We start from the raw sequence: 72089 nt of genomic DNA, 5'->3' as shown, positions 1-72089 counted from the left end.
TAGTCTCAATAAATAGATCTGAATAGAATTTGGAGTAATTTCTTCAAGCTAAGACACTCTATGTGAGCTTTAACATTTTCTGTTTTACAAAACACTTTTACATATAACGGGCGTTAAGTTTAAATATTGGAATCGGATATTACTCTAATGGAAAAAGCAGACTTATGTATATGAATGGTTTCCTAGAAATACCAATATGCAACTGCAAGCCTGCAATATGCTATGACGCATTTATAACGATAGAGGTAATATAAATAGTCCTATACAAAGTTGAAATCATAGTGTTCCTAACAGATAGAACACCTCCCGGGAAATAAAATAAATTAAAATATAAAATCAAACTTACGAAAATGAAATTCATAATTTAAAAGTCTTACTCCGTTTCCAATGGAATAAGAGAAATATTGACCTTATCAAATTTATATTGTGTTATTTAAAAAGTTAGTGCCGTGTCACGCATTAAAGCGATCCTATCGAAAAGAGCACCAAGGGGTACACTTGTTATTGTTGCCGTATATTGCTCGTTAATAATCATTTTTCTATTTTCATAAAGAGAACCATCTGACCATGAGAAAAACGCATACGAGGATTTGTCTCATTTAATGTTGCTTATATTTCAATCATCAATAACATTTCTGTTATGTCATCATTTTGATCACGAGAGCTAAAGATCCGGAACAGAGCTTCACTTACAAGGAATGCTATTTGAATGGTTTTCAACATGCTGCTGTGACAATGCATTAGGCCAGATTATTCGAAGTCATTATTATAATTATTATTATTGTCATTTTGCACTTTGCAACATTTTTTTATCATTCAAACATTTGTCTACCTTTATACATTTAAATAAACACAAATTTGGATCATGCTGCCTCAAAAGATAGTTAACAGATTGTGAGTTTGAAGTGTTTATTCAGTAATGAAGTACAATCATATTATAAATAATTATCACAAACAAATGAAAGTTGAAATGTCAATAGTTCAACAGCTTTCAAGTCTGCAATAATTTGTAATTTTTTGTTGTTATTCGTGACGTTGCTGTTCTGTTCTAGTTATCTTTATAAAAAATGTACCTCAGTTAATTCTCAAGAATAAAAGAATAATCTTGTTGAGAAACAGTGTGCACTCTGTTCTTAAACGCTACTGATCAACAGTTAAAATTATTCTATTAAAAATCTAAATTTGTCGAAAAGGACAACGTATCATAAATAGCATATTTTGAAAAAGAATAACATTCCAAAATATAAATCTTAAGGACTAATGTTCTTAAAATTCCCTCCATGTTTTGTTTTGTTTATTTGTTGTTTTTTGTTTTTTTGTTTTTTTCTTATTTGTTTGTTTTGTTGGGGTTTTTTTGCCTTAAATATTTTTACATCGCACTCTCCTTTTTCTTAAAATTTGTTCAACAAAAACAACATTGTGTTTTTTTTAAGTTACAGCCAACGCTTATAATTATAATAGGTCTTTTTTCGTAAGTAATTGACCGTACTCAAATGTACAATTATATAAATATTTATTTCAGAGAAAGTGAAACCTTTATAAGGTTTTGCTACATGAAATGCAATCAAAATTAAGTTACTGAAATTACTAAACGATTCGGATTACACAAGTAATAGTACTTGTAGGATTAAATGGTGGGTGACATTAAACACGGTAAGACGAGTTGTAATTTAGGTCAACTACTTTCTTTAATGCGACAAAAGCTTTATAGTGTTCTTTTAGACTAGCAAATTGAATTTTCCATCCGTTCAGGCACAATGACAAACCGAATTTTATGGCAACTGTCCATTTCATAGGTAATTCGTTTGCCTATTTTGCAAATGTTTTTAGCCGATGATTCTGGAGAGGATGCCATTAAGTTTTCTATGTTATTGCTTAGTTTAAATCTTATCTTACAGTTTAGTGATGTAATGGCAATCACTGTTAAGATTTGTTTGATTTTAGGCGTCTTTGTAAGGCATTTATTACACATATGTTGGTTGTGATAAGTGTTGAAGTTTGTGATTTATATGCAACTTTATCTTTATGTTTTGACCTTTTAACATTATTTTATAATTACTGATGCTTATTTGTTAAAGATGTATTAAAAAAAAATGTTTTTAGATATTACAAACAATCACATTCCACTTACAGAATTTTGAGAACGTTTAAAAACAATTTATTTTCAGCTTTACAAAGCATTACTGGCTAATGTTTCAATTGACACAAAATTATAGTTCTTTAAGCATGCATATTTATATTTTTAATTCGCAGGATAAAGATATGAGTGTTACAGTTCATAAGGTTTCAGTATATGTTATGCCTTTTTGTCATTATATAGAAACATTCATATCGTTTATTTGATATCCTGAACTGTTTTAATCATATCAATATATCTTCATGTTCTTGGTAATGAAAGAATAAATGAATTTTTTTGAAATGCTAGAGATAAGTGATTATGCTCCAAATTTACCCATCTTATACACGCCAAAGGTATATGAAAATACAATTAAAACGTATCTGGATTCTATAAAGTAATAACGGATGCAATAGTTTTTAGGGTACGTACAGACTTAATACTCTATTAAAGCGTGTAATCTCATTTATAACCAAGTCATTGTTTAAAATCAGTATATACATGACCAAAATAATAGAGCTTAAATTTTCTTTCTTAATTATCTATTCATTTATTTGTTTGTTTATTTATTTGTTTGTTTTGTTTGTTTGTTTGTTTGTTTTTACATCCCTGTGTTTATTATGATGATTGACCAATATATGTTTATGACAAATGTACAAGACAAAATGCCTAAAATAAGAAAAAACTTAAGACAAATGAATAACCGATTATTTTTGCGAAGTAAAATATAAAATTGTAAACAATCATGGCAAAATGAACGGTTATTTTGATTTTCCCCAGTTCACCTTTTAAATCTTAGATGGACACAGTGTGACTATCATTTATTATTAAAAAATGCATATCGATTTCCAAACTCTTTTGAATTATTTTTAAAATATTTTATTCGAAATTGTATTTATTTTAAACAGAAAGAAGTATCAAGTTAACACATTATTGTCAATTTAACTTGGCCAATGGAGGATTTATTTGCATATATTCGTCAAATTTTGAATAATTTAGTCTGTAATTTTATAAAGTTATAAATCCTTTTGTCATTTGTTTGGAAATTGTGAATTATTCATACTGATATCATAAAAAAGTATTACAATTAAATAAATAATGACAAAATAATATAATTTCTATTCCGAAATCATAGTGATATGCCATAGCTTGCATTTAAATTTTCCTTTGAAAAGATTCAGTCCAATGAAAAGACAACAATGAATATTAGACTTCAGAAATTTGCAAAAAAAAACTTGAATCTGAAAATACAAAGACCACGAATCGAACTTGTTATTATGTGAAAATTGTAGAATGCAAAAGATTTTAAAATAAAAATGATTTTCACGGTATATCTGTTATTAAATAATCAGAGCTATGTCATAAATTTAACTAAACTACTTGCTTGAATTACGTTAAGCTGAAAACTAAATGAAATTAACATATTTCTTCAAGTTAATATGAGAAATAAGGTCAATATAATATTACTCTAAGATTTTAATAGTTTATGTTGTATAAGTGTTAACTTTATCAAATAGATATCCGCTGCCTTGAAATAATTTCTGTAATATTATACTTTTTTATCTCATATATCCAGCAAGTTTACGGTACGTCAGTGGTTCTACTCAGGTCCCTGTTCGTGTCTTGAATAATGCACGGAAGGGCACCTGAGGTCTTCCTCCACCAGTAAAGCTGAAACGTCGCCATATGACGTATATTGTGTCGGTTTGATGTAAATTCCAATCAAACAAACAAATCAAATATTCTTATGAAGTTTTGTAATTAGGTTTACCTATTTTTGAAGTAGAAAATAGAATTTCTCTTCATCGTATCAGTTCATTGCATTATCACATATTCATTGCTTGTCATACGGGGAGAATTAAGATAACTGTGTGATGCAGATGGTCAGACGGACGATAACCATCACGTGTCGTTTAATGTCTCATGTCAGTGATGATACTATCATAAAAGCGTATATTACATGCACGATTTAAGTTGATTTTAGCAATGACATTGGCTAGTACGCATTTGTAGTATATATTTGTAGGTATGAAATCAGCTAACGGCAGATGGACTTGATTGAATAAAATGGACATTTCATGGCTTTGTTTCAAGATGGCCTCAGATACATGCATATATTTTGACACTATGTCATATATATTGCCCGAACAATAATCATGTCAGTTTGATAAAATCGGCATGACTTTTCATTTATGCGATAATATTTTTTATCATTATAATTTCTTCTGTTGCAATATTTTTTTGTAATGGCTATTGTGAATAAGTGTGTCGTTACACCTATAACCCTCGTGTATATCGTTTAATTTTCTCAAACTAAGTACGAAGTATTATAACATTTTGACTGTTAATTTGGTTAAAACAGATACATGACATTAAAGACTTACAAATGAGTTTTCGACATTGACTTTTAGGTTATGCCTTAAATTGAGTTTTTATCATTACATATAATTAATATATAAAACGATAACGTAAAAATGTAAGTCATGCTTCAATGAATGAGGGTACGAACTGGTATCATAATTTTAATAAAGCAGCGAGTATTTTCAGTATTTTTGTTAGAAGTAATATTTTTTATTAGAATGTCCCCAATTAATATCAGCCAATATTAATAAAGTAGTATGCCAATATTTAATTATTTTTGTATTATATGCTATTAAGTTCAAAAATTATATATTATTTAATTTTCTGCTGCAAAAAGCTTGAAGAAATAATGAGTTAATGTGCGCTTTTCACATGCAAACACAGTATAAGCATTTTCTATGAAGGAACATTGGTATCGAAAACAAAAAGCACCATAAAAACACATATAAAGGTTTTTTTAAAATGAGTTAAGTTAATTAAATTATTTTCCCCAATTATGATGAAAACCAATGTCTTATCTGAATCACTTTTTAATCAAGGTTTTTGGTTATGTGAAGAAACATGGTCGTGACCCAAAGGCAGCCACATTTGCCATTAGACTATTGCTCCCCCGGTAAAGGCCCAATACGACCCCAGAATTCTATTTTTTAATTTCTCAAAAAACTTTTATATATTCAGTGTACTTTTACAGGTTACAAAATGATATTTATTAGCCAAACCTCTGAACCATCGTTGGCTTCTTCCGCGTTTTGGCCAGTAATAACTTACAGTGATTAAGTTTTTGGTATGGAGGTAAAGACACTATTTTGTTCACATTTTGCTTCTGTGATGACCAATTATTTTACGTTTAGCACTTCTTTCGTACTGTAATAAGCACGGTAACATGCACTTTATCCATTTTCAAAATATAATAATACTCATGCATGGCTTTTCTTTAGAGTTAAAGGTAAAGTCATTTCTGAGGCTTTACGTGCCTTTCAAAAGTTCAAATAATAATGTACTTTCCAAAATATTAACAAATCTCCTAATGGAAATTTCCTTACAATTTGCATATTATTTAATAATCACAAATTTCCTGAGTGCTTTGCGGATATCTCTATAATTTTATATAAAAGCTGCTAGGTAAAGTATCTCATTTCTGTAAATGAAACTGTGTGATATTATCTTAAAATCGACATTGCTTGAAAGTATGTCAAACTTACGCAACACTGAGTAGTGCATTTGTTGACAATTCGAGGGGACATGGGGAAATGGGAGCTTTGTAATATCATAGAATAAAAATTAAAAAATAAACACCCAAACAAACAATCATAAAACATGCTGATTAGAGTGTTCTATATATAAAGGCTTGGATCATGATTGCGTTTTGATAATGCCATTGCTTTTATTTCAGTACGATGAAAGTGCAACATTTAATAATAAAGATAAAAAATAAAATAATGATAAAAATAATGTATATCAGTACACTTTAATGACAAATTTACCAATTATATTTTTTGGGTTACAAATAAGATAATTATTATAAAAAAACTGTTGCTTGCTTCCATGAAATATTGTATTTATTATATATTGCAGAAATAGTAATTATAGTATAAACAACATCAAATCATAACACATTCCACGAAATAACTTAAATAAATTGGTAAACGTTTGTTAATTGAAATGGTATTTTATCTGAAATATCATCTTATACCAAATTTTATTCAATTATATCGTACTCGGAAAATACTTATGTTTTTGGAAAACAAATTAGAAAAAACCCTATTTTGAAACTTTAGGTTAGTGAAAGACAATAAAAGAGTGCATGCAGTAAATAAAGGTATTGCTATGACAGTGTATAGACTATTATGTTCTAGCTAGTATGATGGATTTGGAGGATTCAGAAGTGAATTAACATTTATGCTATACGAATAGTTTTATTTATTAAAAAAAGTTCTTTATTTAGATTCTTATGTTTTAGTATTGATAACATACAAACAGAGTCTTCTTTCTTTCTCACTGTGCCATACTAATGTTCTTTGTTTATCACAACAGTCTTACTCAAAATTTACACACCTCCTCTATTGTTTGTGACAGGTCTATATTTTTCGGATAGACCTGTTTAAACAAAAGAAAGTCCGTTATGAGGTCTATCTTTTGCACGTGCACAGGTCTGTTCTAGTTACACAGACCCGGTCATGAAAAACACGTGAAAAAAATAGACCTGCCTATGCGCAGACAAAGAAAACATGGAACACAATAAAAAAATGAATTAAAATGTAAATGATTGTCATAATGTTCCTGTCTTACAAATTCGGGATACATTTTTTTAAACAAGATGATGTTTATTGAATGCACTTGGCAATTATTCCAGCATCCCTATATTAAATCTTTGAATAAAAATAATGGATAGCATATCAAAGTTAGGACACATTTAACATTTATTGAATCGCGTATCTAACTGGTTCTTCGGTCATTAAGTTCACAATATAAAAAAATGGACTCTTCAAGTTCATTCATATGAAACTATAGCAGTAATCAAAGCATACTTATTACGATTTTAATAAATCACCTAATCCATAACAATTTTTACGTTCTAGAAAATTCACAGTACATAAAATTGTACCAAAAAATCATATCGAAAAAATATACCAAAAATATGTCCATTTCGCAACTTTTCACCATTTCATATACGCTTTGCATTAGAAACCGCAGCTACCCACAGTTAATAGAAAAGTCTCTGGTAGCATTCCCACCTGCGGGATCAATCAGATTGTTAAATCCCCGTTACCCCCGCCCTCTTTCTTTGAGTTAGGCTTTATCCTGTTTTTCTATTAAACCGGAGAAAAATCAAAACTGATTTCTCCTGAAAACTTGATGTGTGAAGTTGGCGGCCCAGCGACCCAGCGGCCCAGCGGCCAACTTCACACATCTCTGAAAACTTTCAAAGCCAGGGTTTAGTTTCAAAGAATGCTACACAACAACGTTAAAGGAAATTTGTATTGATAGAATCCAAACCTTGCTAATAGTGACATGCATGTACAAGTACTTAATGTGGATTGGTCTACAATGGGCACATCTTCTATTATTATTTCAAATATCGATAGAAACGATAGAAATGTATTATTCGGATATCATTAAAAAATTCTTCAATAAAGTTATTAGTGATTTAGTATTTAAATGTTATGATGAACAATCATATTTTATTCTAAAACACTATATAATCTGCTATATAAAATATAGTTTCGGTTCATGTATCTCACACTTGCCAACAATATACATATGTAAGTCTTTCGAGGTCTGCTGGATATTCGGACATTACCCTTCGGACAGTTGCCACCTCGAAAGGGTCCCCCTCTTTGCAGTGGCTGTCATTTGCCCCCCTCATATCTTTGGAAGTGTCGGACATCCCCCCTCCCTGTTTTAAAAACGTTAAAATATTTAATTGTTGAATTGTTTGCTACCAAAATTCATCGCCTTAAAGCTGCACGCCTCCAGATCAAGAAAATCAATATTGAGAAAAAAGTAATAAAATTTTAAGAAAGGTAAAAACAGTCAAGGTCCAATTTATATTTTTCATGTAATGTGCGGTTAACGAATGATTTTGCAGTATTTTATTACCATATTTCTACTGAGTAGCTAGCGCAGTAAGGGCTACTTTTGCATATGTTGACGACTTTTTGGTTATTTTCTTGGATTGTAAGTGCCGATTGCAATATGTAAATTACTCAATTTGTTCACCTTACAATATTTTACTTTGAAATACATTTCCAAATTTTCATAAAAATTTACATGAATCTTGAGGCGTGCTGCTTTAAATACACAAAAAATCTCGCGCAAATTAGTGAAAATCAAACTAGCATCCAAAAAAAATGAACTATAATATTTCCATTGACATACAAAAAAATCTATACACGAGATGACCTCTGACAAGTGACAAGTCGCAACAGCAAAATAAAAGAGACAAACGTCCAAGGAGGGCAACTGTCCGGGGGCAAATGTCCTAGATTCCGCGATGTCTGATAACATAATTATGCATTCTTTAACATACCTTCCATTACAGTCCTATTCACTTTTTCATTGGCATATTGCACATTTAGCTTTTTTTGATTATTATTTTAAAGGGAAAAGCAAAGTTAAATGTAAAATATGTATTGTATTTAAGCAGAATATGATAAAAGCTTACCTGTATATGCGCTGTGTTAATAATAATATTTGTGCATTACATCAAATGTTTCAGATCAGCCAATTGGCCAAGCCAATGTAGTTTTACGGTGTGTAAGTTGGATATCGGCCTCGTACATCGATCTTTCTGATTAGGAAAGACCTGGTCACGAATTTCATGAAACACCTCGAGCGCTACGCGCTCTCGGTGTCACATGAAATTCGTGACCAGGTCTTTCCTAAACAGAAAGGCCTCGTACTCGGTCGATATCCTATACATATTCAGTTTTTAATTTATCAGTCTTTGGTGAATTGATATACTACATTAATTTACCAGTTACATCTGACAGTATTTTATATGGATTATTCGTTACGAAAAGTATTTTGACACGTTGTCTAAAGCAGCCTTTCAAGCAGCCTTTGTGACATTTCGGGATGGTCCAATTGGCAGATGGTCAATATGAGACATGATGAAGTTGTCTTGTGTTATGCTGTAAATAAGTAATTATATATCACGTGAATTAAGTGGATTTATAAATAAATGGTGCATTACTGATCGTGAATGATATTTGTAATTATCATTTTTATCGGGTTGATATCAAGATAGTAGCAAACTGTCAACATACTGTTGTTTCAAACAGCTGATGTTTTTACCTGCTGGCCAATAGTAGAAATGTATCGTGATGTTTGGTAACTTAGCATAATAATGAAAATATCATTTTTATGCAGACAAAACAAGTTTTCATCTATAATATGTAGAGTTGATACAATAGGACTAATTTAAGAGCATTTGATCAGGAGCTTGCATTTGACTCTAGTCGATTCTACTAGATGAGCATCTCATTTTGCAGCCAAATTTGAAGACAAACTTTGCCAACTCTTGAAAATGTTTTAGAAATGCTGTCGACCTCGTTGTACCAATTGATAGTATATTGTTGAATCTATATATAATCAGTATATCTTCAGATGTCATTTATCTTATAACTAGTAAAAAATGTAAAAAAACAACAACAATATGTTGGTCAAACTCAGCAAAAATGTAGCCAAAGAATGAATAGTTACAAATTTGATATTAAACACTTTCCTGATACTAATGTATTTGAACATTTTAATTCTGAAGGGCATTTTATCAAAGATTTTCATTTATGCCAATTGATAAAGTAAAGAATAATTGGCAAAGATTATTTAAAGATACTACATGGATTACATCATATATAAGCTCGGTACAATTATTCCTGATGGCATGAATTCCAAAATACTTCATTAATTTTGTAGATTCTTCATGTTAATATTTTTATAAAAGAAATTGTATTTTCTATTTTTTGCTTATGACTTAAAGCTTAGTTCATGTCCATATGTAGTTTATGCTTGTTTTCTCATTTTACATTGATCTTTACTGCATCTTTATAAGTGTTTTGTATTTTTATTAAGATCCTACATATTACATTTATACGCCATTTTATGTATTACATTTTGACGTCGTTGTCCTTGACGTCATATTCCGTTGACGTCATTTCCTGTAAACAAAGTATACTGATAACGACTTTTGAGTGGAAACGTTGAATATTTTTCAAATAAAATAATGGCATTTTTAAATTGAAACTGGAGTTGATTTCTATATTCAAACTTACATAAAAAAATAAGTAAGTTTTAGGATCGTGACTAACGTATAAGTTCTATTATCACGTTGCTATTTATCTGGAGAACATATATTTTCTATTTTAGTTTTTCGTTAGTGATGGCTCTATGAAAAACGCTCCAAAAATTTACAACTCTATTAGTATCGAAAGCACGAAAAACTAATTATCAGTTCATTTTTTTCTTATGAAGTCTATATTCAATATAAGAGATGCGAAACACTTCTGAAAGCTAGAGCGAAACTTTACCATAACAGCCCGAAAGATAGTTGTTTTAAACAATTTCTCTATCTTTTTATGAAAACCAAAAGTTTTCGTAGTGAAAATATTGTTGAAAGTCTATAAAGATCGATAAAGGTTAAAATAATAACAGCCTTTGAAAATTGATCATTTCATTAATGTTTGTGAAGTCTTGAAACAGCATCGATAATATATAAAAACAAGCAAAATATTAAGTACTTATTATTATCATATTGAATGAAAATATTACTGTTAGCTGGACTGATATCGAAACAAGTTAGCTAATTGTAATATCAATAATAATTTTTGTATATAATACTGCTTAAGAGCTTATAATAACATCATACCGATATTTACAATAAACACTTCAACACTCAGAGTAAATATTATTTCTGGTTTAATGTCAACAACGTATTTACTTTGATGACCAATGATGCAGTTGATACCATTTCCACGTCATTTCAGGCCAGATTTATATCTGTCGTCAATGCGTACTTGTTGCAAACAGCTAACGGGGTTTTTGTTCTATTCATGGCTGAAGCAGATGGTCAAGGAGGGGATTACGTTACGCGTAATATCCTGTCCTACAACAATAATGATAGTGTCAAAATATGTACTTGGTGAAATGGTTTTCACGACATAGGATAGTGTCAAAATATGTACTTGGTGAAATGGTTTTCACGACATAGTTAATGAAATTCTATATCAATATCATTATAATGTTATCAAACTGTTTGGCATTTATATTCATGAAATAATGTTGAAATTGGGTTTCTGTCAAACATTTTGGTTCAATATTTTGTATAATTAGAAAGTTAATTTCCTATTTAAGTACACAATTAAAAAAAGTAACTGATATTGCAAAACCTTTATAGGATTTTAATTGTCAGCTTGAATATGTCTTACGTAATAATGGTAATAATGACACAAACACAAATACAATAATTATTATGGAAATCTAATGTAGTTTACAAAATTTAATTTTCAAAAAGAGCATTATAAAATATGCCAAGTTTACAAAAAACAACTTTGCCCAGTGTCTCGTCATATAACATTTCATTGTGGCTTAAATAATGGTCAAACATTTTGAAATAGTTATGATCCTATCAATTAATAATATCAGATGTAAAGTAAAAAGAAAAAATATTATCAATCCATCATTTATTGTACTTTTTTAACTATGCAAATATATCAATGTAATTTTATCTTAGAATGCACATACCGTTTCTTGAAAATATTTAATAGATATTCGGACATTTTGACAAACGGACGACGGAAAGAAAGTCATGTTTTCTGTTTCTTATTCCGAATGTGTAATTAGTAGGTATATCAACTGCAATGCTTTAAAACATATTTTCACAATAAAAAACCACCATCTTTGCCTATATCAACTATTGGTTTTTATATAGACTTTTAGATGTATAGAGTGAGTGATATCGACTGGTGTTTGATATTTCAAAGTTTCCTAACAGTCTTTGTATGCTTTTGTTTTTCACTGAAACTAAATGTACCTTTTTTCGTGCATTTCTTTGCAATTCACTTGAAATCCATTATTTTTGTCAATTATTGTTTTTGCCATTTAGTTTTATACCCAAATGCATTGGTAACAATTCGATCATTACACTTGACATGAAAATAAATTATACTAACTTCCTGTCTGAAACTAAAACGTGGTGTATGTTATAATCTTTAATGATATGTTTTAAAAAGAAATATTACAGTAACTGTAAATACGAGTTTTATGTTCAGATTAAATAGTATGACATTCAAATATATTAACGCCTTTCCATTAACTTATAGCAGTATCAGACTTCTTCACCAGCTTTGAAAGATTTTATCTAACACGTCTGTTTACAAAGCTACAAGCTCGACCAATATAATTCAAACGGTCAGATTCTATCATTGTTATTTTGTGTATACCTAAAAAAGCAGTTAAATAATTTTGCAGACACGTGATGCTTAGAAAAGATGAATTTTTTTTTACATTAAAATGCTATCAAAAACATTTTTATTTTATTTACTAAAATATAAAGAAGCAATAGGTATACAATTGAATAAGTTGTATGATGATACTTGATGATTGTAAATTGACAAAAAATGACCGTACTTACATATAACCTTGGACATTATCTGTAAAGTAAAACTTACTTTTGTTCCCAATTTGAGATATTTAACCTTGTTTCCTTTTAGAAATGAGGTCAAAATAAAATTACTCTTACAGACTAAAAGTGTGTCTTTTATATGTGCCAGCTTAACTTGATTTGTCCTGGAGATGTACCAGTTGAACTAAATAGTGAATACACCGTTGCTGATTGTTAAGACGGATACTACATTAGATCATTTACATCATTCAAATGCAAAAAACCCTTTTTTTTGGGTTTCGGGGTTTAGTTTTAATTCTTCCCTGCAAATAAATTTGGGGTGATAAGTGTTCTTTTAAATTTGGTTTAGTGTTTTTAAAACCCGGGGGTTTAAAATGAAAAATTTCCCAAGTTTTCAAATGTTTAAAAATTTATTTCATCGGTTTTATTTAAAAATTTCAATCCAATCTTATATTTGGATTAAGTGACACCTTGACGTTTTGTTTTTTTTTGCTAAAACCAGTATGATTTATGTTTAATGTGCTGGATATCCTCTATCCTGATGTTGAAGCATACATTTAATTGGAATAAAAATACGCGATATGCAAAATCAAAGGTCCACTTATGTCAAGGTAATTCAATCTATTTTACCAAACAACATGGACAAAAACAAGCAATGAATATATTTAAAAACACCACACGATACACCGCATTGCAAATACAAATCTGACAAAGAAAATAAACTCACAATCAAAACGATTGTTCAGCCAAAAAGCCCTTTGAATTTTTGTCGCGAGAAGTTTCCCGTGCTTTTTAAAAATAACTTTAATCGAGTGGGAATCGTTTTAACTGGGTAAAAAATATATCTATATTTTTTTTTTGTCCTTTTTAAACGTAAATACGTTAAATAAAACAAATCTTTTGGGAAAATAGCGCTTTCCTGTTGTTACATTAAATATAAAGTGTTTTCAAATAAAAAATAAAGGCAATCATTGTCCATAAAACACTTTTGTAACGGGAAAAATTTTGGGATAACTATTAAAAGAAATCTGGTCGGGACCGGGACTAATGTTCCCAAATCAGTATTTTTTAATTTCCCCCTTATAGATTGATAAACCCTGATATTAAATTGAAAAGCCTGCAAAATATTTTTTTTAACTTTTATGACTTTAACAAATTCACTTTAGGAAATTAAAATAATATAACGTGATTGGATGTAATTGACTTTGTGTGACTTTATTTCTAAATATTGCTTTGAGTTAATGGGTTCAGATTGTCGTGTTTAGAAATTAACCTAAAGCAATAATAAAAGGGTCGTGTCGTTTAAAATTTTTTTCCCCCATGGTTTTGGATGTTACTTTGGGGCCGAAAGCTAAATTATGAAAAATTTGGGCCTTTTGTCATTTTCGTCTGTTGTTCTACCCAAAGATAATCGGGTTCATTCGTCATATTTTAAATTTTCAACGTGATTTAAAAACTATCTGTTTTTAAACCCCAAAAAATTTTGTCCAAATTTGGGAATAATTACCCTTTTGGTTTTTCTTTAAAAAAACATGTAAAAATTTTTTGTTTTTGACCGAATTTAAAGTAATTGAATTGTCATCGTTATCCTTCCAATCTACATATTTGTCATTTGGGATTGATGCAGTGCATCTTCACTTGAAAATGTTTTAGTTATGGCCTATCCAAATACCAATGTGTCTTGTTTAATTCTTCGAGGTATAAATATGTATTTATTAATGAATTAATCAATTATTACCAAAGATGTTAGTGAGTTATTAATTCCTGGCCCCTCCTGGCCTTTTATGTTAACAAAAATATGATACAGACCTGTTCTGTGAATATTTAATCTTCGTTTTAGTTTTTAATCAAACTGTCATTAATTTATATTGATGAAAGCATTGTAAATCGACACTTTTTTCATATTTTTCTCGCTTTATCTTCTTTTATGAAAAAAAAATCTACGTTAAAAAAAGGATACTCATTAAGAAAATGATCAACATATTTCATTATGGAATTGATATTTGTATTTATTACAAAACCTAAGTACCAAAGAATAAATACTCATACGCAACACACTCCATAAAACTAGATCAGTACATATTTTTTAATTGAAAGTTATTTTATCTAAATATCGTCATATACCGGCCCTAACTTGTGATATTTTAATGGAGAAAAAAATGACTTTAAGGTTTAATTATCAACAACGAAACATAACAAAGTGATCTCCTATAAATATTAACGTTTTAATGTGTATGCAGTTTTTATATTACGTAAAATGGATTTTTAAGCCTATTTATAATATTAAGTATAATATATTGTTCCATTACAAACAAGGGTTTTAAGACCCAATCATTATTTTTCGCAGACTTACAGTAATTACTTTAGGGAATAAGTTTGGAATCAAATCTATCTAAATACTTAACATTCTATCTAGTTGATTAATTTGTTTTACTGAGTAGTTACATAATAGATTTGTAGAGCAGTTCATCTACATTTTTTCTACTTTAGGAATTCAGGGCACATGAGTTGTAATTACAAATTGTGTCATCTTATTTTGTCTTAAAATAATTTTGGTGGTGCTTTTATGCAATCATTTTTACTGTAGTAGAACTAGATATATTAACATATTCTGACTAACTTATTATTATTTTTTGTGTGTGTGTGTGCTAGCTTTTTGTTTGAATGCTAAATTCATCACATGTTTTGGTCATTTCTAGATTGTCGATCCATTTTACCAGATTTCCTCGATAACTAGAAAATTAAAAAAAACAACAATTTCTCAACTGACTGAGTATTTATCATGATTTCTAAAAGACAAATGACCATAATGCTCAATGTCGGAATTCATTTGTCACAGGGACATTGCGCCTCGCCAAAGGATCTGATCAGCGATCCCAGGATTACTTTTTAATCCGATGCTCTACCTATTGAGCTATGCGGGCGAACCAGCATACATTCTGTAATGTCATGTAAGAACTTCAAGTTAGAAAAGAACTGAAATTTATGTTATCAATTCGTGATTTGCAGTTAGTTGTAGTTTTTTTTTTTAACTTTTATAATTTAATTTACTATAGCCTTATTAGTTACATAGGATATGTACTATTCCAAATAAGCTCGACAATTACAAATGTAATTTAAGTTTATTAGTAAGCATTTACAAAAATTAAATTGGGACCAATTTAATATGGTAAATGCCTACTAATTTTAGTAACCGACTTAATGCTAACTAACCGACTTAGCGTTTGAAATTGTTTTTTTTTATAAACAGTCGATTTACCAAAATGATTTAATTTTGACCGATATACTAAAGCAAATGTGTTCAGATTTAATTTGAATACTAGAATCAATTTGGACAAAAATAATTTCAGACGCCATAATAATAATAATAATAATAATAATAATAATGATAATAATTATAATCAAAATAATATTAAACGAACATTCTAGAATGTTTGTTTGTGCAAACTTGATACAATATTTGGCAGTTATTTCATCAATATGCCAGATCAAAATGATTTGACTGTATATGTTTATTCAATACAACATTCTATGGTTGAAACATCTGAGAATAAATTAGCGTTTCTCAATAACATGAGCGTTGAGTGTTGATTAATAGGTTGATGAGTTTCCAAATTTATATTAAGTGTGTCAATTAACCTCTTCAATCATTTTGTTGTACTTAAGGTATATTTTGGTACCTCTAGATTTGGCAAACAGCCAACTTGAAAGAAAAAGTGAGTGAAACATTTACGAAGTTTAACCTAGGGCATTTTTTTTTTGTAACTGATTTAAATGATTCAACATACGAAAACATATATAATAATTATTCACCGAGTTTGAATAGTGAGTGAGTGAGTGTGTGAGTGAGTGAGTATATGTGTGCGTCTTTTTATTTGTTTGAATTTTATATATAAATAAATGTTTGCTGTTTTGCTTTGGACTTGATATGAAATGTATTATCTTTTTGGAAACACGTTTTCTTTAAACAGTGGCGGGTCGATAAATTTCGATAAATGTGAGAACAATAACTTTTGAAAATACATACATCCATTAAAATAATATGTACTTATCACAATATTAAATCGTATTATATAATTATATTATATAGATTTTCTATTGGTATCACCTTGGCTTACACTGTAATAAATATATATTACTTATTTCAATGTGCAGTTACTGTATGTTTAAACGTCATATCTTTATTGCCAGTATTTATACCCTTCCGATAAATATTATTTTCAGCTTTTCTGATTTAATGTCAACAAATTATTTACTTTGATGGCCAATGATATAGTTAACATCATTTCCACGTCACTTCAGGTCAGAAGTCGTGCATCGTCTAAATAACTGTCGGGCAATTATTTTGTTCATGGCTTACAACCCTGGTCTGGAGTGAGATAGCTTTATTTGTCGTCTGCGGCAGTTGACCTGTAATGATGGTATCAAAAGGGGTATTTTCGTTCGAATGAATTGTTTCCATGAGATACACATGAGAGTGTTATTTTAAATATATTTAATCATAATATGTAACATTTGACATTTGCATTAACGTATAGAATTAGGTTCTTGTCAATAATATACTGTTCAAGTTTTTGGTATACTCGGAAACAGGCCTCCGGGTTAATTTCATCCTTTAAAATCTAAATTAGGTATTCATTATTTCAAAATAAAATTAAGTTTTTGTCCGTGCATACGCATACAATGATTTCCAATGACTTATAAAGTAAATACTTATGATGCAATAAGTCAATGCAAAAAGTAATATCAAATACGCATAAACCAATGTCTGACAGCATGAGTTGATAATGTTTCAAGTAGTCTAACTATGGTTACATTTCGTTTGTTAACATGTTATTTATACTGCAATGTACACTTTATATTTTATTTTAACGATGATGGAAAAATTCCTTTATTAAGGTAGGTCAGGTCAGAGTTCCTTTTCTTTCCGTGAATAATAGCTTTTGCACATTTTTAGGAAGAATTTGCTTAACCTAAAAGAAATTTAAGGTTTGCAGTTTATATTTGATTTTCTTAAATGATTTTTAGAATGTTGTTTGGAGTAAAAATGTAATTTCAGATAATTATTTGTGTCACTTAACATTTGAGATAAGGTGCTTTACACTTAAACTGTTAAAAAGAATAAATATTATATGCTTCAAAAAGAAACTTTTCTTAAGATAATTCTAGCTCATTGAAAGTTTTGTCACTTGAAATTAAAATTACGATGCTTTAAACTTTTACCTCTTATAACGAATACATTTTGTAATACAATGCTTAAAATAATAAAAAAAGCCGTATTGAATAAGCTTTCTGAAACAAATTGAGAAGATGTATTTATTAAATAGAAATTTCACGAACATGAATATTTCTAACATATTTGTTAACCAATAAAGTTCAATTTATTTTTTAAAAACTGATGTTTAGTTAAGATATTAAGTTATTTTAAGATATTAACCGTAAAACAATGAATAAAATCATGCTTGTTTCATTATGGAGTCAATTATCTTTTCAACAAACCGATGGTTAGGTTTGTATGTATGATAAAGTTTTATAGTTGAAGTGACGATCAAACGAAAAATGCTTACATCGTGATTTATAAATTGTACTGGTTTTATTTCAGTGAAACAATTTGTTTATGTAACTACTGTGCGCTTGATTTATTTATATGATATTACCGTTTTAGTGTAAACTACCTGTGGATTGCACTTCATTATCCACCATGTCTTCTGTTTCTTTATCTCGTTTGACGTTTAATTATGTTACAGTTTAATAAATTATAAATACATGCATCAAGACGCCTCCGGCATATATACGTATTGCAAATAGCAATTATTTAATTTGTACAATGGATCTTAAAACGTGATGAAGTGATTAAGATGAAAGAATAGCTTGAAAAAAATACTACACAGTTCATTTGGAGTTATCTCTATTTCAGATAACTTGGTGAGTCGTATACAACGTCTGCAGATTTTCATTACATGAAAAATATTGTGACGGTTTATTGAGTGAATTGACCTAAATTTGTGAATTAAATTTCAAGAAGAAATTCTATCTACATGTTTTTTTAAACAAAAAGCTGTGAGCCAGGTAAGAGTTTTATACCATCATTATAATCATGTTATCATAGAGGAGATAGATTTAAAGGGGCTCTGGTATAGGTTTTTACATAACGTAATTGGGTTTTTTACATGACGGAATTTATAGATTTAATGAAGGTTTTGACTTATGGGTAAAATTTCAAACCATTGTCTCACTCCCTTTTGTTTCTATCGTAATCGTAATGCAAAATAAACCAAAATATGGAAAGCATTGAAACTAAAACAGGCTATATGAATCAAAAGTTTTCAATTTCATACTGGCATATAGCTTTATGTTAAGCATGTACTTATCAAAACATAATACAAAAGATAGCCTTTAATATGCATACTTTGGTCATGTAAAGGTTAACATTTCTTTTTTGGCTTCAATGAATGTTTTAAATAACAAGTATCTTTATATGATAATTTTAAACTGAATAAATTTGACACAAAATGTTACAATTTCGTATGATAAAATACCTTGGTGGCGTCAAAAATGATAAATATAAACATAAGTTCATTAAGCTGAAATCGTGATATGATAAGATAAGATTTAGTTTGGCATTATGTACATACATGGTAATATAAGACATGGAGTGAGACATAACATACGTCTAACACAAAAATGAGCACAAAAACCATGACATGCACTCCAACACCAGGGATAACACAACATAGGTTAAATCTTTATTTCCATTGCGGTCCCATATGTGATGATGAAATAGCCATTTGACACAAAATTCAAAACATGGTAAGCTGTTGTACCATTGTTTGAACTTTGCTTGATCGTATCATGTCTTCAGTTTTTACTTCATGTGTTTCTTTGATGTAATAATAAACATTTTTTTAATTGCCAGATAATTTATTGGCTCAAAATCAAACATAGTTTTGCATTTTATAGTCTGCAGATTTTATTACGTACTTTTAAAACAATGATTCTTTTTGTTTTTTATAGTAAAATTTACATAAGAAATTTCTTGCCGTTCAAGAATGCAAACAATTGTGGAAAAACTAATACGATTGATTTACCTGTTTTCATAGGGATATAAATTAAATGGGAAGTCTGCATCTTTTGTTTAGACGTGTAATTAATACATTTTTATAATACTTGGTTATTACCAGTATTGTGATATACAACACTATCCTGGTGCAAGCATTATTACGCTTTAATCTGTTTGTATATTGTTTGTTTGTTGTTTTCTCTGTGTGGGTGTGTGGGTGTTAAGTTTTCTCTCTTGTGTTATCATATGCAATATAGTTAGATATTACAAATCATGTAATCTAGTGAACTATCAAAGACATTGAAATACATTAAGTATCAGCAAATATAATACGTTTCATGTTATTAGTTACAAAGTTTTAATTTTAATTATGACTACCATTTCGAAAACAGTGCTATCGGTATTTATTATTTTCATTTTACAGTCAAATTTCGGAAATATACGGCTGCGCGCATTCACTTAACGTGATGGTATTTTGAGGTTAATGGGTTACCTTCATTTAATTACAAAAAGGCAAAAGGAATTATTTTTTTACCGACATAACTTTTGCACAATGTGAGATGATGTGTTTATATCAAAACTTCACACTGTTTAAGAGACAATGGCATATCAAAAAACATTTTCAAACACTCTTCACATTTGATGTTAACACAAATATTGTATAAGAAAATTCAACATTTCATGTTTCAGAAGTATTTGTAACATTAGGTTGATACTTTTAACGGAATGGTTTTCAATAACAGACATAAAATACGAATGTGACACTTGGCAATATAAACAATAAAATAGGTGTTACATTAGATTTACTTTGTCTTATAATATGTTAAATTTCGTTTATCTTTGATAACGTTATTTTCAATCGAATTTCTTGACAACTATGTTATGTTGACAACTACCCGGTATGATAAAAGTACAAATTAAATGCGAGGTAAAAAATGATATTTGAACCGTCTCAAGATAAAATTGAAAAATGTAAGATCTCGGGGTTGCAAAAAAACCAAAAACGGTACAATGTTAAACTTCTATTGCAACATGCGAGCTTCGTGTATTATTAAATAAACATAAATTTCGTTGATCTGGTTGTACGTGATAATGTCTTCCTCGTGTTAGAAGCCCTTCAATAAAGTAGTAGCAGTCGATTGATTGTGTTGCATAATATAAAGTAGATAAACATTTCATCTTTGTGTTTGCGTTTTTCTATTAAAAGGCATTGCAGTAACCAATGTGTGAAAGTCCGATTTCGATTGAAAGTCACTCAACAGCCACGCGTTAATATTCGAATATAAACATTTTTGATTGGATGTATTACAAGACAATACATCGAATATTATGAACTTTCTTTAAAGACTACCTGCTTATGAAGCAAACTCCTGTTTATTATACGCCGTTGGGAAGCAAATGTGTTATATGCTGTATAAAATTGTGCCATCCTAAATATGTTGGTATTGCGACACTGTTGAAACTGTAAAACTGTTCAACCTATCTAAACTATTTGCTTGGAATGGTTGTATTGCTAACAAAAATACCCCAAACTAGAATGTATTGAAACGTCCTGAGAAAAGATTTTCCTCGTTTTTTTTATTTATTTATTTTATTGATTTTACTTTATTTCATTTATCTATTTAACAATTGAAATACTGACAATTATACATTTGGTCTCTATGCATAATAAATCGTATTATATTGTAACGCCGAAGAATGATCACTTTCAGATACTCTAATAGCACGTTCGGTATCATCTTTTAATTATCTTGAGATTTTATCGTAACTTAATTATTTCAGTTTAAATGAATTACTGAAAGGCATTAGCTTCTTTTTTCCAGATTCAACCGATTAGCCAATTTAAAATCGCATTATATGCATTGCCTGAATGCATCAAAAGTGGGGATTCAAAAGAAAGGGGAGAATATTACATTATCGTTATACTGTATCGTTTTAAATGAAGTTTCAAATTTGATTATAAAGATATCACTTTATGTGTTAATGGTATGCCCTTGTCTATTTAGATGAATATGCACTCTGAAGTAAAGACCATACTGAATTACAACCTCGGAGCTGTTTGTTTGTGTTTGTTTTCAGTTTGTGTGTTTTCTTGTTTTTTTCTTTTATAGATGAAAGAAATTATTATCTTAAACCGGAGAAAGAAATATTAAAAATCAAAAGGCACAAAAAACTTAGATTCACATTTTTTGATATGCAAAATGTAATAAAAGAAAAGCCACTATCAACAAAAAATAAAATAAAAACAAAACTACAAACGAAATGGTCGCAAAGCACGATATCGTCGATTTTGTGCGTTAATCAAAACTGAGCAAATTTAGCCATAACCATTTAATACTAAGCACTTCTGTGTTAAACATTATAATCACAAAATGCATCATTAAATGCGTCTTTTGAAATTGATTTCCTGAGGTATTAGGTAAAGATTGTATCGTCAAGATTATACAACTTGAAGGTTCATATTATGCTTTCAATAACATCTTAAGTACTTAAATCTTTGTATGATTTAAACCAATTGAATTCGCTTGTTTGACATGGGTAAATTAATGAAATCACTATTTGTATTATCCTACAAATGCAAGCTGGAGTACAAATTGTTTATTTTTTATTTTGTTGTTGTTGTTTTTGTTTTCATTACTGCAATGTGTTTTAAAATAAATTTCAAATTTGCCATATAATTCCATTTTACTTTACTTCTATAACGACTTACATGACCCATGGAAACGTATTTAAATCTCCATCAAAAATTTTCAATTTATGAAAATAGACAGACTGTCTCTTTATATTGGAGGCAAATTTATATTTCATCCTAAACATTTTACAATATCAACAGTAGGTCAGACACCATTATGAAAGTCAATCTTTTAAGATATTTTGCCAATTTAGCTCAGCTTGTCAGTGTAAAAATGCGCATAATGTCTTTAAAAGTACTCCATCTAAAACTTAAACAACGCTTACCATGTTATATTAATATAAGACAAGTGACACAAGGTCACCTCTTTAAGATAAAAAATATATCCTGTTTTAAGGTCATAAGCTTACCAAGCGTGTGGCATTTCAGGTCCATATCAAATTATTACAATTTCCGCTTCAAAAGGTTTTATCTGCTGTTACTCGCTATAAAATTACGACTTAAAGCTAAATAGCAAAAAGAAAAATATTATCGTCTGCATCTAGTAAATTAGATATTTCAGTACTGGATTATTGCATTATTTTGGGTAATTTGACAGCGTTCATGTTATTTAAATAGCATGTTTTGAGATATTAAAACAAACAATGCATTAATACCAACTTACTTGTTGTTGTTTATTGTTTGGGGTTTTTTGTTTACTTTTGTTTTGTTTGTTTTTTCTTTCTTTTTTTATTCTTATATCCATTTTAACCTTACTGAAGTGCCAGTTGGTTTACATAATTCATGTAAAGTTTTACCTATGCGAAGATATTTGTCCTTGATTTTAAAACTATAAATAGTGTGTCACATTTGCCTAAAAGTATAAATCTTATTGAAGTTCACGACCTGCCTATCTTTTGACTTTTAATCGGATGAAGTCACACTTTTAAATACTAAATACACCATGCGTATCTTTAGGGGTATTTTGTTTACTCATCAATTTATTAATGACTAGTTTTTACACGAATTACAAAAACAACCATTACCCTATTTTTTATAAAGAAAGAAGCCAATAAAGTGCCTTGATTTAAATGTGTCATAACAAAGGAAATAAGATAACATGATTATTTGAATACCATGTATTATATTTTTGTTTTTCGATTGCTCGTTCTATTGTTTATTACTTTTAGAACGTATTTTCATTTGTCTCATTGGATACCATTTTTAATTAAATTCTTTTGAAAATTTATATCAGTGTTTCAATACACCTCCGGGTATTAAACAATTTATATATTTTCTACAATAGCAGTTACATGTTAGATATGACATCAAGGTTAATAGATAAATAAGCACAATGTTCTTGTAACATAATGTTATCACTATATGAAAAAGGCTTAATTCTGGATTCATTTAAAAAGGTTATATGCTGTTTTACTACATTAAAACTTTTACAATACCCGTTTTCAAAATATTTTGCTTTCATTAATGGCTATCAATGTAATGAATTTAAAAGGTAAGCATTTTGAATATTATATATGACTATGTAGTAGACGTTATATGTCAAACTGACTATAATAATGCACACAATTATTATTAGATGATATAATATAGATTTCTTTAAAACCACTCGAACTATAGGAAAATGTCAATGAATTATCTTTGTAGCCGGATGTACCGTGGCATGTTAAATATATTGTTGTTATAGTTATGCAAACTCTAGAATTGTTACAATTCATATTTTTTTCTAGTTATCAGAGGTTATTTTGTAATTGTTTCCTTTAATTAACTTGATCTGATTTTAACATTGTCTACATTATTACTGCATTTATTCAAATCTCATGAGATTTTATCACACGCTCAAAGAACTATGCTTCTATTAATTCTCAATGAAGTACCGAAGCATTCCAAATGACTTTAAAGATTCATTAGATTTGCTAATCAAACTCACCTGTGTGCCTAGAGATATGACTGCAACTGCAAAGGTATCGTAAACATGCGTCCGTTAATCAAGTCTTGCAATTGCGTCAATCCACATTTATCTACATTTGGATAGAAATGAAAACATAAGGCTGGAGTCTGTATCGTCATGATAAATTAGGGCATCTCTCTCAAGAGTGATGGGGTGATTGATTTTACCAATGAATAAGAATGTTGTAAGTCTTTAGCTTTGTGCATTATTTTACCTAATGAAAATCAGGTATTGATATGCTTTTTGGCCCAAGACAAAAATAAATCTGAACATTTTCTTATCTGTCTGTTTTCAGTAGTTTGTTTTGTTAACTATTTATGCCTTAAAACGAATCGTCCTTACTTTTTTAAATACCGTGAGCGCATACGAAAAGTGAGACAAACTCGAAGGAAAACATCAGACGTTTTAAGCAGCTACACTAAGCGGCATCAAATGCTCAGTTCAAATATTTCATTTTTCTAATAGCGTCTAACTTCTTAGTAAGAATTTACTAAGATAAGCAGCAGACAAAATATAGATTTTACCACATTTATCTGCTAAAAGTCTAATCCTAGTTTATTAACCGTCAACACTGGGTATCACGGACAAAGAAGTCACGAAAAATGTTTAAATCAAACGTATGTCTTATAATAAAATGCATTATGAAATTTATTACGTCAGATTTTAAACTAGCCAACAATGATAATGTTTGAGTTTGATTTTCTCCAGATTGCTTATAAATATAACAGATACAATGAGCGTTCATTTATACACTTTATCTTTTTGTCTAACAACGCTAACAGGATATTTGGGTTTTTTTCTCGTCTCTAGACATATTTGTATTTGAATAATTTATGAAGGAATAAATCGCTTTAGCCCTTATAAAGTTGTATTTTATTGTTTTCGTAGCTTCATGTACATTTACATACGTTTGAATTAGATTACACTTTTTCTTTACTTTTTTAGTATTCAAATAGGCTGATGCGCTCACTTTCATTACAGCCGTGATGTTAGTGGTTCTAAAAACACACTTATACCTTAAAGTAATATCATACTTTTTGTAATTGATTTTTACGTTGATTCATTCGATTAAACAATCAATCAATTAATCAATCTTTATTCGGTAATCGGCAAAAGTATGGTCTTGTACAAATATATTATAAATAATGTGACAAAAATGCATGTAGATCTATATTACAATATTTTAAATTAATCAAAAATATACCTCACAATTTTTGAATAAATAAATATTAACGTTATGTATCTATATTGAACATTGGTTCACTGTGCAAATCCATGTTGTTCCATAGCCAGATGGATGGGTGTTCTTGCTTTCATGAGTTGCTAATTTTACCTAACTTTTGTTACAGTCACTATTATTATTCATTAAGTGTAACAGTTAAAATTTATTTAGTGAAAACCACAATTTATACTATTTAGTTCCTGATATTACTAAATTTTGGACAAATCAATAAAAATGATATTCATATTCAATCTGTTTCTGATTACAAACAACACAATTTTACAGCTATGCGTTTTTATGAAAATCAGACAATTATGCACATCAATACACGCCGTATGATTAATTTATAATATTTTAGTTTACAGGGTACACCTGTAACCCCGCGCTTTTCTGTACCAATTTATCCCATCTCTCACGTGTCTGTTATTAAGATCCTCGACTGTCTATTACAAAGTGAAGTGTATGTCTATTCACCGTCTGCTGAACCAAGATATTTGTAAACCAGGCTGATTATTCAAATCATGTTCTTAATGCAATAAGGCTGATTACGAGAGCATATATCCTTAATTAGAAAAGCGCTTTTTCATCAGCTTCGGATACACTGTATATTCTGACACTAATCTTGCGATGATTGTAGTGAAACGTCGATCGTCACTAGTGTTGTCTGGAGAAGAAATTCGCGACAAAATCAAAATACATTCATCTCTTTAAATGAGCTATAAATTTGACCATAAAAAGTTTTTTATTTTAAAATGCTGTGTACTAAAAATTATCAGTTTTGAGTGTTACACAAATGAGTAAACAAATTTAATGAAAAATATTAAACTCAAACCGTTTTCAGGATATTCAGTTTGAGGGAGCATACTTTATCACAGGATTTGAATCTTATTTTTTATTTTAAATATCATTTTATTATTTTTTGTTCTCTAGTGTTATCCATTTTATCCCATTATGAATTTAGACTGCTTGGAAGAAAGTGTAGGCAGAATCAATAACATATAAATGTGTACCCAGTATCTTGATTTTTTGAGAGTGTACGCAATATCATAATGTCTATTTTCTGTAAATAATTCGGTTTTTTCGTACAAAGGAAAAATAACAAAGACTAAAAATATATTTGTTAAAAAGATTCTACTATAAACTAACTTCCAGTTGTGTAAAACTTTCAGTTAAATCGACAATTTCTCAAATTCTCTAACATTTCAACGCCGGCTAGAATCAAAATCGCATTCAACGCGAAATACTGATGAGAAAGGGAAGACTTGTGTCAATGCATTTGGAATATTAAAACTAGAATATGGGACATCTTCTTTGCAAAAGAAATTAAAATCAAATCTATTCTGATTGCTTTACATGACTCTTTTTTGTTCAAAATACCGGTTGAAAAAGTGTTCGCGGTATCAGTGGATGCGAGCGCATGGTATCACCACCCCCTTGTTTTAAGTAGGATTTTATCCGTTTAGCAATGACTTTGTGCATGCGTCACTCGCGGTATAAGGCATTTTATTGCCATTTTTTCATACATTCATTTTGGAAGCATTTTTATTCTTTATTTTAAAATCCAAACAATAATTTTTGCATCAGATATAAAGCTTTGTACACTTTAAAATACGATGCGGTACACTATTACATGTAAAAGGAATAAATTTTGTATGATTAAATATGAAACATTATGAATAAGCTTTTTGAAACAAACTTAGAAAAATGTATTTATTTAATAGAAAGTTCACAAACAGGAGTATTTCTAACATATTTGTTAAGCAATAAAGTAAGGCTTGTTCACTTCCATGATTTTTTTTCAAAACTGAGGTTTAGTTAAGATATTTCAGTTATGTTCAGATATAAACCGTAAAACAATGAATAACTACATGCTTGTTATATTATGCAAACAATAATCTATTCAACAAACCGATGGTTAAGTCTGTATGTATAAAAAATTGTAAATTGTACTGGTTTTATTTCAGTAAAACAATATGTTTATGTAACTACCGTGCGCTTGATTTATTTATATGCTATTTACGTTTTGGTGTAAACCAACCTGTTGATTGTACTCCTTTATCTTCCATGTCTTCTGTTTCTTTATCCCGTTTTTCGTTTAATTAAATTATGTTACAGTTTTATAATATTAATGCATGCATCAAGACGCCTCCGGCATATATACGTATTGCAATTAGCAATTATTTAATTTGTACAATTGATGGTAACACTTGATGAAGCGACTTAGACGAAAGAATAGCTTGAAAGAAAAGACTACAAAGTTCATTTGGAGTTATCTCTATATCAGATTGCTTGGCGAATCGTATAGAAAGTCTGCAGATTTTCATTACATGAATTGTTAAATGTTGTGACGGTTTGTTGAGTGAATGGACCTAATTTTGTGAAGTTAAATTTCAAAGAAGAAATTCTATCTTCGTGTTGTTTAAAACAAAAAGCAGTAAACCAGGTAAGAGTATAATACCATACTTAGCATGTAAACAGAGAGAAGATAATTATATTTTAAGAGACTCTGGTGTGGTTGTTTTGACGTTAAGAAAAGGGTTGTTTGACATGATAGGATGAAAGATATGTGTACAATTGTTCTATGATAATCATCTTAATTCTGCGAAATGATCAAAAATTATAATGAAAGCGTATAAAATGATTTTTATTAATATTTTTGGCATTAGCGTATCATTTAAGCATAATTAACTACCATGATGACGTCAAAAATGATAACTATGAACGTTAGTTCCTTAAGCAGTAATAACAGTAAAGTAAAGTTTATTCTTGTAACAAAGGCCTCAGGCCTTAAAAACAATATCACACAACAAACATGAAATAACAATGGAAAATACAATGAGGTGATCATAATGCTTCGGTGTTTTGCATTTTACAGTTTGCAAATTTTATTTCGTACTTTCAAAACAATGATTCTATTTGATTTAATAATAATTAATTACATAAGGATTTTCTTTTCGTTTAAGAATGAATAGTTTTGAGGATAAAATATGTTTTTAATGCAATTGATCTACCTGTTTTCATAGGATAGAAATTAAATGGGAAGTCTGCATATTTTCTTAAAGACGTGCAATTAATATGTTTTTGATGAAACTTGCTTATTACCAGTTGTGTGATATACAACACTATCCTGGGGCAAGTATTATTACGCTTTAATCTGTTTGTATATTGTTTGTTTGTTGTTTGCTCTCTTAGTGTGTGTTGGTGTTAGGTTTTTTCTCTTGTTTTCTCCTCTGCAATATATGGATATTACTTATTATGTAAAATCTAGTAAAGTATCAAAACACTATGCAATACATTAAAAATAAGCAAATGAAAATTAATTTTAGGTTACTTGTAACGCAGTTTTGATTTTTTTACTACTACGTTGTGACTACCATTTCGAAAACAGTGGTATTGGTATATATTATTTTTATTTCAATGCCCAGCTGCTGTACGCATTCACTTTCATGTGAAAGTATTTTGAGTTTATTTTATTATTTATTGGTTACATTCTTTACTATTTTGTCGACAGAACATTTCAACAATTTTAGATGATGGGCATATATAAAAAAATCACACTTCTTAAAAGAGTATGCCATTTTTAAACATTCATAAACAATATGCATGTTTGATGTACAACAAATATATCGTAAGAAAATGTAACATTTGACAGTTTTAAAGTAAATGTAACAAAAATTTCGTTTATCTTTGATAATGACATTTTAAACAACTATGTTATGTTGATAACTACCCGGTATGATACAAAATAAGTACAAAATGCAAGGTAAAAAAAACATATATGAACAGTCTCAAGATAAAATTGAAAAATGCAAGATCTCGGGGTTGCAAAAAAACGGTACAATATAAAACTTTTATTGCAACATGCGATCAATATGTATTGTAAAATAAACATAGATTTCGTCGTTGATATGGTTGTCTGTGGTAATATTTTTGCTTTTGTTAGAAGGCCTTTAATTAAATAGTAGCAGTGGATGGTTTGTGCTGCATCATATGAAATAGCTAAGCAGTTTTTCCTTGCGTTTTTATGCAAACACCTTGAAATATCCGATGCTTTTTTTGTGGGAAAGTCATTCATCAGCTACCCGTTAGTACACAAAGTATAACACATACATATTTATTTATTGATTGATTAATTGAGTGATTGATTGATTGATTTATGTATTTATTTTTTATTTATTTATTTTTTTATTATTTATTTATTTGTTTATTTATGAATTTATTTATTTATTTATTTATTTATCTTTTTAAAGGAATAACAATTAAGATACTGACTTTTATACATTTGGTCCATATGCATAATTAATTAAATTGTATTGTAACCCCGAAGAATGATTACTTTCCGATACTCAAATAGCACGTTCAGTATCATCTTTTAATTATCTTGAGATTTTATCGTAACTTAGTTATTTCAATTTAAATGAATTACTGAAAGGCATTAATTTAGCTTCTTTTTTCTAGATTTAACCGATTAGCCAATTTAAAAATCGCATTATATGCATTGCCTTAATGCATCAAAAGTAGGGATTTAATAGAATAGGTAGAATTTCACATTATCGCTTTACTGTATCGTTTTAAGTGAAGTTTTAGTAATGATTATAACGATATCAGCTTAATATGTGCTAATGGCTTGCCCTTGTCTATTTAGATGTAGATACACTCCGGAGCAAATGTCATACTGTTTAAGAATTACAACCGCAGAGCTCTTTTTTGTGTTTTATTTTAAATTGTGTTTTTTTTTAATTTGTGTGTTTCGTTGTTTTTTTCTTTTATAGACGAAGGAAATTATTATTCAAAACCGGAGAAAGAATTATTAAAAATCAAAAGGCACCAACAACTGTTAATTCACATTTATTGATATGCACCTGCAAAGAAAAACCACAATCAACGAAAATGAAGAAAAATCGAAATAGTCGCAAAGCACGATATCGTCGATTTGTTTTGCGTAAATCAAAACTTAGCAAACTTCGCCTTATCCATTAAGTATTGAGCACTTCCCTGTTAAACGTTATATTTACAAAATGCATCACTAAATGCGTCGTTCCCGATAGACCATTTTTATGCTGTGTTAGGTAAAGATTGTATTATCAAGATAGGTTATATACAGAATTTTAAGAAATTAATTTTCGAGGAACGAATTAGTTTCTTAAAACTGTATATAATCTTTAACCGAGTTATAAATTAGCCTCGCCCATTTATTCGAGTGCATTATGTAAATAAGCGTAGTCCTGTGTAAATTTTAAATTTAATACATACAGTTGAGTTACAACGCTGTATAGTAAATATTTCGGCAGAATTTAAAGAAAATAGAGCGATTTCATTGGCAGGCAAACGAACTGGCGAACTGTAATACATCTTGAAGGTTCATATGCTTTCATCAGCATCTTAAGTACTTAAATCTTTGTATGAATTGAACAAACAGAATTCCCTTGTTTGACACCGGTAAGTTAATGAAACCACTGTTTGTATTATACTATGCAAGCTTGATAACAATTTGTTGGTGTTGTTGTTTGTTGTTGTTGTTTTTCTGCATTTTGTTTTCACGGGAAAGGAACCGAGTTCTTCGTTCACTTTTAAACCTGGAATTTTGCATTGTGACCATTGCAGTGTCGGTGTAACTAAATGGCCCAATATAGATTATTTAAAGGACATTTTGGTCATCCAAGGATATATAGTGAGTGAACAGGTGAACGTCAAAATAAATTAACAATTTGCCAGATACGTTACTCAATTTTGATACTTTACTTCTATAATGACTTACGTGACCCATGGAGACTTAATTAAATCAAAAGTGTCAGGCAGTCTGTTTGTATTGAAGGCAAATTTATATTTCATCCTAAACATTTTACAATATCAACAGTAGGCCTGTCACCATTATGAAAATCAATATTTTAAAATAAATTATTGGTTCAGCTCAGCTCGACTGTGTAAAATTGAGCATAATGTCTTTTAAAGTATTACATCTACAACTGAAACAACGCTTACCATGAAAAAATATAAGACAAATGACACAAAGTAACCTCTTTAAGATAAACAAGAGGGCCATGATGGCCCTGAAGTCGCTCACCTGTATATAGGCCCCCGGAGCGGGGCCAGTTTAAACCCCAGGGCTTTTATTTGAACAAACTTGGTAGACACCCATTAGAAGATATTTCATGCTTAACATCCAAGGTCTAGCTGGTCAAGTTTTTTTCTTTACACATATAGTTAAAAACAATGACACACCTGGGGCAGGGCCAGTTTTGACCCAAGGGCTTTTATTTGAACAATCTTGGTAGACACTTACTAGAAAATGTTTCATGCTTAATATCTAAACTCTAGCTATTCGGTTTTTTTCAAAGAAAAGGAAAATCAATGTCAGCCCGGGCGGGGCCAATTTTGACCCCAGGGCTTTTATTTGAACAAACTTGGTAGACATCCATTAGAACGTGTTTCATGCCAAATATCTTAGCTCTAGCTCTTTGGGTTTTTTAAAAGAAGATTTTTTAAGTTTTTACTATATGCATATAGGGAAAATCAATGACCCCCTTGGGGCGGGGCCAATTTTGACCCCAGGGCTTTTATTTGAACAAACTTGGTAGACACCCATTAAAAGATGTTTCATGCTAAATATCTAAGCTCTAGCTCTTTGGGTTCTTTAAAAGAAGATTTTTTTTAAGTTTTTACTATATGCATATAGGGAAAATCAATGACCCCCTGGGGCGGGGCCAATTTTGACCCCAGGGCTTTTATTTGAACAAACTTGGTAGACATCCATTAGAACATGTTTCATGCCAAATATCTAAGCTCTAGCTCTTTGGGTTTTTTAGAAGAAGATTTTTTAAGTTTTTACTATATGCATATAGGGAAAATCAATGACCCCCTGGGGCGGGGCCAATTTTGACCCCAGGGCTTTTATTTGAACAATCTTGGTAGACACTCATTAGAAAATGTTTCATGCTTAATATCTTAGCTCTAGCTCTTTGGGTTCTTAAAAAGAAGTTTTTTTTTTAGTATTTACTACATGCATATAGGGAAAATCAATGCCCCCCAGGGGCGGGGCCAATTTTGACCCCAGGGCTTTTATTTGAACAAACTTGGTAGACATCCATTAGAACATGTTTCATGCCAATTATCTAAGCTCTAGCTCTTTGGGTTGTTTAGAAGAAGATTTTTTAAGTTTTTACTATATGCATATAGGGAAAATCAATGACCCCCTGGGGCGGGGCCAATTTTGACCCCGGGGCTTTTATTTGAACAATCTTGGTAGACACTCATTAGAACATGTTTCATGCTTAATATCTTAGCTCTAGCTCTTTGGGTTCTTTAAAAGAAGATTTTTTTAAGTTTTTACTATATGCATATAGGGAAAATCAATGACCCCCTGGGGCGGGGCCAATTTTGACCCCAGGGATTTTATTTGAACAATCTTGGTAGACACTCACTAGAAGATGTTTCATGCCAAATATCTAAGCTCTAGCTCTTTGGGTTTTTTAGAAGAAGATGTTTAAAGTTTTTTCTTTTGGTTGCCATGGCAACCAGAGTTCTGCATGGAATGGAATTCTTTGAACAACTTTGTTAAGGCTTCACACAAGGAACATCCCTGTGAAGTTTCATTATGATCTGCCTTATGGTTTCAGAGGAGATGTTGTTTGAAAAGTGTGAACGGACAACGTACGACGGACGACGGACGACGGACGACGTACGACGGACGACGGACGAAGAGTGATCCTAATAGCTCACCCTGAGCATATGCTCAGGTGAGCTAAAAAGTATATCCTGTTTTAAGGTTATAAGCTTACCAGGCGCGTGTATTTGGCATGTCATGTCCAAATCAAATTATTACAACTTACGCTTCAAAAGATTATATCTGCTGTTTATGGCCATAAAATTACGACTTAGAGCTAAATAGCAAAAAGACAAATATTATCGTCAGCATCTAGGGAATAAGATATTTCCTTACTGCAATATTACATTTCAGGTCATTTGACAGCGTCCATGTACTTAACCATGTTTAGAGGTAAAAGGACAAACAATATATTAATATATAATTCACTTGTTTTCATGCTTATATATCTTTTAACTTTACGGAAGTGCCAATGGCTTTAAATAATTCATGTATACTTTAACCTATGCAAAGATATTTTTCTTTTATTTATAAGTTATAAATAGTGTGTTAAATTAGCTTAAAAATATCAATCTTATTGATGTACACGACATGCCATTCATTTTAAAGATGTTTTACTTTCGGATGTAGTCACACTTTTAAAAACACCATGCGTATCTTAAATGTATTTGTTTTTACTTATAAATTTATCAATGACTTGTTTTAACATGAATTACAAAAACAACCATGACTCGATTTGTAAGGAAAATAGCCAATAAAGTGCCTTGATTTAAATGTGTCATAACAAAGAATATAAGATAACATGATTATTTGAATACCAATACCACGTATTATATTTTTGTTTTTCGATTGCTCGTTCTATTGTTTATTACTTTTAGAACGTGTATTCAATTGTCTTATTGGATATCATTTTTAATTAAATTCTTTTGATAATTTATATCAGTGTATCAATACGCCTCCGGGTATAACACAATTTATATATTTTATACAATAGCAGTTACATGTTAGACATAACAACAAGGTCAATAGATAAATTACAACGTTGAGCTTGTAACATAATGTTATCACTATATGAAGAAGGTTTAATTCTGGATTCACATAAAAAGGTTATATGCTGTTTTACTACATTAAAACACTTACAATAGCCGTTTAAAAATAAATTGTTCAACTATGAATTAATACTTGTTACAATTTACAATATACAGAGAGCAATTCAAATATTCTTAAAAAACAGGATTAGAATGAAAGACAACATGCGTTATAGAATTCTTCTCCTATGTTTAGTTGACTATAATAATGCACAAAATAGATTATTTATGATTTATTTATAACAAACCGAAAAATAGACAAAGTAATTCATATTAATGGATTCCTTTGTAACCGAATGTACCGTTGCATGTGGAAAAAAAACGTATAAGCATGCAACTGCTTAAAGGTACATAGAAGCATATATTGTTTTAATTTTTTAGAATGGGTAAACGTAAGTTTTATAACATTTAAAATAATGGTTTAAGAGCATGTTAGATGCTTATTAGATGATGAATAAAAGCGCTGAATGCAAAGTTATTAGCCAATAAGTACACTTTTGAAAACTATTACAGAACATCAAAAAATAAAATGCTTTAGGGAAATAAAAAAAACACTGCTGAGGCATATTGGGTCGTTAAATATATTGTTGTTGTAGTCATGTAAACTCTAATATTGTTACACTTCTTCCATGTTACATGTATCAGTAGTTATTTTATAATTGTTTCCTTTAATTAACATGATCTGATGTTAACATTATCTACTTTTGACTGCATTAATTCAAATGTTATGGGGTTTTATCACATGCTCAAAGAACTATGCTTCTATTAATTCTAATCTCAAAGAAGTACTGAAGCATTACAAATGCTTTTAAAAGATTCATTAGATTTGTTAATAAAACTCACCTGTGTACTTAGAGATATGACTGCAACTGTAAAGGTATCGTGAACATGCGTCCGTTAATTAAGTTTTGTAATTGCGTCAATCCACTTTTATCTACATTTGCATAGAAATGAAAAGAATAAGACTGGAGACTGTATCGTCATGATAAATTACGGTTCAAGAAAAGGGCATATCTCTCAAGAGTGTTGGGGGTATTATTTTTACCAATGATATAAGATTAGTGTAAGTCTTTAGCTTTTGGCATTATTTTACTTAATGAAAATCAGGTATTTACATGCTTTTTGACCAAAGACAACAATAAATCTGAACATTTCTAATTTGTCTGTTTTCGGTAGTTTGTTTAGTTAACTATTTAACTATTTATGCCTCAAAACGAATCGTCCTTACTTTTTTAAATACCGTGAGCGCATACGAAAAGTGGGACAAACTCAAAGGAAAACATCATACGTTTAAAGCAGCTACAGTAAGTCTGCAACCTAAGAGACATCAAATGCTCAATTCAAATATCTAATTTTTCTTATAGCGTCTAACATCTGAGAAAGAATTTACTAAGATAAGCAGCAGAAAAAATATAGAATTTACCACATTTATCTGCTAAGAGTCTAAACCTAATTTATGAACCGTCAACACTGGGTATCACGGACAGAGAAGTCACGAAAAATGTTTAAATTAAACTTATGTCTTGTATAATGATTAAATGCATTATAAAAAGTATTATTTCAGATGTTAAACTAGCCAACAATGATATTGTCTGAGTTTAATTTTCTTCATACTGCATTTAAAATAGAACAGATACGTGTATAATGAGCGTTCAATTATACACTTTAATCGGAACAGGTTGTATCTTTTTTTCTAACAACGCTAACAGGATATTTTTTTTCTCCTCTCTATACATACTTGTATTTGAAATAATTTATGAAGATATAAATCGCTTAACCCCTGATATAGTTGTATCTTTTTATCTTTTCGTAGCTTTATGTACATTTACATACGTTTGAATTGATTGTTTACGCTATTTCTTTACTTTTTGAGTATTCATAACAACCGTGATGTTAGTGGTTCTAAAAACCACACTTAAATCTTAAAGTAATATCATACTTTTTGTAATTGATCTTTACGTTAATCATTAAATCAATCTTTATTCGGTAATCGGCAAAAATATGGTCTTGTACTAATATATTATAAATAATGTGACAAAATGCATGCAAATCTATATTTATTTACAATATTAACAATTAATCAGAAATATACCACACAATTTTTGAATAAATAAAAATAAACGTTATGTATCTACATTTACTATTGTTTCACTGTGCAAATCCATTTTGCACCATAGCCAGATAGATATGTGTTCTTACTTTCATCGCCTCTTTAACATATGTTTTTAATTTTACCTAACTTTTATTACAGTAACTATAATTATTCATTAAGTGTTACAAAATTTATTAATTAAAAGCCAAGATGTATACTATTTGTTCCAAATGTAATAATACTTCGGAAAAATCAATAGAAAATGATATTCAGATTCAATCTGGTTGTGGTTACAAACCTATCACAATTTTTCATTTCTCTCTACAACAGCTATGCGTTTTTATGAAATGCAGACAATTTAGCACATAAATACTCGACGTATGATTAATTTATAATACTTTTAGTTCACAAGGTATGCCATGAACACAGCCGCTATTCTGTACCAATTTATCCAATCACCCGTGTCTGTTATTTAGATACTAGACTGTCTATCACAAAGTGAAGAATATGTCTATGTAATTATATAAATCACCGTCTGCTGTTCCAAGATATTTGAAAACCACACTAATTATTCAAATCATGTTCTAATGCAATTAGGCTGATTACGAGAGCACATATGCTTAATTTGAATAGCCCCATGTTATCCTCAGCTTCAATATACACTATATATTCTACCACAATTGTTGCTATGATTCTCGTGCAATGGATTTAACTGTACTATTAATATTTCTCCATTCTTCTTGTTAAAATTGTACAATATTTAACAGGCAACTATCTTAAGTTTGTTTTATTAAGAGGTTATTTCTCTGAAGTAAAACAATTCAATACCTTTACGTTTTGATAGCTTTATCAAATTTACAAAGTACGATGTGCTGAGGGACTGACATGACGGGTTGATGCATCAGAGTTGCAGCCACCTAACCCTTCGTGATCGTAAGAGGCGACTAAAAGGGTTTGAATTATTTGATTATTTGAGTCTAGTCATCTCTTAGTTCCAGCAGTTGAGGTGGTTTTGACCCTTGGTGTTGCTTTGAAGATTGTATTGCTCGAGGTAAGCCAAAATCATCTTTTCTGTTTCAGTGCCATATGATCTGTGTTAGTGCGTTGTAAAACCAATCAAAACATAACTAAGTACGATGTTTTATATCAATGCTAAACATTGGTTTGAAATTACTACTGTAAACTTCATTTTTAATTAATTATTTGTCGCCGCTACTTAACATTCTTTAATTTGAATTAAATAACACTCTATCATCATTCGATTGGATATAGGGTGCTTTCGAAAGCCACTGAATTAATCACAATGCATGATTTTGTAAATATTTAAAAACAGAACAACTAGTAATTAAATGCAATACTGATCTTTTATCACTGAATGCAAAAAGAACAACAGTGTTTTTTTTAATTTATATTATAGCGAGTGTGTCTGTAACATGAAATGAACTGCTTTTTCAGCAGTAAATGCCACTGTTTGTAATTTTGTTTTTCGTTTTTGTTTTTGCTTTTGCAATATGTAGGTTTCTGTTATATTATTCAGTTGAAAATTGTACCATATTTTACTTTATCCAATTTTCATTAGCCTTATCACCAATTTAACAATATTAAACATTCAAAGGGAAATATTGTGCTCTCGAGGTCAAAAATTTAAGAACAGAACAGAAAGTTATTTGTTATTTATTTACAGACTTATACATATAGCAATATCTTCATGGTCTTGTTAACAAATATAGATTCTTACATGGCAGGTATATAACATAAACATTAGCAACAATACTTTTAATCAAATACTGTGTTTAAAAAGGGAAGACTTTGTGCAATTTAGAAAATATAGCATTTGTCTGCATTTAAAAAGATGCAATTTAAATGGACAGTAAGGTATAATGCAAAGATTATCAAACTCCATAAGTGTTATATAAAACCAAAAATACACACTTATCATTAAAAATGGTGAAAACAACAACATTTTCAGTATCCTTGAATGTGTCCAATTGTTTGATACTACAATAGTTTTATGTTGATTAATGTTATATTGCAAGGTATAAATGTTACCATTAAAGTCTGTAGTTCACGCTTTCAACATATGGTCTTTGACAAACAGGGATATAGTTTAAATAGTTTCATTTAATTAAGAAAAGGTTTATAGCAATTGTCATTTAAATTAAATATACATATTGGTATGTCCGAAAGGTAAAATAATGCGCTTATTATTTGTTTCTATCAACGCACAGTACAAGATTGGTTTACAAGAAAGTGTAAAGCAGTTTTTAAATTTTGATAAATCTGTTTGTTTAGATGAAAACAAGGGTCTTGGTTAACAGCATTTGAGAGTCGATAAAGACGAGACTGGTAGAGGAAACAAATACAAATCAAAACCTCTGTTTCTAATTTAATATCTTTTAAAAGCATTGAACGTGATGAATGTTCATTAATTTTATGTTCCTAGCGTCGACGACCATCTAAAACAACTAGCGGCATCTCTTTGATGCATGAAAACTAAGGACTTATATATTGAATCTGTATTCAGTAATTGTGTAACAGCTGAAGCAAATTTATATTTGTCTTAGGTGTCTGTATTACAATTAATAAGTTTGTATGTTAGTTGCCGACTGCAATCAGTTTGACCATCATGTGAGTCTGAATATTGAAGCCACATTGACTGAATATTAAGATGATGTAAGATTAATTTTTTCACATAACAAAACCTTTAATCAAAACTTTGATGTATACACATTTAATGAAAAATATATTGTCATGTCTTTTGATTAAATGTTGGTTCTTACCTAGCAGAATATAATTATGTTTTATACATTGTTAATATCAAACAATGCTTACAACAGTTTTAACAAAACTTATCGAAGAAGTTATTGTTTCTTCATTGGAATTAATTTGATTTTTTTCAAGCATCGATGGAATGCTGGCAAAATACGCTTATTTTAAGTAGTCGTAAATAAAATGAAAATATATTCACCGAAGCAAAGCCATTTGCATTAAAGGGTACATGCTGTATTCAAATAGATATCATATCTGCTGGTATATCAATGGAAGACAAAATCCCGACGTCAATATTTGTTTTGTTTTTGATCCAAATTTCAAAGCTGCGGCATCGAACGAGGTTATAATCGGTCAGATATTATTTGGGTTGTTTTGGCTTAAACGTACTAGACTAGTCATGTTTGATTCACTACTGCAATCATTGTAACACATACTCGTACGTTTATCTTATATGACTTACATTTATATCATTTCTTTACAGTTTATACATTTTATTACCGTTATAACCTACAATGTATTGATATAATACGATTGCTAGAAACTTTTGAATGATACCGTTGTGCCTGAATTTCATTGGACATGTTAAACTTTCTATTTTTACTTGTTAAACTATTTCAGTTATTTATAAAACCGGATCTGTTAATTTCAATTATATTTTTTCCAGACTGTTTGCTTTGTTTAGTTATCGCAATGTTCCAGAAGCTTGAAAACAATGCTCTGTAATAATTATTTACAAACAATCCAGAACAATTACTGAAACTATTAAAACATTTAGTTTTCTTCAACATTTCTGGGTGTAAATACAACTGCTTTCAACTGTATATTAAAACAGCTAAAAGGATATTTTTTACCATATTGTTATTGGTTATAAGGCATAAAAGCATGTTTTATCTGAGCAGAAATGAATATTTTTTGACATAAGTACAATGCAGCAATCTTTCATTGCCTGAAGTACAACTTTTTAGAAATTGAAAACTCATAGTATATGTCATAAGAATGTCATAACAAGTAATTGTTTCTTCATATGAATTATTTTTATAATAATCAAAGCATCAACGCAATCTGTACCAATTAATACAATCATTATAATGAGATCAGACATATGTTCCAGCGACTATATGTGTTAAACTTTAGTGTTTTAATAATTATTATAGTGCCATAATATGAACACTTTTATAAAGATTTGACAATTATGCCAATAGAATTAAGTTTTATTAACGGAGTAGAACGGAAATATAATTTAAAAATGGACCTTACGTAACACTGCGTCTTTATTAATCAAGATACTTTATATTACGAAAGATATACCAATTTAGTATTTTACAACAACATCATTCATTATTAGGATGTTAGTATACACCAAGTATAAAATCATATTGCCAAAGCTGTACATTACAAAATTAATGAAAAAGTATTTTCGTTTGTAATAAATTTCAGATCTACACTACACTGCAATACAATCATGGCAATTCCATACACTGCAATCAGCTTCACTTCATTGCACCATAAAACATATCATTTATATATCAAAATCACTTATATAAATCCCATTTAAGTAAATTGTAATACAAAGCAGATGACTTTACTTTTAACATGATGTCTATCTATGTACATTTATCTTAATGCGTCCTATTGATAAATATCTTTCCGATTGAACTATTTTAACAGTCACTTAATGTTGATTGCGCATCTTATGACTTTGTTATGTTCAATATACAAGGTTAACATGCCCCCATGAATGTCTCAGGTAACATTCATATGTGTTTATCTTGTGTTAGTTAAAGTTTGGATTACTATAAGATTTTTACAAACTGATTGGTGAATATATTCCGGTGTTTGGCTTAATAAAATACACGTAAATGATATGTGAGTATTAATTTAAAAGTAGAACGTTTTCTTTCCAAAGTAATATTTAATAGTGTATTATTTTGTAGCAGTAGCGATAAATGTCATCAAAATCGTTGTTTATTTGTTTATTTTATTATTTTTTGTTGAGTTAACAATACCTGCTCATAGTATAAAGTGTGGCACTCATGACTTAATCCATGCAACAACGTCAATTTAGTGATTGAGTCTGTGCAATAATCCTTTTACATATTATGTGAACAACTACTTAGAAGGGAAAAAAGGTAGGCATTTAAGGGGCATCAAAGGCAGATGAAATCAAACGCTATTCAATAGTGATAATAGTGTGATTAAAATAAGTGTATATCAAAAACTTGCCGTTGGTGCTTTTAGTATTCATAATTCCTGAATCAAAATATGGTATGCTTAAAGTATGGCATTGGTTCGTCATGGTTATTTTTAGTTACTAGATGCAAAGTGACAAATTTATCAATTTCGACGATTGCCGTCTGTCTGCTTATCTGTCACAATTCACAAGTCTATACAAAGCTGATATTACATTCAAATCACGTTCTGAAGGTATTAACATAGATAAGATGAGTCTGGCACAGTAATTAAAGCTTTTTCGTGACATTATCATATTTACGTGAGAGAAATAATGGAACCAGTCAGACAGATTGACACACCAGCAATGACTCTTTCCAGACAAAATTTAATATAGTATTAATTGTGTATTAAAGGGACCCGACTGTCTTATTGTCTGTACGAAATCTGCTGTACTCATAGTTTTATTTTTACAAAAATTGTAGCTCTCACTTTTGGTTTCCAAATCATGCTCTTGTAACATATTGAATATATTCAGGTAAAGAAGCAGACGCTTGTTTCGGTTGAGTCTAATAGTATTATGTTTTGTTTAGGGTGTTATTAGCTATATACAGATTTACAATTGATATAAATTTATTATTTCCAAATGATTTTTTATTATACATTGTAACACATGAAATTGCTATCGTGTTTTCTTATTTCAACAATTTTATTCAACATTGGATATAAAGTCATGGCTTATATTCATGCATAGTCTTATTTGTATGTGTTGTGTCCATTCATTTAGAGACTAAAGTCGTAATTTAATAAAACCATAAACTCCCAGTACAAACCAGTCATAAATCAAGTTTATATTTCTACTGTGGAAATGTTGCGAATTAAGCACAGTTTAGATATAAAATACACGCACAAAAAAACATTATTCGGGTATTTAAATTATTCGAACAGTACTTAGTCTATTACGTTTTCGGAAATATACTTAAGGTGGTGTTCTAAACTATGTTTTTACATTGGGATTCGTGTATTCAATTGAGTAAAACAGTAAACTACTTGAAGGTAAAAAGGGCAAATTTAGTAAATAACTCGTAATAATTGCCTTAATTTATATAATCTGGGGATATATGTCATTACATGATAGAATAGGCCAGAATTCTATTTACAGTCTTATACATAATGTGCATTATTATGATAAATGACAAAACTGTAAATTGAGACTTTTATTGATGGCAGGTAGTGTTAATGTCTTGTTTAAAAGTATATACGTCTTAACCTATTTAATCAACTTGAAGTTTAAACAATGAAATTTATATATTCGTATAAATCGATCGAAACTTCCGTTTTGAAATCTTATCGCTAGTGTATTCGTGTTGCTTCGGATGTTATCAATGTCAAACAGCCTTTAACTACGTCAGTGTGATTTGAATAGTTTCATTTAAGTAATAAATTGATATTTATAAAAAAAACTGCAAACAATTTGCTTGTGAACTACTCTTTTATGTTTTTGATATTGAGGACTTCGTGTGTGATATCGTCAAGAATAATTGCTTCTGATTAATTGAATGCTTCTAAGATATGCAAGAATGTAATTGCGTGGCAGATTTTATCACACACTTACAGAACAATTGTTCTATTTCTTTCTACTCTTAAATGAATGGTTTTGTTAATGGATTTTACTCTTTTTTTAAAAAACGAAATGTATTTGCTAATAAAAATTCTATTACCTGCATGCATTGAGATGGGAATTTTATTGAAACAATTAATAGTTATGGTTCATTTATCCAGTTTTATTATTTTTTTATATTAAATATCAATTTAGATCCATACAATGAGTATAGTTGTGTTAGTTTACCCTAGAGCTAGCGAAATTGACCCTAAGGCTATTTATTACGTTAAGTTTATAAAAACACGGTTTTATTTTGTTATTCAGCATACGTACATGCATTTATTCAGCTTGAAAGTTCTGAATGGCCCATAAGGTCCAAACAGCCCCAAGAACGCTATTATTTTTATTTCTCAAACGCTTTTTTAAATTTTTGCTGACCTGTTTTAATTTCCGTAAATGTACTTATTTACAATGGAGCTAGACCATCTTTAATTTGATCCCTTTGATGTTTGGTGATTGAGTGGGTTTTTAATCACAGAAACGTTCTATGTTACAACTCTTCGATAATTGACATAAATATCATAAAAAGCATAAAAATAACTGATTTTTTGTGTGTTTTTATCTTTTATTCTGATACAAAAAATGCATTAGATATAGTTTAATACCCTTTAAAAAGAAACTTGTGTTAAATGCCCATAAGGCCCAAAAAGCTCAAAATGCTGTTGGTTTTTATTTGTCAAATGTTATTTTTTTATTTATTTATGCTCTTTTGTTACAATTTCCGAAAAAAAGGTACTCATTTGCTATAGAGCTGAACCATCTTTTGATTTTGTTGCTTTTGGGTTAACAGTGATAGTTGTTAAGTATTTTGTATGGAAAATAAAGTACTACCTTTTACTGTGCTACCGTTTTGCTAACTTCATAACAAATAACTTCAGAATCAGTGCTATTTTTTCCTGTGATACGCATCTACACTAATTTGCAATATGCTTTAAATTCATTTACCACAAAGTCATCAAGAAATAATGATACATTTCTTAGGCCTAATGTGCCTATAGCCATATTCTTAAAATATTTTCAATTCTTGTCAGTTTATTCCAAAATAATATGTATTTTGTTATTGTATATACATGTTTGTAAAGTGTTCTTTTGCTATACATGTATATGTCGATATTATACAGCTGTTCTAGCGAATTTTTAAAAAGTAGTGAAAGTCGAGTTTTACAAATACGTTATCTCTCTCACACAAACATGTGTTATTCTTATTGATTACGTCATAAATAGGACGTTAACAGTATTGAAACTTAACATTGTCCAACGCATTGAGAGAGCATTGATGTTGCTGTTTGGGAAAGGGATATATGGCACTTGTACTAATGATCCAAGTGATGAGAAATAAAATCCTTATCCTTCTAATTTTTTTCTAAATGGACTCGTCCATCTATCAATTTTAGAACTGTCTATTATCAATTTTGGGGATGTCAAGGTAAAAAAAATTGAGATTGGGCGGCCAACAGGAAAGAGCATATGGTCAGACTGCATAGACGTGCAGGCTGGCCTGGCTCTATACTTTGTGGCAAAGGCGAGTTACTTTAAAACCAACATGTTAATGCTTAACATGTTGTTAGAAGCTTTAACTCTGTTACTGCAGGATGTTTTGGTTTTAAAGTGGATTGGTCTACAATAGACAATCCATTATGGACTAATTCACTTTAACAGCATATTAACTTTGTATTGACATTTCAAACAGGGGAAACCTGTGTGTAAGAATTACATTGTATATAAACCAGTCTACTTCCTGTACTTGCAATAAAGATACAAGTTAAAATATATAGGCTCCCAAGAAGGGTAAAGTGATCGGATGTAACATGCGCTTGTACTCGCAAGACGGGGTACATATTGAATTGTATAGGCTCGCAAGACAGGGTACAATGATTATATTTATATACTGTGATATACACTGTATATGAAAAACCGATCTAGTAAATAGCCAAGTATTTAACCTACAAGGACATTATGCCTACATGGTGTTCATGTAACTTTAAAATTAACTATACATTTTGTTATATTTGTTTTCAGTTTCATAATAAACGTCACGTGAATTGTCAATAACCCAAGTGACCCTCAAATATATCTAAATATCCTTCAAAAAACATAAGTTAATGTTGAATTTATGAGAAAAGTGGGACAGTTTTTTCAAACTTTATAAAGTTATTATATTTTATCCAAACATTTTGTTTTTTATCAATTATTGTTCAATAACCATTATAAAAGTTGATTTTTAAAAAAAAATATACAGCTAATTTAGCTCAACTCGTCAGTGAAAATGTGCACAAAGTCACTTTAATACAAAGTAACAGATATGGTAATTTTAATTTCAGCATTTTTTATAGATACATGCATTATAAAATTATATGAGCCGTATCATGACAAAACCAACATAGTGGGTTTGCGACCAGCATGGATCCAGACCAGCCTGCGCATCCGCACAGTCTGATCAGGATCCATGCTGTTCGCTATCAGTTTCTCTTTTTGTAATAGAGTTGGTAAGCGAACAGCATGGATCCTGATCAGACTGCGCGAATGCGCAGGCTGGTCTGGATCCATGCTGGTCGCAAACGCACTATGTTGGTTTTGTCATGACACGGCTCATATGTATTTGCGATAAACATCATTCAACCTGAGCTATTTTAACAGCCACTTAACGTGGATTTCGACTCTTATGACTTTATTACACACTTTATAATAAGTTAAACTGATGTCATTAAGTCCTCAAGGTAACAGTAAAACATGTTTAAAGGAGCTCCTGCCTAAAACCATAAAAACGAACTTATAACATGGATCAAATGGTGCATTAAAAATGGAAAAATCTGCAAAATATTATAAATATATTCTCAGATTTAAATTAGAAATCGATTTTTATTTACACGATTATTGGCCCAGTTTAAGTGAAAAGCGTTGCAACGCTTTTTCATATATTGGGGTCATTTTGCACAATAAATATTATCATTCTTGAAAAACGAAGAATGTTAATGATCCAAACATTTTGCAATCAATTTATTACTCTAGACTTCATCAAATGTTACACAAGTCTCGGAAAAATATTTCCAGTAGTTTCATGTAAGAAAAAATCCTTCGCGGAGTCCCTTTAAATAGGTGTCCATCACCTTAAGCGTGACTGTTTAAAATAATCCTAAACTTTTCACTTTTTTTCCATCTTGAACAATATAGGTCATTTCCCCCTTTTTACTCCTTACAAATATCATTAACTATTTGTTATAACTTTAATATAAATGTATGTTTTTGTGTGTTCGTGTTTTTCTTTCAACTGTAAAAATAATTTTGTGTTTTGTGCATTAAATAGAGCGATGAGAATCTCAACCGGATATGGCTGATTTACAAACACAAAATTATTTTCATAATTTTTACATGTATATGTATAAAATGAGCCGCGTCATGACAAAACCAACATAATGTGTTTGTGACCAGCATGGATTCAGACCAGCCTCCGCATTCGCGCAGTGTGATCAGGATCCATGCTGTTCGCTATCATTTTCTTTACTTGTTATAGGGTTGGTAAGCGAACAGCATGGAACCTGCGCGGATGCGCAGGCTGGTCTGGATCCATGATGGTCGCATGGTCGCAAACCTACTATGTTGGTTTTGTCGTGACGCGGCTCAAATGTATTCTGTTATTATTGTTTTTTCTTTGTTCAAAAGCTTTTAATTTTGAGTGTCGAGTTACAGATCCCATCATTAAACATTGGCCATATAGATGAGCTATCATTGCCTTCTTTTGCAGTTTGGGAATAAATATAATACATGTAACAGTGGTGAAGTATTTCCTATGGAAGTCCCTGAATCAAAACAAAAACGGACTCCTTTCAAGACATACAGATATATGTAGCTTTCTTTTGTTCATATTCCGAGTTGTATATACATGTGTACGTATATCAATCCACTAAGAATACAATGTTTTACATAATCTTCCTTTTAATGCCTCCAAATGTGCTAAAATTAATGACTGATATTTCAGTTTTTTAACATAATATTTCTGCAAGTGACTATCGCAGTTAAGACATTTTTGGCATATTACCTTTTTTATAATTACATGTATTATCATTTTTTTTTTGTAATTTTCGTAGATATTCTGTGTCGTTTGTAATGGCCAAATTACTTTCCTTTGGTCCCGACAATATTTTTTACTAAATGGTACTTTTATTAATTTGTCATGAAAATTAGCATGAATCTGGAGGTATGCTGCTTTAAATCAAATTCCGAGCCGATTTATATGACATTTAAAGTTTTTTTGCTGTTAATGTGATATTTTAAATGTCAAATTAAATCTAACTTAAAGTTTATATTCTCATAAACTTTTAAGAAATACAACTTTCTTTAGAGGATTATCACATTTTCGCATTTATGCAAAGTTATGCTAGAAATATTTTATATTTACACTTATTTAAGTATGACTGGTTAAGTGTAATGAAAAGAAATTTACTCGCTAGATTATGCAACAAACTAAGGATAATAAATGAAAATATACGAGCTAGATTATGCAACAAAGCAAGTATAATAAATGGACATATACTAGCTAGTGTATGCAACAAAACAAATGTAATAAATGGACATATACCAGCTAGATTATGAAACAAACTAAGTATAATAAATGGAAATATACGAGCTAGATTATGCATCAAAACAAGTTAATAAATGGGCATATACTAGCTAGATTATGCATGCAACAAACTAAATGTTATATATGAAAATATACGAGCTAGATTATGCAACAAAACAAGTATTATAAATAAACATATGCTAGCTAGTGTATGCAACAAAACAAATGTAATAAATGGACATATACCAGCTAGATTATGAAACAAACTAAGTATAAAGTAAATGGACATAAACTAGCTAGATTATGTAACAAAACAAGTTAATAAATGGGCATATACTAGCTAGATTATGCATGCAACAAACTAAATGTTATATATGAAAATATACTAGCTAGATTATTCAACAAACTAAGTATAAAATAAATGGACATAAACTAACTAGTTTATACAACAAGCTAAGTGTTATAAATGGAAATATACTAGCTAGATTATGCAAAAAGCTAAGTGTAAAATAAATGGACATAAACTAACTAGTTTATGCAACAAGCTAAGTGTTATAAATGGAAATATACTAACTAAATTATGCAACAAGCTAAGTGTAATAAATGGAAATATACTAGCTAGATTATACAAAAAGCTAAGTGTAAAATAAATGGACATAAACTAACTAGTTTATGCAACAAGCTAAGTGTTATAAATGGAAACATACTAACTAAATTCTGCAACAAGCTAAGTGTAATAAATGGAAATATACCAGCTAGATTATGCAACAAGCTGAGTGTTATAAATGAAAATATACTAACTAAATTATGCAACAAGCTAAGTGTAATAAATTGAAATATAACAGCTAGATTATGCAACTAAACAAGTGGAATAAATGAACATATACTGGCAAGATTATGCAACAAGCTAAGTGTAATAAAAGGAAATATATTAGCTAAATTATGCAACAAACGAAGTATATAATAAATTGACATATACTAGCTAGATTATGCAACAAACTAAGTGTAATAAATGGATATATACTAGCTAGTGTATGCAACAAAACAAATGTAATAAATGGACATATACCAGCTAGATTATGAAACAAACTAAGTATAATAAATGGAAATATACGAGCTAGATTATGCATCAAAACAAGTTAATAAATGGGCATATACTAGCTAGATTATGCATGCAACAAACTAAATGTTATATATGAAAATATACGAGCTAGATTATGCAACAAAACAAGTATTATAAATAAACATATGCTAGCTAGTGTACATGGTGTATGCAACAAAACAAATGTAATAAATGGACATATACCAGCTAGATTATGAAACAAACTAAGTATAAAGTAAATGGACATAAACTAGCTAGATTATGTAACAAAACAAGTTAATAAATGGGCATATACTAGCTAGATTATGCATGCAACAAACTAAATGTTATATATGAAAATATACTAGCTTGATTATTCAACAAACTAAGTATAAAATAAATGGACATAAACTAACTAGTTTATGCAACAAGCTAAGTGTTATAAATGGAAATATACTAACTAAATTATGCAACAAGCTAAGTGTAATAAATGGAAATATACCAGCTAGATTATGCAACTAAACAAGTGGAATAAATGAACATATACTGGCAAGATTATGCAACAAGCTAAGTGTAATAAAAGGAAATATATTAGCTAGATTATGCAACAAACGAAGTATATAATAAATTGACATATACTAGCTAGATTATGCAACAAACTAAGTGTAATAAATGGATATATACTAGCTAGATTATGCAACAAAACAAATGTAATAAATGGACATATAGTAGCTAGATTATGCAACAAGCTAAATGTAATAAATGGACATATACTAGCTAGATTATGTAGCAAAACAAGTGTAATAAATGGACATGTACTAGCTAGATTATACAACAAACTAAGTGTAATAAATGGACATATACTAGCTAGATTAAACAACAAACTTAAAATGTAATAAATGGAAATTTGCAAGCGAGGTTATGCAACAAAGCAAGTGTCATAAATGGACATATACTTGCTAAATTATGCAACAAACTAAGTATATAATAAATGAAAATGTACCTGCTAAATCATGCATCTAACTAAAGGATAAACAGCTGTCTGTCTGAGGAATACATGAAATTAATAACAAGCACCACACCGTTTTAAAAATAATTATTAATAAGAAATGCAGACATTTTGTGCACAGCATTACATTTTAAAATACCATTAAATAATACACGAACTTTGTGGTGTGCGTCATGAACTACTGTCTATATTACTTTTCTCTATGTGTGCAATTCTGACTTAAGATGGATTATGCTGAGTGACGAATAACTTGATGTATAAACGCCAATCACTGTCTGGTTGTCTGTCTGTCTGTCTGTCTGTCTGTCTGTCTATATGTATGTCTAATATTATACCAGTCAAGTTATTCGAACCACGTTCGAAAGGCAATTTGCAACTTAATGATCCTTATGGTTTTATAGCATGAATATAATGCTGAAATGAATGCTTATCAATATTGTAAGTTCCAAAAAGCATTATTTGTAAATATATTACCGAATTTACATTTCATGTTTATAAAGGGAGGTAATTAGAAATTTTTCATAAAGAAATTAATGCATATATTTTAATGATTACATATAATGTGCACAAATATTTGCAAACATATTTACATATTCGGCGATGTTTGAAAATTATTTTAGAAGCATAATTATATACATAGATAAAATTTCACTTAAGTGTGGTTACAACCTTAATTACAACATACGGGATCTCTTAAGGAGATACTCTTCTCGCAATAAAGATAATTTTATGACATAAGTGGCTCATATTGATCGGACATTGGTAAAAGCTTTTGTGTAGAATAATAATAATAGTAATAAAGACTTTATTTAACGAAAGAACTCATATATGCTAGGCATTGTATGTATATTGCATTGTATGTATAATATCAATATTATTGTAATGAATTGTTATTGAAACTTTTCTTGCACATGTCTTCTCTATTTCACGATTTCCTTATTTTTTAATCAAATCATAAAAAAAAATATTGAGCATGTTCTATGAATTAAGTAGTTTTAACAATTTAACATTATTTATATTATAAATAGAGGATAGACAAGGTTTTTCTTTAACTATTATTATTTTTTTTAAGTATCTACCAGTGAAATATGTTAATTTTCATACCACAAGATTGATTTATTTCCTTTTATTAATAAAAAAACTTGAATTTTCTGTATTTGCGTTTTATGATAACTAAGAATTTCCTTTTAATTTTGTGTAATTAACAAATTTAGAAGAAAGTAGTCCGTCTAGATACCAGTGAAAATACGAAAAATATGTCTCACTGAAATGAAAAAAAAAATACAGTGAAAATACGGACAATGAAAATACGCAGTTTATTGATTCTATATTTCCGCCTATTTCATTTATAAGTTGATAATAAAGTTAAAAATTTAAATTGGAGTAAGAATTTGTTTATCAATTTATATAAATAAAACGTTGTAAAAAAGATATATAGGATGTGTTTTTATTCTAGATATACTTTTTATCAGCTTCATGAAAGGATATCAACGTCATCATTATCATCATCATCGCCATCATCATTATCATGATAATCATCATATTTCTAAAATATGTTAACAGTATTTGCGGAGCGCAACTTATATATATATCAGCATGAATGCGACATACATTGCTAAGCATTTTATCAATCAAAACATTTTCTTATACAAATGTCTTATTCCTTTCAACTTGTTTTAAGAGATATTTTTTTCCATAGATTTACATCTGTTTCCTAGAAAATTTTATTTAACATCTTTTAACAAGAAAACATGCATTTTCTTTTCTATTTCAGGTAAATGACGCGTGGAATCTACTGACAGATGTTTCAGCGTGTACAGTACACGTAGAGGCAACAACACTATTGGAATTGCAATGGATACAGAAAGCATCTTATTTGTAAAACAACGAAAATTGAACGGATAGCTCGCGGACGTTGAATGTTCGTATAAATACGTGAACTGCCGTTAACACCTGATTGAAGTAATATGCTTCAGGATATTGTGATAATATCTTAATGTATAAAAGAAAAGGACATTGGATTTTGGTCCACATTGGTGGACAGTTTGTCGCATGATTGGTTTGTTTGTTTATCTACAGGACAAAACGGCAAATATAATTAATTTTTTGACCGTAAGAGTGTGCGGAATTTATTTGTTTTACACTGTTAAATCTCTCTAGTGGAGGGTTAAACAGTGGATGAGGGAAATATACAATTATTCTGATTTTTGTTTTCCTTTCATAAATCGAATGGTAAGATTAAAGAGGAGTTTTAAACGAACGAGTTGGGGAAAAAAACAGTCACAAATCTTTATTATTATAAAAAAAAATAAAACTGGCATCAGTTGTCAAGTGCGGTTTAAAGAATTTACGTGGAATATAAAAAGCTGAAGGAGAATTTAGTTTATTGCGAGTTTTAATCATCTTGGGAATTTGACATAATTATTAATCTGATAAAGTTGGACGTAATAAATGTGATGTTAGAGGCAAATATAGCAATGATGGTATCATTTCTGTAAAATAATTACAAATAAAAGAATATATTTATAGAACATTTCGTGACAATTGATAGAGATCAAAGAGAATGTCAAAGTGTTTTTAGATTATTATTCTAAATTTATAGTGGATGCTGATAACACACACGTGTATATTAATTACGTCACAAAAACTTTACGTCGACATTTTCAAAGGAAATAGTAATAAGAGACGCTCGTGACGTAACTAGTTGTAATGGAGGCGGAAGTGGTATACATATGTTCAAGTCAGCTCGGCATCAGTCTGTTGATATGATGCACGTGCGATTTATGGTCATGGAAAACATGACAGGAGAAACGGTACCTTCTTACGTCACTCAAAATATCTCGCTTATTGAGTCACATATTGAAAATGAGACGGAAAACATAATTCAAATATCAAGTGTTAAGAAAAATAATAGTGTTATTAGTTCAAGTGTTTTATTTACGTTTGGTTTCCTGAGCAACACTTTAGCGCTAATCGTTCTAAAACGATCACCTTCCGACCAAAAGAGAAAGTTGTTTTACAGACTGGTTGCCGGTTTAACTTTAACGGACTTGGTAGGCACTACTGCAACCAGTCCAGTTGTGATAGCTGTTTACGTGAATGATTTCCGGTGGATAGGAGGTGCGGCGATGTGTAAATATTTCGGTTTTATGATGGTATTTTCCGGCGTAGCTACAACAACAATCGTGTGTATTATGGCTATAGAACGATTAATCTGTATTAGACACCCTTATCTCTATTATGCTCAATTACGGAAAAAGCATGCTACAGTATTTCTGTTTAGCGCATGGGCATTTGCGGGATTAATTGCTAGTCTGCCTTTGATGGGTTTCGGTGAAATAGTACTCCAATATCCATACACTTGGTGCTTTTTCGATTATTATACGGAAAACCTCGGACATCGGGGATTTAATTGCCTCTTCGCTATTTTAGCGTTGCTGACCATTTCTGTGACAGTGACATGTAATGGGATTGTCTTGTATACGCTCTTTCAAACAAAAATGAGAGGCATCTCCCGCCAAAATAGCAGAGATTCGAGGACCTTCTCCGGATATAGCAGACGATATGCCGAGTGTCAGATGGCTGTTCTACTTATCGGAATTACTGTCGTATTCAGCTCGTGTTACCTTCCATTAATGGTATGTATATATCAATCACTTAGGTCTGACACATAAAATATCTCCCGTGAATTCCACTTTTTCTGGGTTAAATACATTCAGTCAGAAAAGATTTTTTTTAAAAGTGCAAAATATTCAAAGCAAAAACATTGATTATATGTATTTTACTACTGACACCATTATTGACATAATTACGTCGTATATTATTCAACATAATCTTGTTATTTTACTTCTAAAGCTTAATCTGCATATATTCAGCTTTCAATGTTATTTTTACAGATACAAAAAAAATCTGTTATTTTATCATTTAAAGTTTATTTTATTACCCTAATTGTTGTTTTCCCCGTGGAGTCGCATAATTAAGTAAAAACAGTACGGGAAATGCATTAGTGGAGATTGATTTAATCACCACTTCAGATCAAACTCTCCTACCGTTTTTTTTATCTGGGACAAAAACATAACGACAGAAGTCACGTCAAAACCGCAAAGAACATTAAATTTTTTTGAATACCAAGCTAAAATGGTTGTTTGAAAATATCAAATCCCCGTTGTTAACGAAAAACAAATAACAGGATCTGGATCAAATGATTTATTATGCAACTTATACTGATCAAATCTAGCTGATAAACTCTTGAATATAAAGCAGATCTTAAACTTTAGCTCCCGGAAGTTCATAAATAAACTTTTTCAACTTCCAATTCTTTATTCTATTTCTTTTTCGGGAATTGGTATGTAACTTTTACTGATCAAAACTAGCTGAAAAACTCTTGAAAATTATGCAAATCATAACACTTAGCTCCCAGAATCTCATAAATAACTTTTACACTTTTTCGGAAATGTTTACTATAAGTCTTTTGGATATAAAGATGAAAGTTCGAAGTTTATCAGGCGGCATGTGTCAAGTTTATCATCCGGATATTCAGATTGGTGTGAGACTAAACTGGTGGCAATGGCTCTATTGAGATTCAGTAGAGAATGGTTCTGCAATAAAAGTGATCCATTTTAGAAACAGTTCCGAAATGACGATAGAAATTATAATATCAACTGGATAAAAATAATGATTTACTATTAATTTTAAGATCAGGCTCAAAACTAAAGTCAGGTATTAAAAGCGTATTATTTTGCAAAATTCATACGAAGCTTATCTGAATTGTCACCATATTATTTCATTTAAAGCCAAGTTTTAAGATTTACAATGTTCTTTTATGTAATGTCTAACAACGGATAATTTGTGTAACATGAATGTTGATCCATAATCATTTACGTTTTTAAACAGAGGTCTATATATCTGTATAATTTTCCTTATTTTTATTATTTCGTGATCAGGCCCGAAGGAAATTCTCAAACTCAAATATATCTTTGATTGGTCAGAAACTGTCAAAGAATGTACATTGATCAATAAAAATCCTGAGATTTGAGGGAGAACTCGGAAAAACGTTTTATAGCCGTGATATTGACTACCGATTTTTGTTATGTATATCAAACTTACTCTTTAATATTGTTAGCACATTAAGACGCGTTTTATATCATATTTTATACAGGCATATTGTAAAACAATAAAGAAAGAGTTATCCCGAAATAACGCCCCGAACTCGGCAAAATTAAAATGTTGCAGTCTCGGTTTTATTGAGCGGTACTGAAAAATGTAAGGGAATTCACGCCCCTAAGCACCGGCTTTCAAATCAAATTATAAAATATTACGGTCTTGCATAATATATAAATAAGTGTAATGAATATTTTGAAACCGCAATGTGGTTTTAAGAAGAAAAAAAAGATAAAATTTTAAAGTGACAAACAACAAACAAAAATGTGAAATGAATGCGAACTCTTTTGCCTTGCGGTCAATTTGACTTACATTGACATTGAAATTGTGACTTCATTTCTTATATCATTTCACATTGAAATAAGCATATTGAGTAGATTTCCTTTGAGATTTTTATGCAAAGTTTATAAATGAACTGTGTATTTTGCATAAATCGGATATTTGTAGACAAGAAAAAATTACAAACATATTTTTACTTTGCATGGTATAATTCTTTATATTTAGTAAGCCTTTTTTTTATCTAAATAACGATCTTGAAGTTGCTAAAAAGTTAAAATGATGATCCTACATGCATCAGAGAGTTATCTTAAATTTAACGAAATGATCAGGTAAACTGCGAAAGAACACGAGATTTTGGCAAGTGGCTAATTAAACAATTCCTCATATCATTTCATTCCTTTCAAACATATTTAATAATAATAATGATAATAATAATAATAATAATTTTAATAATAAATAATAATAATAATAATAATAACGATAATCATAATAATAATAATAAAAAAAATAATAATAATAATGATAATAATAATAATAAAAAATAATAATAATCATAATCATGATGATGATGATGATGAATATGATTATGATGATGATGATGATGATGATGAATAGAAACAAATCCTTAGATATGGCAAACATGAGTTTTATAACATTTAAAAATTGGTTTGAGAGCATGTTATATGCTTGCAACCCTAAAAATCCAACTAGCATTTACTTATTGTTCAAAATCGCCAAACCAAATATACAAAAAACAGTTTAAAGAGATACCGAAGGAATCTAATGGACCGATTAACAAATCCTGGTAAAACAATTCACTTAATCGATATTTGTCCCAGATAATTACTTGTCTGTATTGAGCGCCATTTATCAATAAGATGAATGGAACAGAAAAAGTAATTTTTCTAAGACCAAGATTTCATTTGCGGTCATCAAACAAATAAGTTTTTTTCAGGGAAAAAAATCGGGTAACAAATGAGATTCACTTTTCCTTTTTGCTTCAATAATCGTGCTAAACGGACCTTTTTTCATTGAAAGGGCATGAGATCCGGTTTTCTTCTATAATGTAGGACCGGATGCACAAATAAATCCTGGCTACTTAAAATCTTAAAGTTTGACACATATACTTGATATAATCTTAAAAACAAACAAAATAATAACAATTTGTAACAGTTTAAATATTGAAAACGCATCAACATTTTAAAACATATCTTGGATTTTGATTGGTTAGAAAATGGTTTAGTCATTTTGTTTACGTCTACCAAAAAGTTTTAGACACTACCTGAAGAATGTTGTAAAAGCGATTCTTTACTCATTATCAAGGTAATTTCTACATATTTATGTAGTTGAAAGTTAGAATGCCCTTGGCCACATAAAACATAATTACGCGCCAAAGTAAAGTTCAGATCACGACCAGAGTTCTCTATACGAATATCTTAAAATATGTGAACAATTTTAATTGGTTTTATTTTACAAAACATAACAAGTTTTAATGACAGAAAAGTAACTATAAAACTTTACATTACATTTACCATGTATTAAATGCGTGTAATTTGTCTTAACCTGCGAGGTCTTGTTTTTGGGGATTGTTTTATTACATTTTAACAGCACAACTTGATTACTTTGCGATCTTTATAATAGTGATTGTGCTATTAACATAAAATTGCACGTGCGTGTATTAAATCATCATGCAGATGCACATGCTTCCATACCAATGTTTAAGATTTAATAATACATTTTGGTAAATCTCAAGATGATTTCGACGTTACAATACAGATCATGTGATGTGATTTGAAAAATGCAGCAAATACTTAATTAAATTCTTTAATACACTGAGAAGATAATGTAAAAATATTTCATTTTGAACACATGAGTGGAACAGGCGATTAAGTTATATGTTTGCACTATTAAAAACATTCTTTTATTTCTGAAAGTTTGCATATGCTTTAATCTTGCTTTTAATTGCTGTGGGTCCATTACTGTCATTATTTATGTGTCGTTTATTTTACTGCTCATTTGATTTATTTTCAGATAAAGTTTGTTGAGATTATCGTTAAGTATCTTAATATGTTATTAACAAACTCATTAAAATCATATCCTCATTGCCACACCACAATACTTCGCTTCATAACTTAGCAAATATATGTGAATGTTTGTACAACGTGTATTGATAACGTAGAATCTATATTTTGTTACTTTCTAATAGCAATTATCAGACAAAAAGACTATCATCGTTTTTTCTACTTGCTCACGTTTCTGCTCAGGTACCTGCTCATATTTATGCTCAGGTACCTGTTCATGTTTCTGCTCAGGTACCTGTTCATGTTCCTGCTCCGGTACTTGCTCATGTTTCTGCTCATGTTTCTGCTCAGGAACCTGCTCATGTTTCTGCTCAGGTACCTGCCCATGTTTCTTCTCAGGTACCTGCTAATGTTTATGCTCAGGAACATGCTCATGTTTATGCTCAGGAACTTGCCCATGTTTCTGCTCAGGAACCTACTCATATTTCTGCTCAGATAACTACTCATATTTCTGCTCAGGAACCTGCTCATGTTTATGTTCAGGTACCTTTTCATGTTTATACTCAGATACCTGCTCCTGTTTATGCTTACGTACCTGTTCATGTTTAAGCTCATGTACCTGCTCATGTTTTTGTTCAGGTACCTGCTCATTATCCTTCTCTAGGACATCATGTTAATGTTTAGGTACCTGCTCATGTTCATGCTCAGGTATCTGCTCATGTTTATGCTCAGGTATCTGCTTAGTACTGAGATTATTGACAAATGTACCTGTTGTGGTCTACCTCCACTATTAAAGAAAGTCATTAGTTGACCTTTAAACCCCAATCGTAACCGAAAAAAAGAAAGAAGAAGAAAACAAACAAATTCCTACATTGCTCAACATTGCAACAGTAAACCGATTACAATTTTGTTTATCACAACGACTTCATAAAACTCAATATTCCCATTCTATTTGTTTAATTATACATGTGATACACTAATAGTTGTCAATTTTTTGTTATTTCAGATACGAATACTGATAAATCAGACGAAACTTTTACCTGTCAACTTACGGACAGACTTGCTGATGATCCGATTCGCTTCATTAAATCAAGTTCTTGACCCCTGGGTTTACATCCTGCTTCGAAGGGAAGTCGTTTGGAAAGTCGCAAGTACACTCAAAAAGCTTTTTTCAAAACAATCGAAGGATAGTGAAATTAATAAATTCAGACGACAAGATTCGTCTGCGTCTGTTATCCTAATGAACGATGTGCAATATTCGTGTTGTGCCTTTTGTTGGCATTGTTTGTGCGACCCGCCGCAGACACAAAGACCAAACTTAGCAAGCTTTTACAGCGACTACCGGAGAAATTCATTATATTCACCACCAAATAGTTCAACAAATAAACTTGTCATGCAAGTTATGAGGAACGTTATGATTCCTGATTCTAGTGAAGAAAATTCTGTGTATTCTGATAGACGCTCACAGGTGATAAGTGAGTTAAAAAGACAAGCGTCTCTTGATGCAGACGTTGTTACACAGCAGCCGACACCAAAAGATACGCGCGTTAAATTCTATTGTAACGGGTCATCTTCTTATGAGGATCTAGAAACCCAGATTTTAAATGATTTAGACGAGAATGATGAATTTGATACCAACCCTGAGGTTGATAGCTTATGATAGATATGTATATTAACTCGCCACCACATTGGTCAATTTGTGCTCCTCAGTATTGGCATAATAGTGCAACTTCCTCAAACAGTTCTGGCATATTTTGCTACTACGAGACACTTTCATATGTAGTCTTTTTTTTCGAGATTAAACAGTACATTTTTGCAGTTAACTGTTGCTTAAAAATTCAAGAATAGATTTTTAAAAAAGACAATCATCTCATATGTGTACTATGACAATTTTTTTTAAAGCAGTGTTCTGTTGGGGGATGGATTACATGCTGTTCAAGAAGATCGTTGTTCGCTTAGAGCAATTTCAATTTCGCGACATAACACTATTGAGCATTATTTATCACCTAAGTGATTTTGCTAGAGAAGATTCGTGTGGAAGTAAAATGTTTTTACATGTATAATATAAATTTGTTATTCAAAATCACGACATATACGCAACATACTGCAGCTAGTCGAAGAAATCTAAATTTTTCCGTTTTATTATTTGCCTTTTCGTGTTTTGTACTGTTTGTTATTTCAAAAATAAATGTCTTTGTCCGCAGGCCGGATAACAGATATTATATATTTAAAAGTACTTATCATATAATTAGTGTATTTTGTGATTAAGATACGCTAAATCTAATTGTTTTTTCACTTTGTATGTTTATTTTCTTTTAATTATGTATATAACCGATTACATTTACAAAACATCTTAATATGCATTTGTTTTAGAGCTTAAAAAGTACCCAAAAATTCGATTCGTGTTGCTCTATCTGAAAAATATCTTCATTGACATTGCTTTTCGTTATAAGATATCTAATAAAAAAAATACTTGAAGCTGTAATATCTAAATATATTTCCAGCAATAACTTAACAAATAGAAACTAGTGTAAGGTTATACAGTGTTTGTTCTTAGAAAAAATAATACAAATGTCATCCGATGTTATTGAAAATCTTATTTCAGATCATAAATATGTAAATTAACTTGTCGTACATATATGACAATTTTAAATCTTCATTAAAATATAATTTTATTGGAAAGCTATTTTAAAATATCAATATGCATAATTATGTGTCTTTTCGTAGAATGAGATTTCTCAAAGATACTATAAAAACGTAAATCAGTCTCAGTTATTTTGTTTGTCAAATAACTGAACAAATTTGAATAAAAAAAGTAATATCAATGTGATACTGTACTCTGTTCCATTCCAACGGTTCTATTTTGTTACAATCACCCTTTACCTGCTGAAGCCGGAAGCATTAAGTCTTTGCCACCAGTATAGAGCCAGGCCAGCCTGCACATCCGTGCAGTCTGACCAGGCTCTATACTGTTGGCTGACAAATTTTAATTATTCAAATTGATATCCCTAAAATCGATAATGGACAGTCCCAAAAATGGAAGTGGGACAAGTCCATTTAAGATATTCAGCATGTTCAGGGTTAACCTGCTGAACCGGAAGTGATTGGTGCAGCATAGAGCCAGGCTATTGGTAGCTCAGTGTGTAAAGTCTGACGCGTCAGTGAGTAGGAATCTTAAGGAATTTTTGTCAAACACTAAATCCTTTAAAACGAGTTTAGATTAAACGATATAGATCCATATCCAACATGCTCTTTTAAAAATGTCGACTTCAGTTCCATTGTTTTTTTTTTTCTTTATTTGCAGTCAAATTTAAGTATATTTTATTTGCACATTTATTATTGTTTTGTTGAAATTTGTGAAAATAAAATTATCTTCATTTCTACGGCATTTATAATTCATTTAACTGTCAATATTGATCATATTCATATTAATATATTTTATATATAACATTATAAAAACATGGCAAAAAGCTGTACTAGATAGTGTGCACAAGAACTCAATATTTAAAAGAAAATGAGATCACCGAGACAAATACAATTATATACGGAAATATACAGTCCGGTATATTCAACATATAAAGGCGTGTACGGAAAGTACTTGACTAAGGCCGCTATTCCATTTATACGTGATCAGTGGTCCGCGTCCGTCATCCGCGTCCGCTACCGATTCGCTTAACAAAGAATACGTTGAATCTATTCCTTTTGTCCGTTAACACCCGCTTCCGTGACGGCATCCGCGACGTTTGCAGGATGAGCGATTTTTTACGGACGCGGACAGTCACGGACATGTCTCATCTCTACAAAATGCCTCGACCGAAATTAAATACTTTATCGATTTCGAAAGAAAATACAAAAGAACTCACCAAAATAGTGTGGGAGAACCTATAAGTTTATGATGCAGCAATGACAGATTAAAAAAGCAACATTTGGTCTTCGGTTGCTAAATAGATTTTTTTTTTTTTGGAAACCTAACTGGTATTCAATGTTTTTTACCTTATTCTTTGATGTTAAAACTGTTTTTGGTATTAGAATGAAATTATATCATATTCTACAAATCATTATCCTCTGTTCGCTATACTTCCATAAAAATATATAGAAAATAACGTACCTATGGAATAAAACCCACGGACATGCCCGGACACGGATCACTGACGCGGGTCACGGATCACGTACAAATGGAATAGCGGCCTAAGTATACGGGTCCGATTAGGGGAGCACCAGGTGTACGGGAAGTCTATGTGGATGTAGAATTTGAAGTCCCTGATAGAAATGTTTGTTAACTATAGCTAGTCGTTAAATATTTGGATAAATTTATGCTGAGCATATTACTTTATTGTGCAATTGATTGAATCCGTCAAATAGTGTTTGTTTCTATGTAACTTATGCTATTTCCGATAACAAGTCAGATGTATGTCTATTTTTCGAAATATTACAGTATTTTTCCTACAAGAAAAGACTGCTTTCTCGGAAATGCATTTATATAAAAACAAACGTTCGTCTTACGGATGGAGTATTTGATTGTAAACAATTTATCAAAGCGGGTAAAGGAATATTATTATTGAGACTAATTGCCATTTCTTGTCTCAGCTGATAGATATATAGCTATATAAGTAGTACAATATTTTGTTTAATCTATTTTGTGTGACAAAATACTATACTTCCTTGTATGACAAATATACTAGTTATTCCAAATCAAATATCATTCCAAAACACTTCATACGAATGTAAATTGAATGATATATTAATGAATTTTACATCAACTGAAAATAAAATTTCAAGGTTTCTTTTATGTTTTATCTGTTGTACATAGTTTATCAACCATGGCCGAAAACCTCTTTGTCAAGGAGTTTGCTGTTTTTTTTTGTTTGTTTTTTTTAAATCACATATAAATATTCTTTGTTCTAACACTTTCAAATATTATGCCTAACGTACATATATTAGCAGGGACACATATCAAAACGATAATTAAGAAATATACTCAGACTCAGAAATAAATTGAAAATCGTATTTTTTAGCTATTCATAGCCCAGTTGAGTGAAGAAACGAGTTTCAATTTTGGGTGACTTTCCACAATGAAAAAAAAGAAGAATTATTCTGGAAAAAAAACAGCAACAACAACAAGCAAACAAAAATGATAATAGCGAAGGATTTGAAATAGTTTTGCACACACGTAATTGGTTTATACCTACATGAATTGGAACATTAATATACAAATTCTCAGTGGAGTCCCTTTAATATGCACAATAAGATTAAAACTAAGGTAAAACAAATTAATATTGAAAAATACAATATATCAAACGGGAAACATTTCATTTAACAAGTTGGAGCATACTTCACTACTTTGTAAACACTTATTTCTGTTCTTAAAATTTTGAAACACAGATCTGTTTTAGGTATATGTTAAGTGTCTAAGACAGAAAAAGAAGATCATTTCCGATGAGTTTGTTTACATTAAATGTCGCTAAACAAACATGCAAGATGCACCAAACATCCTGTTTTAATTTTGTTTAAACCCGCAAAAACAGGGAAAATTAAACAATCAAGTTTATTTTGAAACCCGATAAATAGATTTTGAAGTATGGATAATATTTGAAGTAAGGATTAAAGATGTCATGTCCAATTAAAAAAAAAACACGCCGTATTTTAAGTATAACAAAAGTTGTCCTTTTTTGCGTGCGGGGCTGGAATAAAACATGAGGTCACCACTGTTTTTTTTTTATTTTATATATTCCGGGCTGTCCTGTCAAATATTTTATCATTGGTATAAGCCAATCATAATACAGTATGCTAACAAAGGTACTATGGAATGACGATTACGAGCATCGACTGACGAGTTCTGAAAATCGGCATAAAAATTAAACAAACCAATTGCCGCAAATATTATTTTCTGATAAAAGATTCATACTGATGGTAAACCGAGAATTGTTATTTAAAAGAATGCATCTATAGATTAGACTAGTGACTAAAACGTGCCTGTAAATTATTATAGATTTAGGTAATTATGGACGTCTGAAATGTTCTGTGAAAATTCATTTTATTTTGACTTCTTTAATTATGCGTCGAATATTTATGTGAAGTTCACAGGACTAAAAGGTAATATGATTCAATGTCCTGAATAAAAGACAATTTATTAGCTGTCGGCATCGTTATGAAGCTTCACCGGTTAGCAAACCTGATAAAAAAATGAACTGGTATGTAACTTATTTCAAAGTTTTTAATGCTTCAAGGCACATAATGTCTCAGAAACAAATAATTTTTACTTCTTTAGAATGGGCAAACATGAATTTTATAATGTTTAAATGAGCCGCGTCACGACAAAACAAACATAATGGGTTTGCGACCAGAGCGGAGGCACAGGCTGGTCTGGATCCATGCTGGTCGCAAACACACTATGTTGGTTTTGTCGTGACGCGGCTCAAATAATGGTTTGAGAGAATGTTAGAAGCGTGTTACCGGAAGAAAGTAAATTATCATATACGAGCAATGATCAATTTCTCCGCGAGTGACCTACCACCAACTTCAGAATCAGCGGTGAGAAACGAATGACAATTAGAAGCAATGACCGAGATCAGATGTGACGGAGAAATTTCGTCTCCGCTAAGGATTCGCCAGCGACTTTACGGGCTCCAACCTTTGAGACGGATAAACAAATCATATTTATAAGTAAGCTTTCGAAGGGATCACAGGGAAAAAAACAAGCAAGGTTTTACGCACGCGTGCTACGGCTGCAAAGGATTGGTCAGCAAGCACTGTCTACCTTTACAATAACCGAAAAATTGCTACTTTTGGATCTGCGCAGTTGTTGAAACTGAAGGGGAAGCATTATGATACGAAAATTCCATTACGTCCGTACTAGTTGTACTCGTTTTATACTGTGACATGACGGGTACGTATGTGTCAGGATTCCGACACCATGTGTCTAATTTTATACATATATAGACAGTATTATCGTATTTAACATGAGCTTTTGCAATGCACTGTATAGTAATTCTATGAAGATCCATGCAATACCGATTATGTTGCAAAATCAATTTTCCGTACATTACAAGGGGGACAATCCAGAATAACAATAACTTTTAGGACAATATGATTTTACCTCCCTTTGTTTTAAACAATTGCTTTAGGCATTACTGTTTGAATAGAATTTAACGTTCATATCTTTTATAGTAATTATTATTTTTAGTTTGTTTTTAATTCGCACAGAGTAATTAAAAGGTCATATGGCCACATTTCAGCTTCCTTCGTGTACATTTCTGGCACATGCGGGCACGTGTCAGTGTGTAGAATGACCGACATTTCTTGAATCAGCTTGAAGAAGAAATCCAAAGTCACTTGCGTGATTCGAACCCACAGCGGCGATGGGCAAATGGTTTGAATACAGCGACGTTAAATCGGTCAATGTCACCACATTGTAATTTTTAACTATATCATCTACATGATTGCTATCAATTATATCTATATATTCACATATTTTGATTTATTGCGATATGCAGACTTAGTTATCTATCTGCCCCTTCAAAATTAAATATCATTTGTTCCGCCGATTGTTTTCTCGTTTATGACAAATGTATACTTTAATTTAGGAACGTTAGGACGCTTCTGTTGATGTATCTAAATTCCAAATGTGTACATGTGAATAATTTTTTAAGTCGGTGCTAGAGTGCGTAGTTGGTACATGTCAATCGCAACTTTTCGGCCCTTTCCGTCAGTTTTCGGATAAGGATTAGGACGTTCCAATTGGGTACATGTAGCTTGCATTACAGTCTCTGGACCACGCCTACTATAAAACCTTCTTACGGGACATTTGATTAATATTAACGTGAACAAATGAATTTAGAACTTTGATAAACAATTAAATATTAAATATTTTTTCTTGACAATCACTTATCATTACCTTATGATAATTACTTCAAGTATGATAAAATAAACTAGATAACCATGTAGAGTTCGATTGTCTATTATCTAAATTTGTTTAGTTCAAATATTTATCAATCTATGTATTTAAAAAAAATGTGCTCAATTGTGAAAAGGGTAATAACAACATAGATAAATGAAATATGCAGAGATTCTGAAACCGCATACTCTGATGAATTCCTTAAATGAGTTCATCTTTGAGAACGTACCACTATCAACTATCGTGATAAAAAATTAGAAGCTAGTCTAGTCACAGTATAGAGCATGGGGGTAAAGGTTCACTTTACTACGGTGGCTGATTTGTGCTCCTGCGACCCCACCAAGCAAAAAGTCGAGAATGGACAAGTTTAAATGATGGGGCGCGGGGAGAAAACACGCATATTAGCGGGGGAGTAAATAAGCGTGTTTTCAAAATTAACTTCAAAATTCAAATTTATCACGACTGATAAAATGTCTGTCCTCAATTCATACAATTATCACTTGTTATTTACGTAAAAGAGAATGACAAGTAGTTTAATCAAGATATGATATCTTCAGTTGAATTTATTCATATATTCAGCAATTTCATAAAGTGTAGATATTAGTATAAATCATAAGTTCAACCATGGTTAACTTGAGGATTCCGTAATGCTAATAGCATTGTAGCATTTTATTAAAAAGATTCATCGTATGAAATGGCGGAGGGATGTCTAGCGGATTATTCCGATCAAACTTCTGACCTGTATATACCTTGTAATCCGTGTTCAAGGAATAACAAACGCTCAGAGGCAGTCATCTATTGTGCGGATTGCGATGAAGTTCAGTGCCTGATTTGTTCCAAGGACCATAAAACTTACATTGTAATGGGACATCACGTGACTGTTGATATCAAAGACTGGAGACATTCCAGCCTTTCGTTTGATTTAGCTAAAATTACCAAATGTGAAATACACGGGTTGTTTTATCAATACTTTTGCGAGTATGACAACAGGCTTTGCTGTCAGAAATGCCGCAATGAAGAACACCGGACATGTTGCAATGTTAAATTGTTAAGCACAATGGAACATCGTGTATCCACAAGAGAACTCGAAAGTGTTGACATGAAGTTTAAAAAATTGCTAGATGAGGCGGAGGTAATGGTTTCTAGGTCCGAGGTTCGTAAAGCAAGTGTACAAAGCCAAGTTGCTGCATTGCCAAGCGTCATTGGCGATGTTAGGAAACAACTTCTACATATGCTTGACAAGTTTGAAGAGACAATGCGCGAAGAGGGAATATGTATTGCAGATGAAAGAATGGCGACACTAAAGGAAATACAAAATCGGATATCCGCGGTCGTGAACGACATTCAGGGTACATTGATAAATATCAAATATTTACCCAGATCCATCACACCAGAGCTGAATTTTGTTTTCGAAAAAAAGATGGAGGGAATTCTTGAATATTATAACAGAATGTTAAAATTGCAAGCAACAAAATTGAGCAAAGTCGGAGACACTGTTTCTATTGAATTCTCGGACAAGCTAATAGACCTTCTGAGAGTTTCCCCCGTAGACATTGGGAAATTGAACACAGCTACCGACCATGTAGGATCAGACTATCTACTGGAACCAAAACCGGTTGAACTCAAAGAAATCAAGGATACAACTATGCCGTCGGTAAATGGGTTTAAACCGTTTTATATAGGAATTGACTTTCTAAAAAACGGCAGACTTGTATTAGCGGACAACAGGAGTAACACGTGTATTGTCATGAGTACATCGTTGAAAGTCATTGGCGAAAAACGTCTCAAATATGCTCCTCAAGATATTCTTGTTTTTGGTAGCGACCAGCTGTTAATTTCAAGTGGAGAAGGACAGTTTATTGACCATTATGAGGTTAACTCTGTAAACATACTAACTTACAAAAAAAGAATTGAAACTTTGTCACCATGCGACTCTTTGTCACTGATGGTTGAAAACACATTTACAGTGGGAATGGCCGATAATACTAAACCAGTCTGCACACTTAGGGACTTTAACCAGTTTTTGGATTTCGAAATGACCTTTGACAGAGAAAACTATAAATTAGGAGAAACAAAATGTGTCTATAGCCATAGTCTTGAAATGCTGGTGTTAACTGATTACGTTACAAATACCATTGCTATCATAAATACAAGAACAGGGGAGAAGATACGGGTTCAAGACAAAGTGATACAAGGCCCTCGAAGCGTAGTGATAGGCAAAGATGGGTCTATTTTTGTTTGCTGTGAAGGTTCCTGTTGTCTTGCCCAACTGTCGCCTTCAGGGGATATTTTGACATTCTATTTAGGCATAGTATGTCCGCACTCGATTTGTATTTCAAAAGACTTTTCGAAACTTGCTATCTCAAACAACAGCGCAGATGATTGTCATCTTCAATTATTTTCGGTTGGTTGAATAAAAGCTTTAGGCCCATTATGCCATTATACCTCAGCAATGTTTTTATTTTTATTTCTCAAAAGCTTTTAATGATAGTGCACTTTTATAGTATCCAATATTTTTCTCATTTTCATCTGTTGCTTTTTGGTAACTGTTATAGTGAATTAGTATTTTACATGGCAATCAAACTACTTTGTTTACATTTTACTACCTTTATGACAAATTATTTCATATTTATCGCTACTATTTTTAAGTAGCAAGCATTTAAAATTTCTCTAAAACGATTATTCAAATATTATAAAATTCATCTTAACTTGGCTCTATTTAACTATTTCAAGAAGTACAAATTAATTTGTTTCTGTGGCATAATGTGCTTTCACCTCGTGTGACGAATAATTGTTGAGAAAACTGTAAAACATTTTCTAGCGGCGAAAGAGTAGATTTAAAAAGTTTATTAAATATAATTTGTAAACGTAAGTGATAACAATAAACCTATTTTGTTGAAAATTTACGGGTTTTGAAAACTGCAGTATTATCAATTAATCATTACAGTTTTAGTTTACGTGATTTGTTCGAACTTGGATTTCTGTTGAAAAAGTGGCATCAAAATGATCATAATATATATTGATTATTAGTATTTCTTAAATAATGGTATCTTGTCTCAAGACAATTTGATCAAGTTTTAGAAAACAGCCCACTATTGCAAAATTCGCAAATTGTTCAACACTCGATCGCATCAAAGTAGTCATTATTCTGAAACCTGCTATTTGCATTTCGGATTAAGGAAACTGTGATGGTCTTTCTATACGACTTATTTGAAAATGTTGCAAAGCATGGGATCGATACGCGTTAGTAGATTATGCATGTAACCGCTTAATAAAGCCTTAAATATATAAAATTCTTAGCAATCATGACAAGATCGATTCATTGACAAGCATCTGACAGGAATAGGCCGGTCAGTAAATGTGCGACACTTAGTTTTCGGCCTACTTTACTGCACTGACCGGCCGCGACTGCCGGAAACTCGTTAATTCCAATCCATTAGACAAGTTCAAATAGTCTTGTTACTGGGTTAGGATGTTGGCTGTACTCCGTAATCGTTTCATCGCCGACATTATTGATCAATTAGACTTGAATCATGCATTTTAAACTCAGAAGAAAATAAACTAACATCAACAAAAAAGCAAAAAAGACAAGAACAACAAAAAAGAAACTGCAACAAGAACAACAAAATAAACATTTTAAATAAAACAGCCACAAAATTACTTTGTTACAATGGATTTATATAACAATGTATTGTAACTATTACATAAGAAGCCGATTACCACATTTCGTTATCAAATAATTAAATTTCATGTGAAATACCTTAAAAGAGGCACAAGAATCGCGAAAGAAATAAAAGTTGTTAGGAAGAGTGTCGTGTTATTCATCTTCGGAAATTTGCACCACAAGAGTTCAAGTGTAAACTGCAAAAAAAATCGTTTATATACGGTCATATAGCCTGTAAAGATCTTTGTAACGAATTTATAATACTGCAAACGTCTTTTTAAAAGAAAGAAATGCCCCGTGAATTGACTATAGCCGTGTATATTTATTATTAAACATTTTTGACGCCTAATGTTATAGAAAACGGGATTCTATGGGAATCCAAAAGAGGAATGCAATCTATGTAATAAGTGCAAAAAAATCATGTTAATTAAATCATGCAAGGGAATTAATTCAGGCATATTTATTGAAATCATGTGTATAGATGCTTACTTCTCTTTATTCCTGCTATTTGTTTAGCCTATGGTACTGATTGAGGCATTAAATCTAAAAAAAAAACTCTTAAAAAAGCTATTTTTTGTAACCGAATTGCCAAGCTTTGAGTATGGAACGGTCTATTCAAAGTTTAAAGGATTTCATATTCAAAATACACAATGAGTTACTAACAATGTAGAGACAAGTCGGATTGCACGGTATTCTTGGCTGACCTGGTTCTACACTGGTTGCAAAGGCTTATCACTAGTAGGTTAAGGATAAATAAAGGAATAATGTACGGTAAAAAAAGATAAATGTATGGTAAAGGATAAAATGTAGGATAAAGAAAGGATTAATGTAACTTTGATAAATGAAAGATCATGTTTGTATGATAAATATAAGATAAATGTATATGTACAATAAATGATATATAAAGGAGTAATGAAGGGGTAGAGGACGGATTAATGTATGATAAATAAAAGATTAATGTATGATAAATAAAGGATTAATGTATGAAAAATAAAGGATTAATGAATCAATGAATAAACTATTAATGTTAAAGGATTACTTAATGTATGACAAATGATTATAAAGCGTTAACGTATGAAGTTTTTATATGTGATTGCTGTTAAAATAAGACTATATGTATGTAAATATTCATGGTTTTATGTTTATTTGACTGATAACTACTAAAATATTAATTAATTAGCAGATTAATTAAAATTTATCACAAGCTTTGATTTTATGCTCAAAACTATTATTAAAAAAATTCTCTGGACTGGCTAGATAGGTTGAATCATTTTTATAAATCATGCCACGATTTGTTTAATTTGATGGACAGATTGTAAAATCAAGACTCTTTATATTGTAAAACTTTATCCGTACTATCTCCCAACAAAGTGTCTGTAAAGTTCAATCTGTATCTATGCATAAAACTTAATTTCTTATTAGCCACAAAATGCGTAATCTACAAAGTACTTGATCAAGCAAATTTGTCCAAAATTGTTTCGTTTACTTCCTTATTCGGTACGTTGATTTGACAATGTCATATGATATCGAGACAAGTGACTTGTGTAAAACTTGTTTGTGATAAAAGTTCACCGCTAGCGTCTGTTGTACAGATAACAATAAGTTATTGTGCTCATTGACTGTGAAGTGGTTTATCAAATCTAAACAAATATCTTCAGTGTGACTATCTCTAGCTCTTATAAGATGTCACTAATTTATAATGTAATGTAATAAAAGAATAAGCGTGTACACCGTGTTCATGAAATATAATAAAACGTTACAAAATGGTGGAGGGAATAAGTATGTAAACCGTGTTCATGAAATATAATAAAACGTTACAAAATGGCGGAGGGAATAAGTATGTAAACCGTGTTCATGAACTATAATAAAACGTTACAAAATGGCGGAGGGATGTTTGATAGATTCTCTGTTTGATACTGGTGACATAAATTCACCCTGTCAGCCGTGTTCAAGAAAAAACAAGCGTTCAGAAGCGGTCATATATTGTGCCGATTGTGATGAAATTCAGTGTCTTATTTGTTCCAAGGACCATGAAACTTACGTTGTAATGGAACATCACGTGATTTTTGGCATTGACGATTGGAAACATTCAAATGATTTCTTAGACTTAGCAAAAATTAGCAAATGTGAAATGCATGGGCTGACTTATGAATACTTTTGTGAACAGGACAATAGGCTATGCTGTCAAGACTGTCGCAAAACAACCCATCGGACATGTTGTAATGTTAAAAGAATAGTCTCAATAGAACACCAGTATTCCGGAAAAGAGCGTAAAACTGTAGACTCAAAATTTAAAGAACTTCTAAATGATGCAAGAAAAATATCATCTATGTCAGAGGAACGGAAGTCTTGCGTTAAAAATCAAATGGCTGAAATGCCTAGCATCATAGACGATATAAGGAAATCGTTTCTTAATATGATTGACAGGTTTGAAGAGTCAGTGCTAAAAGAGGGGGAAAGTATTGAATGTAAAAGAATGGCCTCTTTAGAAGAAATACAAAGCCGGACATCTGCAGTCGTAAGCGATATTCAAAACACGCTAACAAATATTAAAAGTATACCAAAGTCCATGACACCGGAGCAAACTTTTGTTTTCGAAAAGAAAATGGATGAAATACTAAACGGCTATGAAAATAAAATAAAATTACAAGCAGCAGAACTAAGAAACGTTGGAGATACTGTTTCTGTTCAATTTTCAGAAAAACTATTAGACTTTCTTAAAACTGCCCCTAATGAACTAGGAAAATTAAACACCGACTCTAGTCACGTCGACTCCGACTTCCTTCCGGAGCCAAAACCAGTTGAAATTAGACATATCACGACTACACATAAACGATCAAGTACAGGTTTTCAACATTTTTATATAGGGATGGATTTTCTTCAAAATGGCAGACTTGCGTTAGCGGATCACGTGGACAGAAAGTGTGTCATCATGAGTGCATCTTTGAATGTCATCGGAGAGCAACGTCTCAAATATGCTCCTCAGAATCTTCTTGTATTTGGAAATGACGAGCTTCTAATTTCTAGCGGGGATAAACGGTTCATAGATCATTTTCAAGTGAACTCTGAAAACATACTAACTTACAAAAAAAGAATTGAAACTTTGTCACCTTGCGATTCTTTATCATTGGTAGTTGACAACATTTTTGCTCTTGGTATTGCAGATAAAACCCAACCGGTGTGCAGGCTTAAAGACTTTAACCAGTTTTTTAATTTCGATGTCGACTTTGACAGAGAAAATTACAAACTTGGAGAAACAAAATGCGCCTATTGCCATAGTCTTGAAATACTGGTGTTGACGGATTATGCAAGAAATACCATTGCGATTATCAACCCAAGAACAGGAGAAAAACTGCAGGTTCAAGACAAAGTGATACAAGGCCCCCGGGGCGTAGTTATAGGCAAAGACGGGTCCATCTTTGTTTGTTGTGAAGATTCATGCTGCCTGGTTCAATTGTCGCCTTCTGGAGAAATTTTGAGCTTCAGAAAACTTCGCATCAACTTTCCGCACTCGATTTGTATCTCAAAAGACTTTACAAAACTTGCCATATCAAACAACAGCTCAGATGACTGTT

General features: G+C 30.7%; 3 protein-coding genes across 6 annotated transcripts in view; all 3 read left to right on the top strand.

Annotated features, from left to right (window-relative positions):
• The first annotated feature begins 27745 nt into the window (after nt 1-27745).
• On the top strand, nt 27746-58646 carry LOC132744104 (prostaglandin E2 receptor EP4 subtype-like). 4 transcript variants are annotated; one of them, XM_060732718.1, is made up of 4 exons: nt 27746-27904; nt 51271-53134; nt 56967-56987; nt 57963-58646. In XM_060732718.1, the coding sequence occupies exons 2-4, from the start codon at nt 52229-52231 to the stop codon at nt 58614-58616; spliced, it is 1581 nt and encodes a 526-aa protein (XP_060588701.1). In that variant the 5' UTR covers nt 27746-27904; nt 51271-52228; the 3' UTR covers nt 58617-58646. The 4 variants fall into 4 exon arrangements, with proteins under 4 accessions (XP_060588701.1, XP_060588705.1, XP_060588704.1 ...); XM_060732721.1 differs by lacking the exon at nt 27746-27904 and adding an exon at nt 40640-40763; XM_060732719.1 differs by lacking the exon at nt 27746-27904 and adding an exon at nt 40745-40882.
• A 6898-nt stretch (nt 58647-65544) lies between these two features.
• LOC132744101 (uncharacterized) lies at nt 65545-67263 on the top strand. The gene has a single exon (XM_060732716.1). It carries the CDS (start codon nt 65545-65547, stop codon nt 67261-67263), a length of 1719 nt encoding a protein of 572 aa, XP_060588699.1.
• Nucleotides 67264-70393: 3130 nt separating this feature from the next.
• LOC132744100 (uncharacterized) overlaps nt 70394-72089 on the top strand; it is a 1722-nt gene continuing 26 nt past the window's right edge. The window contains exon 1 of the mRNA XM_060732715.1: nt 70394-72089. This exon is cut by the window's right edge and continues 26 nt beyond it. Coding sequence (XP_060588698.1) covers nt 70394-72089 — 1696 coding nt within the window.

Source organism: Ruditapes philippinarum, unplaced genomic scaffold (genome assembly GCF_026571515.1).
Source record: "Ruditapes philippinarum isolate M1 unplaced genomic scaffold, ASM2657151v2 ctg307_1_1_1_1, whole genome shotgun sequence".
NCBI lineage: Eukaryota > Metazoa > Mollusca > Bivalvia > Venerida > Veneridae > Ruditapes > Ruditapes philippinarum.
This window is presented reverse-complemented; position numbering and strand designations above follow the sequence as displayed.

What these genes read in the sequence shown, in the direction of transcription:
- LOC132744104 (XM_060732718.1), top strand. Translation starts at nt 52,229, where the DNA reads ATGTTCAAGTCAGCTCGGCATCAGTCTGTTGATATGATGCACGTGCGA. An exon ending in CGTGTTACCTTCCATTAATG is followed by an intron (nt 53,135 to 56,966) that starts GTATGTATATAT and finishes ATTTATTTTCAG; the next exon opens with ATAAAGTTTGTTGAGATTAT. An exon ending in TAAAGTTTGTTGAGATTATC is followed by an intron (nt 56,988 to 57,962) that starts GTTAAGTATCTT and finishes TTGTTATTTCAG; the next exon opens with ATACGAATACTGATAAATCA.
- LOC132744101 (XM_060732716.1), top strand. Translation starts at nt 65,545, where the DNA reads ATGGCGGAGGGATGTCTAGCGGATTATTCCGATCAAACTTCTGACCTG.